This window comes from Alnus glutinosa, chromosome 14 (assembly GCF_958979055.1).
Source record: "Alnus glutinosa chromosome 14, dhAlnGlut1.1, whole genome shotgun sequence".
Lineage (NCBI taxonomy): Eukaryota > Viridiplantae > Streptophyta > Magnoliopsida > Fagales > Betulaceae > Alnus > Alnus glutinosa.
The window spans coordinates 12,782,805-12,854,893 of record NC_084899.1 but is presented as its reverse complement, the minus strand read 5'-3'; the positions used below and the strand labels follow the sequence as shown (position 1 = coordinate 12,854,893).

The window sequence follows — 72,089 nt, the reverse complement described above, 5'->3', positions numbered from 1 at the left end:
ACAAAAGAAGCTTGCCTATCTGTCATCACTGCGGCATCACCGGTCACATCCGATCCAAATGCCCACAACTCCAGAAGTTGAAGGTTCAGAGGAAGCTGCCAACTAGAGCTACATCAGGCACTCTACCTCCTACGGCCCTTCAGGCTCCACCGCATCAGTAGCAGTTTGTTCCTGACTATCAGAGTGGCACATCAAAGAAGAACAAATCAAAGCGCTATAAGAGAAAGCCGCAGAAGCCCATTAGCTACCATGACTATGAAGGGTTTCTGAGCCTGATGCAAGGTATGCTAAGGAGAATGGACAACATAGGCAAGACTTGCAAGCTACCGCCACGAGTCAAGCAGCTATGGTCTAGAAGGATGAGACCATTCACCCCTTGAGGGGGAGTGGACTCACCTAGTAAAAGTGAAGTCTTCACATGCCTAGGATTTTGGTTCCTAAATCCTAGTGCATGTCAGGTATGTTTGCATTGCATCGTTTATCATGTCATATCTTATTCATGCCTTGCATTCTATTTGAGGAACCTTTTATTCTATCCCCATATTTTCTCTAGTTTTCTTGAGAAACATTTGCAGATATTTTTTTGGGGATGAGAGTTAAAGCACGTCGGACGGCTGCTTTTCTGTCTTGGTATTTCTAAACCCCTCTCCATGAGGACAGGTTTGGTTTTACCTTACATGCTGGGATTAGATGTCATTTCCTTTTCTAAGCATGTGTTTGTTGTTTATCTGTTTATCGGTTTTCAACAAAAAAAAAAAATTGGGGAGAAGATGCGGAACTTTATTTCTTTCTTTTGATAGCTTTTCAGATATTGCATGTGTTTTTTCCTGATATCTCAGTTCATTGTGCATTGATTGAATATGCTTATATATGATTGAGAGGTTATGCATGATATCTGCTAAGTTTTCCTGTTGCATCTAGTTACTTTCCTCATGCGATGAAAATGTGCACTATCTAAGACTCCCCTAAGGTACATCTTTTCCTTCTTTGACTTTTTACTTCTAAAAATTCTAGATAAGAGAAGAGGTCTTTGATTAAGATGGTCAAATTGACCACATGCTAGTTGAAGCTAGAGCCTAAAATTCTGGCACTCTATAGGTTGCAGCACCATAAGAATCAAGCAGTAAATCATATGCATTATGCGCTCTTAAATTGTATATTCACTGCTTATGTGTTGAATTTGCTAATGCCTTGCCCTCTACGTGCAAGTAAAAATTTTACTTTGTCCTTCATGGTACAAGTAAAACAATTAGGTGTTGCATCTTAGGGGGAGTGTATCAGATGAGGGTGGCTAGGCCCTAGTAAGATAAGGTTTGACTTTTGGCTGATCTTTCATTGATTTTCTCTCTTGTTTGGAAAATATGGTTGCTTTTTGTCATATCAGTTGAATTCATACCTTTTCGAAAAAGTCTTCACACACACACACGCATTGCATGAGTTGAGTAATCTATTTAAAATTTCTATCTGCAGGGAAATTTGTGCTTATTGAATACTTAACTCTCATTTATATCTTTGCATATTTTTGCAATGCTATTTGACTGTTTTATCAGTTGATTATACATGCGTGTTTTGAAGCTAACTTTTTGAGAAAAAATATTTTTTTGCAAATTTTTTTCAAGTTTCAGATTTTCAGTGTGAAGCGTCCAGATGGACCTACTTTTACATTCGGACGAGCGCAGTCTTGCCATATGCTGATCTAGTAGTTGTCATCCGGATGGTTAAGTGACACATCCGGACATGATCTCTACAGGTTTAAGACTTGCGTCTCTTTTTTTGCCATACACACATCTTTTCATTTTTATTGATTTATCATGGCATGTTGTGTTTTTCTTGTGGATTTCTCCCGAGATTTTGGCATTCTTTGCACATCTCTTCTCATCCCATGATCTTCATTGTGTTTTCCATTATTCTTTTAAATTTTTGTCCTTTTAGAATATTGAAATATTTGTTGGGATATTTTCTTGAGATAGAGTGCATGAAAATTCTATTCTGTCTATGTGTTGGGTGGATACTATTATATCTGTGCTATTTGGATTGCTATATTTGCTTGTGTAATTCATGCGCATCCAAATTGCAAGTTGTCATAATACCACATTCTTTTTGGAACTAACAAGAACTAATATTTCCTTGTGGTGTTATGTTTGGATACATTTCTATTAAATCCTTTCAGGAATTCGTTGTCCAGCAACTCTCAGCTCAATATATGACAGATGGATCCTTTGGAAAACTGACAGTGGTTGAAGTCGGATGTTCAAAATTTCCAAAGGTCTTGGGGTTTGAGATGAGCTTTTTCCCCAGCTCATGCAAAGCTATCCGTAGCATTCCCTCAGATCTGCATCAGTCAAAGGTTTAGCGGTGAATCTCCTCATTAACTTGTAGACCAAATGCTTAGAGGATGTCAATCTGCGGATAACCAGTTTCAGAATTTGCAAAATTAAGAGATTGAAGATTTTTCAGTCCATGGTTCCCGGCTTCCGGAGCTAGAAGCATAAGTAGTACAAATCCAGCCTTTACGGATTTTTCTCTCATACTTGATCAGTAGGATTTGATACTTGGAGGATTTATGTTCCTCTCTTTTGGGCCACTTGCAGACTTTTCTCTATTTTTCTATTGTTTTGGATTTTAGAAAGTTTATGTCTGTGGATATTATTACTCTGTTTACCCTGGTACTTCTGAGACCGTTAGGGGGAGTAATTGTTGTGTGGTTTTTCTCATTACTCTGTTTTACCCTTTGTCCCTTTGTGACAAAAAGGGGGAGTAATTTTTGATTTGGACCGGGAATGTATTTCCAAACCGGTCAAGTGATTTTTGTCCAAGAATGGCCAAAGGGGGAGTTTGTTAGTATTTTGGCCTCATTCTGTGTTTAGACAAAATCACTTATGTGTAAAGATGTTGTAAACAGGGATTCCACTATTCAGAGTGATGTCAGACGATTCTGCCTGCAAGTCAGAGGAATTTCAAGTTCCCTGTCAGCCGTTCGGACGATCGAGCCATCCCGTCCGGACGCCCATCTGTCCACTGTTCCATCCGTCCGAACGACGTGTCATCCCATCCGGACGACGTGATCATTCCGTCCAGACGCTATACTGTATCGAGAAGGTTTTATCCAGCTTGCATCCGTCTCGACGTTTCAGCAGCACGTCCGGACGTCTCTCAGTACTCGATCAGTTTTTGATTTCTTTCCAAGTTCCAAGAAAGGGAAGATCAATCAACCGTTCGGACGATGTGGTATCCCGTCTAGACGCACGTCTCCTTAAGGCAAGAATCGCATTTCAAATATCACCGTCCGGACGTCTGACAGCTGTGGTCCGGACGCACGTTCATCAAAGAGGGAAATTGTCGATTCGACTTCAACCATCCGGACGACTGCCTATCATGGTCCAGACGAGCGCATTGCAGATATGGAAATTGCGTGTTGAAGAATAGCCGTCCGGACGCTCATCCCCCATGGTCCAGACGCTCGAAAGCCTTATAAGGAAATTACTTGCAGTGGACGTGCGACCATCCGGACGATGTGCCATCCCGTCCGGACAAAGCTCTTAAACAGGAAAGATTTTACTGCGAAATTTTCGGAAAATCTTGTCGCATAGTTGTCCGTCCGGACGGCCCATGTCCACCGTCCGGACGGTGCCCAGGTATATTTTACCTGACGCTCATTTGAGCCCCCAGCCTATAAATAGAGGCCCCTGGGCATTGAGAACTGCAAGAATTTGGTGTGAATTCCATTAAAGCTCAGAGAAGTCATCAATCCCTCTGAAACCGTTTTACAAGTGTGTTGTGCTATAAACCGAAGCCTATCTTAGAGGTCGACTCTAAGATAAAGGATTCCATTGAAGACCCCTTCAGGTAGGAGAACCTGGTTGGAAAGCGTTAGTGTTGGGTTACACGTCAGAGATCAAGGTACGACCACTGCATCAGTACATGTGAGTGTTACTATCTTGTATCTAGTTTTGTCTTCTGAATAGTGGAATTCTTGGGTTTGGCTGTCCCGGAGTGGTTTTTCTCTTGATTGAGTTTCCACTTAGTCAACAAAAATTTGTGTGTCATTTATTTTCCACTGTGCTTTAATTTTTGTTGACACTTATGTACACACTTTATTTTTAGAAGTCAATTTCGTTTTTCAAAGAGAATAATGTTGACCAAGCATGTACGATAAAAACAAACCTGACCTCAACGAGAGAGGTTTGAGACTAATAAGATAGAAAAACAGTCGCTCGACGTACTTTTTCTATCATCCCTATTTAATACCTGCAGAATTTTCTCCAGACAACCCAAGAGGAAATGTAGGGAAAGAAACGATGGTTCTAAAACAACATGCAAAGTTTTTTTTTTTTTTTTAAAAAAAAGAAAGATGATGAGATGATAAAATAAACTTTGCAAGTGTACCTGTCATGCTCTAGGATTTAGGAACCAAAATTCTAGGCATGTGTGACCATGCCTACTAGGTAGGTCTATTCCCCCTCGGGGAGTGAGTGTCCTCTCCTTGTCCTGTCCTTCCTTCTGAAGCTGTAGAGTCAGAAATCTGACCAGATCTTGCATGAAAGAACTAACGGAAGATGTTCCTTCACTGGAGATTTCCCTTGCTGCAGTTTTCTTAGGGACCCAAGTCTTTTTCGCTTGAGTAGGCTTCTGCAGCTGCTGAAGCTTTGGAACATGATTTCTGGGCGGAGATCTATGATGCTTAGGAGGCGTAGGTGGAGGATACATTTGTCTGATATGACTGCTAACTCCACATTGGTGACACATGGGAGTTTTAGGAGTCAGCCATTTTTTCTTCCGCTGAACTAGCCGATGTGAGCAGTTAGGTCTGATGTGCCCTAGCTCACAACAATGATGGAATGTGAGATGCTTTCTTCTGATTGGAAGCTTGGCCGGAGGCTGAGGGATGATAGGAACTTCCCCTTCCATTACAGCTTTTCCCTTATCCACTTTTGGAGGTGGAGTATAGGGAATAACTGGTTTCACAAAAATGGTCTTGGAGGTAGAAGGAGTATCAGAAGTAGGAACATACTGAGTCTGGTCTTGTCAGTTGGGCACTTCTGAATGGAGAGCATATGTGTGAGCATCTCGTCTGAGACTCTCTCCAGTTGTAACTATGTCTCCAGTAGCCTCTCTTCTAAATCATTGATCTTTATGAGCATAGAGGTCTTTTTCAGTTCTGAAGCTGTTCAGCTCTAGTATTTGCTGCTTGTATCTCTCCCTCAGCTTTAGAAATTCTACATATTGAAGTTGATAGGCTGACTGCATATCTTCTTCTTCACTATTCTCTAAGTAGTAGGACTGAGAATCCTCCTTATCTTCATGTGGGGCCACAAAGGCCATAAATTTTTCTTCCTCAAGAGTTTCTTCTTCCTTCTTAGACTCATCGCTGAGAGTTGCATTAAAGGTTTTCCTTATTTGTTTCTTTAGATTTGCACATTCAGTCCTGATGTGCCCAAAGCCTGAACATTCAAAACATTGGGGACCCCTTGGATCTTTCTTCTCTGTTTCTTCTGTATCAGCTGTGTGAGGAGCCTTTCTTAGTCTGTTAGAGAACTTCTTTTTGAATTTATTATTCTTCATAAAACGCTCTAAGTTCTTGGCTAACATTGCCACTACATCTTCATCAATATCGGAGTCTTTGTCAGATGAGACTACAGATTTCTTCTTTGATGCATTATATGCCTTGAGGGCAATTGTCTTTGCCTTTCTGACCGGAGGTAAGCAATATTCGTATGTCTGAAGAGATCGTACCAGCTCTTCAATCTTCATTTCCTTCTGATCTTTGCTTTCTTCAATAGTTGTCACCTTAATCCTGAAATGCTCTGGCAAAGATCTTAATATCTTTCGGATGAGTTTTACATCCGAAATTTGCTTCCCAAGACTAACCATCGAGTTTCTTAGGTCGCTAACCTTAGTGTAGAACTCACCGAAGGTCTCTTCTTCTAACATCTTAATTTCTTCAAATTTAGAAATCAACATTTGAAGTTTGGTAGATTTTACCAGTTTTGTGCCTTCATATATTGTTTCTAGAATTTGCCACGCATCTTTGGCAATTTCACAATTTGAAATTCTTGCGAATTTAGACGGTGAAAGTGCTTGACATAGTGCATGGACGGCTTTTATTATTGAAAAGTCACGCGCTTGTTTAATAACAGTAATTTCGTCTGTTTCTTCTGGTTTGATCCAACCAGTTTCAACAATTTTCCAAACATCAATAAATTTTAAAAAGAAGCGCATGCGGGCTTTCCAATAGCCATAATTCGACCCATCAAAGGTTGGAACAGAATTAAGATTTTGAGACATAATAATCAGAAACAAAAGTAAAAAAGGATACACTCAAGAAATAAATCTAAAACAGAGTGTACCAAGCTCTGATATCAATTGAAAATATTTATTGACTTCTAAAACAAACCAAGTGTGTGTGTTTGTGTGCAAACAAATATCTTAAATGCGAAATTAAAATAAGACAATATATTTGTTACGAAGTGGAACTCTGTGAAGAGAAAACCCACTCTGGGGCAGCCAAATCCAGAAAATCCACTATCCAAAAACAAAGCTAGTTACAAGACACTCATACTGACATAACCCTATACAATAGTCATACCTTTAACTCTGACATGTAGCCCAACACGAATGCTTCCCAACTAGATCTTCCACCTGAAGAGGTTTTTGATGGATTCCATTACCTTAGAGCCGACCCCTAAGATAGACTTCACACGAACAATTGAGCACACACTAGCAACGGCTTGAAAGCTAGCAGATCTTCGATTCTCCCTAAACACCATCTCAAAGCACTATGGAATTCACTGTCAATTTCTGTACAAAACACAGACCTAGAGCCCCCTATTTATAGGCTTCAAGAGGCCTAAAAAACTAATGAGATTCGGACTTTGTTTGTCGAGCGTCCAAACGGAAGTTTGCCACGTCAGGATGAATTTCTGTGATATCCCTTAGAAACAACGCAATTCTATCCTTATCAGGTTTGCGTCCGGACGACTTGACTGAGCATCCAGACGGTCTTCGCTAAAATCCTTTCCACGTTTGAATGGAAATCTGGAGTTATCTGAATTACTGGATATCGTCCGAATGTGTTGCCGAGTTGTCCGGACAGTCTGCACCTTTAGCAAATAAGTTCCATATATGGTTTAACATGACTGCCTTATTCCAAACCTCTAGCTTTTTAATCCCTAGCCCACCTTCCCTCTTAGGAACATAAACCTTATCCCAATAAACTTTTGCCTTCGCCCTAGAATCCTTTCCACACCACAAAATCCTATTCAATTTTTGTTCAATCAATTAGACAATTTTCATGGGAAGGATGAAGACCCTAGCCTGAAAAACTTGAAGAATGACTAGAACAGAGGAAATAAGTTGAAGCCAACCAGCAAAGGATAAGTGTTGAGTCAACAAAGAGTTAATGCGAGCTATAATTTTATCTACATACACACTGCAATCAGCTACCAATAGTCGTTTGGTAATCAATGGAACACCCAAATACCGGACGGAAAACAACCCTCAGTCATATGCAACAAATCCAGCATTGGCTTCTTATCTTTATCATTAACCCTTGCATAAAAGAAACAACTTTTGGTAGGGTTAGCCTTTAATCTCGGAAGGTCTTCAAACTCAGCAAGTACAGCCTTTATAATACTCAAAGAATTCAAATCAGCAGCAACAAAAATGAGCAAATCATCTACAAAGCAAAGATGGTTTAACTATAAAGGCCGACACTTAGGATGGAAACCAAAGTTAGGATGAGCATTAGGAATTGGACAATGTCTCAATTCATGCCATGTGTCTGTTCACAAGCTTCTAGAAGATGTCCATGAAGATTCCATGCTATTTCCAAGTCAGAAACAGTCAGTTCCTGTGCAACTGTCCAGATAGGCCTTTGAAGGCGTCCGGATGCCCCTCAATGTCTAGAACCTTCATCCGTTGTAGCTGTCTGGGCGACTAAGCTACACTGTCCGGATGCTAGGTCAAGCTACTCCAAGTTCTACATGAATTTGGATTTCAGAAGACACTAATTAGAAAGGTTCTGCCAAACGTCCAGATGACGTGGCAACACGTCCAGACGCTACCTAGTGTTTCAGAATATTCTGGGTCTCCTTTACAGATGTGGAAAGGAGTGACAGCGTTGACTGTCTGGACGCTCGGTCAAGCCGTCCGAATGCGGTCCTATTTTGGGAAGAATTGCGCTATTCTGGAAAGGCGGTCGTAGAAGACCGTCCAGACACAGATAAGTGACCGTCCGGATGCTACTTGCCAGAGTCTGAAATTTATCAGAATTAAGTTTTCTGTAAGCCTATCAATAGATGGCTCTAGGCTTGTATTTTGTAAGAATTCAGTATAGAATTCCATAGTGCTTAGAGAGGGTGTTCAGGGAGATTTGAAGATCCGCTAGCTCTCTAGCCGTTGCCAGTGTGTGCTCAACTGTTCATGTGAAGTCTATCTTAGGGAGGAGCTCTAAGGTAAAAGATTCCATTGAAGACCTCTTCAAGTAGGGGACTTGGTTGGGAAGGGTTAACGATGGGTTTCGTGTCAGAGTAATAGGAACAATCGCTGCATCGGGGTATGTGAGTGTTACTTTCTATGTACTAGTTTTGTCTTCTGAATAGTGGAAATCTTGGGTTTGGCTGCCCCGGAGTGGTTTTTCTCTTAACTGAGTTTTCACTTCGTCAACATAATATTTGTCTCTTTTAAATTAAGCAATTTAAATATTTTGTTGCACACTATCACACACTTGGTAAATTAGAAGTCAATTTTATTTTTCATGACCCATCCCACAAACTTAGGAGGAGCCCTAAAGCAAAGGGAGACAATGAAGGACAAAATCCTAACTCACCGAATCATAAGCCTTCATTAGGTTAACCTTAAGTGTACACCTCGGCTTGCCTTTCACCTTATGATAGTCACACACTAGTTCTTGGGCTAGCAGAATATTTTCAACAATGCTTCTATTGGGAACGAAAGCACCCCTGATTAAGACTTAATAACCTCATCCAATCCAGAAAGAAGTCAATTAGCCAATATATTTGTGATGCACTTGTAGACCAAGTTGCAACAAGAAATCGGCCTATATTCACTTATAGAAGCCGGGTTCCTCTTTTTGGGGATAAGAGTGATGATAATCGAGTTCACTTGCTTGAGAAGCTGACTAGAATTCAAGGATAGCCTCCACAACCCCATTTTCAACAATCGGCCAAGCCTTGTGAAAGAATCCATCAGAAAATCCATATGGATTGGGCACCTTGTTCTTATTCATAGAAAAGATGGTTTTTCTTATCTCTTCCCTTGAGATAGCAGCTCTCATACTCTCTATGCAAGCTGGAGAAAATTTTCTCTGAATAAGGGAAGAGACCTGATCTGCTTTAACTCTTGGGAAAGCGTGAGACGTAGATCCAAGAAGCTCTTGATAGAAGTTGATAGCAATCTGTTTGATCTGATTAAAATCTTGCACCATATTCCCCATCTCATCTCTTAAACTCTTCACAAGGTTGCTAGAATTCCGAACCTTGATTGTTTTATGAAAGAAGGCTGTGTTCCCATCTCCCAAATTCAACCATTTGTTCCTGGATTTCTACTTCAAGAAATTCACTTTAGCAGCAACAAGAGAAACAAGGACATGAAGGCACTCCCTCTCCTTCATTTGCCAATCCTCACTGCCATGAGAAGAAATAAATCCAGCTTGAGCTATGGCCAGATTTTGTCTAGCACTCTGCGGCCGCTGCTCCAAGCCCTCTAAAATAGACAAATTCTTATTTTTGAGAATGCCTTTAACAGCTCTTAACCGAGCATACAACTGGAGCATGGCATACCCTTCCACCTCAATTCTCCACCCCTTAGCACCCAATCCAGGAATTGTCAATGCTCAACCCAAAAATTGAAGAACTTGAATGGTTTTGGACCAAAACTTTTATACTGTCCAACAACAACCAAGGCAAGAGAATGGTCAGAGATTCCACCCTCAAGAAAGTCAACTGCAGTATCAACAAAAGAATGCTGCCACTGCATATTGGACATCACCATGTCCAGCTTTTTAGGAACAAAATCTGCACCAAACTGCTTATTGGTCCAAGTATAAAAGTACCCTGTATAGGCTAAGTCATATATCTCCAGCCTCTTGGTGCATTGAACGAATTCTCTATCATATCCGGAAAGTTCATGAAACCCCCATTTCTCATTCTAAAACCAAATCACATTAAAGTCCCCTGCAATTATCCAAGGGAGCTCAGCAATTAACTACTTGACATTTAGCAATTCCACAAACAAATGCCTCTTATCAGTCCCCTGATTGGCACCATAAACAATAGAAAAAGCCCAAGGAATAGTCCCATTTACAACTTCCATTTGACTGGTAATCACCTGTGCATGGATAGAAACTGCATGAATATGAATAATGCCTAGATCTCAGTAGATCCAAATACGCCCTAGCCAATGAGTGCTGTAATTATGGAAAAACGGCCAATTAAGAAACATACCGTCATGTATCTTCTTAGCATTCTCTTTTCTAACTCAAGTCTCCCCTAGGAAACAAATAGAAACCTTATTTCTTCGAACCAGCCTACTAACTTCTTTCTGTTTAAAGGGTTTATTTAAACCCCTTATGTTCTAGAAGAGGATCTTCATGCTAGACGTGTTGGAGAAAAACCCCTCTCTGGGGTAACCACCTTCTCATGCTCTCCAATATTCTCATTTCCCTTACGCTTATTAGATAAAGCTTTCTTAAATACATCCAGAAACGTGATAGGGGTTCGAAGGGTAAACTCCTCCTCCAATGTATCCTCAAGACCAATATCTTTGAAATAGTTGTGAAAAATTAAATGACTTCTAATATAAACATGTGTGTGCAACAAAATACCAAAATGCGGAATTAAAGGAGACAGATATTTTGTTGACGAAGTGGAAACTCAGTTAAGAGAAAAACCACTTCGGGGCAGCCAAACCTAGGATATTCACTATTCAAAAGACAAGACTTGTTACAGAGTAGTAGCACTCACATACCTCTGATGCAGTGGTCAAACCTTGACTCTAACGTGTAACCCAACACGAACGCCTCCCAACTAAGTCTCCTACTTGAAGGGGTCTCCAATGGAATCCTTTATCCTAAGCCCAACCCCTAAGATAGACTTCAATTCAGCGCAGCAACAGTACACACAGCAACGGCTTAAGATAGACCAACTCAACACAATAACTCTAAAATATAACTCTCTAAGTATTAAGGAATTCAATACCAAATTCTTTCAGTTCTGAAGCCTAGGGACCTCTGTTTATAGGCTGTAGGTTCAAATGAGCGTTTGGCTTGATAAACCTAGGCGTCGTCTGGACGGTAGACATAAGGCGTCCAGACGGACAATTGTGTGATCGGCTTTCCAAAATTTTGCTGAAATTCTTTCCTAATTTAAACCGCGTCCGGACGGTGTTGCCTTGTCATCCGGGCGGTCGTACTTCAGCTCACTCAGATTATTTTACAATCAGGCATCGGTGTCACTGGAGAGCTAAAAATGAAGATTCAGGATCCCATCAGCAGGCAGACGCTGATGAAGTCTAACACCCAGCTGAGGAGTGATGATCTGGACGATGCTCCACAACCCCTTCCCATCCATGTCGCAGTCCCTGACATGGCATCCTCTTCACAGACTGCTCCCCCATAGCAAGATGCCAACTATGCTCAGATTTTGGAAGCTTTAGCTGCACTTCAGTGCGGCATGAGCACTATGCAGCTGACTCTTTCATCTTCGCAGCAGGAATGTTCACTCGATCAACCTCCAAGTGAAGCAGAGCCAGCTGGACATCCAAGAGTGTCTCAGGCATCATCATCCATCCAGCAGTGATGATGAGGACGATGCACCGACGGCAGATGCATCCTGATTTTTTTTGTCTTATTGTATGTTGAGACTTTATGAATTATGTTTTGGATATTTTGTTTAAAACTCCTGGGTATTATTACTCTATTTACCTTGGTCCTTCTGAGACATTTTGGGGGAGTAATTGTTGTATGGTTTTCTCATTACTCTGTTTTGCCCTTTGTCCTTTTGTGAAAAAAAGGGGGCGTAATTTTTGAATTGGACCGGAATTGTATTTTTAACTGGTCAAGTGATTTTTGTCCCAGAATGGCCAAAGGGGGAGTTTTTTAGTTTGTAATTGGCTACATTTTGTTGGACAAAATCACTTTTACGTAATGATGCATTTAAACAAGGATTCAGCTACTCAGAGCACTTCTAAAAGATTCTGCACAATCTATAAGTCAGAGAATTCGAATCCCTTGCAGCCGTCCGGACGATGTGATATATCGTTCGGACCCTCATATGTCCAAAGCATCATCCGTCCGGAAGATGAGAACTTTTCTTCCGGACCTTCCTCTGTGTCGAGAAGCTTCGAACTGCTCCAGCTTGCATCTGTCCGGACGTTTCAGCAACACGTCCGGACGACACTTAGTGTTCGACCAGCTATGGGATTTCTTTCCAAAACACAGAAATGGGAAGATCACTGCAACCGTCCAGACGATGTGGATTCCTGTTCGGACGCGCTCATCCATAAGCCAAGTTGAACATTCAAAATTCATGCGTCCGGAAAACAGCCTTCATGGTCCAGACACGCGAGCTACTTATATGGAAATTGCATACATCTGATCAACCGTCCGGACAACCATTCTCTTGGTCCCGACCAACTATGGGATTTCTTTCCAAAACACAGATATAGGAAGATCGTTGCAACCATCCAGACGATGTGGATTCCCGTTAGGACGCGCTCATCCATAAGGCAAGTTGCACATTCAAAATTCAGACGTCCGGACGACAGCCTTCATAGTCCGGACACGCGAGCTACTTATATGGAACTTGCGTACATCTAATCAACCGTCCAGATGACCATTCTCTTGGTCCGGACGCGCAAAGCCTTATTATGGAAATTGCGTGCAGTTGAAGTGCAACCGTCCGGACGCCGTCCGGACGCGGCTCATATCAGGAAAACATTTCAGCGAAATTTTGGAAAGCCGATCACACAATTGTCTGTCCAGATGATGAGTGCCAAATATTGTGTATTTGGACCCCTTGATTTACATAAGTTAGACCTTTAGCCTTGTTATTTTATGATGCTTTGGTTAGTTTTTGTGTTTTTATGTTTTGTAAGTTAATAAGTGAGGAATGACAAAATTCATGTGGAATTGCTTGGAAAATTTAGAAGTTCTGAAGAACTCGATCGATCGAACTTAAAAGTCGATCGATCAAATTTTGCCCGAAGTCGATCGATCGAATAAAAGTTGATCGATCGAAATTTTCCAGAACTTACTTTTGCAGAAGCGCATCAGAACACCCAATCAGGAGCTTCCCCATGACAAAAAGCAGTTCTCCCTCTGATTTTCGCAGCAGAACACGCTGGTTGCATGACCTTGGTTGTCTCTAGCAAGAGGAACCCTAGAGGGGGTTAGAGGAGTCATTTTACATGGGTTTTTAGCCCTAATTTTCTTCTATAAAAGCCATAGCCATTCCTCCTTGTTGAGAGAGTTCAGAGAACAGTAGCTAGGTTTAATTTCGTGCATTTTGTAAAATATTCCAGTAGCTTTTGTTCTTAGACACTTTCCTTTTGTAAAGCTTTCCTTTTATTTCCATGGTTGTTCTTCATTTTCTTGTGGTGTTCTTAGTCATGGAAGGCTAGTAACCTCAACTAAGGTTGAGGATAAAACCTTTCCATTGATGACACTCACACTCTTGTTATAATACTTGCACATTTGATGATATATCATATTTGTTATTCAAGTTCCATTCATTTAAATGCTTTATCTTTTGCAATGAATGTGGTTGTTGGTAGATATAAGACATTTAATGTGTTTCAACCGATGGATACATTGTTTTATCGGTTTGAATGATGATATCCATTGTGATTTGTTCATTGAATGGATACACTGGATGATTTGATTTCAAATGGGTACTCTTTGTGATTTATCTTTGAGTTGGATTCATTCAATGGTTCTAGAATATGTGGTTGAGAAACTTGAATGACATCCTAAGCTTAATGTTCTTTGGGTGTTCAAGTAGAAACCAAGAAGTGTGAGTTGTTGGATTTGGTTTGGTAGATTCCTTAGCCTTGGTTCCTTTTAATTTGCACATTTCATTTCATCTCTTTTGTTTAGTCTTTTACTCTTGAATCAATCCGCAACCTTTGGAACTAGGTTAAAATGAAGTTGATTAAACAAGACACCAACATTTGACCATTTCCCTGTGGATTTGACCTCGCACTTGCACACACTATATTGCAAACGATTCGTGCGCTTGCGAGTACTCATTAAAACGTACATCACCAGACGCCTTATGTCCACCGTCTCTCTCAAGCCGTTGTCGTTGTGTGTTGTTGCTGCGCTAAATTGAAGTCTATCTTAGGGATTGGCCCAGGATAAAGGATTTCATTGAAGACCCCTCAGGTAGGAGACCTGGTTGGGAGGTGTTCATGTTGGGTCACACGTTAAAGTTCAAGGTAAGACCACTGCATTAGGGGTATGTGAGTGCTACTACTTTGTAACTAATCTTGTCTTCTGAATAGTAGATATCCTGGGTTTGGCTACCCTGAGTGATTTTTCTCTTAACTTAGTTTTCACTTCGTTAACAAAATATATGTCTTCTTTAATTCCGTTTGTTGGTATTTTGTTGCACACATCTTTGCACACACTTGTTTATATTTAGAAGTCATTTAATTTTTCAATTGGTATCAAAGCTTGATATACTCTGTTTAGATTCAATTCTTGAGTCTTGTTTGACTTCTATTTGATAAAACGTCTCAAAGTCTTTATATTGTTCCTGCCTTTGATGGTACCAAACTATGGCTATTGGAAAGCTCGTATGTGGTTCTTTTTAAAATCTATTAACTATTGGAGTATTGTTGAAACTGGTTGGACTAAGCCTGTGGATGCAACTCTCGAACTAGTCACTCAGAAAAATGCGCGACTTTCCAATGATAAAGCCCTTCATGCTCTGTGTCAAGCACTTTCACCATCTAAATTCGTAAGAATCTCAAATAGTGAATTGGCTAAAGAAGCGTGGCAAATTTTGGAAACAACATATTAAGGCACCAAACTTGTCAAATCTGTAAAACTTCAAATGTTGATTTCTAGATTTGAAGAAATTAAGATGTTGGAGGATGAGACATTTAGAGAGTTTTACTCCAAGATGAGTGACCTAAGAAAATCAATGGTGAGTCTTGGGAAAACCATCTCGGATGTAAAACTCATCTGTAAAATTCTATGATCTTTGCCTGAGCGTTTCAGAATCAAGGTTACTACAATTGAAAAAAGCAAAGATCTGGAAGAAATGAAGATTGAAGAGTTAGTGGGATCTCTTCGAACATATGAGATGTCCTTGCCCCCAGTTAAGAAGATGAAAACCATTGCTCTGAAAGCTTCCAAGAAGAAGGATGAAGTCTCATCTGGAGACGACTCTGAGAATGAAGAAAAAGCTATGGCCATGCTGGCCAAAAATTTCGGAAGATTAATGAGAAATGAGCGGTTCAAGAAGAAGTTTTCTGAAAAAATTAAGAAGGTCCCCAGAGAAGCTGAACCTGAGGAAGTCGAGAAGAAAGATCCCAGAGGCCCTATATGTTTTGAATGCTCAGGGTTTGAGCATATCTGGGCTGATTGTGGGAATCTCAAGAAGAAGGGGAAGGCATATAACGCGACTCTTAGTGATGAGTCTGAAGAATAAGAGGCTCCTAAGCAAGAGAAATTTCTAGCATTTGTGGCTCAGCATGTAGAAGAAGAAGATTCTTACTCAGAGCACAGTGATGATGGGGAAGAACTCAGGGAGGCTTACAAAACCCTCTATGTAGAGTTTGAAAAGCTGAGGGAAGGTCGCAACCAGAACATTCATGATCTGAACAGCTTACAGACTGAGAAGAGTTCATTGCTGCCCAAAATACAGGAGCTAGAGGAGAAGCTACTAGAGACACAACTCCAATTAGAGAGAGTCACTAATGAAAAGCTGACTTACATGCTATCAATCCAGAAGAGCCCAACCAACAAGACTGGTCTTAGATTTGTAGCTCCTCCTTCTGATACTCCCTCTACTTCCAAGACAATCATTGTTAAGCCTGTAGTCCCAGAGCCTCCTCCCACTGTTGAGGATAAAGGGAACGACAAAATTAATGGAGATGTTCTGGGCACTCAGAAGCCCCCTTCCATCAAAAAAATCTCCCATATGCCATCACTGGGGTCTAAGTGGGCATGTCCAACCCCAGTGCTCCCTTCTCAAAGCACAAAAAGCGAAGGTCAAGAAAGAAGTGCCCAGACAAGCAAATTATGATACAAGACCTCTGGCCCAGTATCAGGCTCCTTAGCATGCTCAATGGAATCAAGCACCAAGGCATCAGACCCCTCAATATCAAGCCACTTGGCCTTATGCACCATGGCACCAGGAATCACATCATCAGCAGCCTCAGCAGCGATTTGTACCTGCCAATCATAGTGGCAAATCCAAGATCAAATCCAAGCACTTTAAAAGGCCTTAGAAGGTGGAAAATGATCAATAATGCAGGGAGCCACCTATTTGGACGCAAAGCATGATAGAGTGGATGGGTCAACAGATAAAGTCCTGCCAACAACCACCCATAGGAAGGCAAGCTTAGGTCAAGAAGAAGGAAGACATTCACCCCATGAGGGGTGTTAATTTTTGTGTTGGTTGGGACTAGATGTTATTTCCTTTTCCACACGCATGTCCTTGTTGTTTTTCTGTTTTATTGTTTTCAACATTAAAAAAAAAAAAATGGTGAGAAAATGCAGAATTTTATTTATTTATTTTTTTTTCTTTTGATAGCTTTTCAGATATTGTATGTGTTTTTGCCTGATATCTCAGTTCATTGTGCATTATGAATATGCTTATATATGATTGAGAGTTTATGTCTGATATTTGCTAAGTTTTCCTATTGCATCTTAATTATAGATAGTTGATTTTCTCATGCGATGAAATATTGTGCACTATTCAAGGCTCCCCTAAGGTACATCATTTTCCTCTCTAACTTCTTGCTTCTAAAAATTCTAATGAGAGAGATGTTTTTGATAAGATGGTCAAATTGACCAATATGCTAGTTGAAGCTAGAGCCTAAAAATTTAGCATTCTCTCTAGGTTGCAACACCAAAAGAAACAAGTAGCTATTCTTGTGAATTCTATGCTTATAATCACTGCTTCTGTGCTGAATTAGCTTTATATCTTGTCCTACATGGTGCAAGCAAAATTTTACCTTGTCCTTCATAGTACAAGTAAAACAATTAGGTGCTGCATCTCAGGGGAAGTGTATCAAATGAGGGTTGCTAGGCCCTAGTAAATAATAAGGTTTGACTTTTGACTGATCTTTCATTGATTTTTTCTCTTGTTTAGAAAATTCGGTTACTTTAAGTCATATCAGTGAACTTCATACCTTATTGAGAAAGCTTTCACACACACACACATTGCATGAGTTGAGTAATCTATTTAAAATTTCTATCTGCAGGGAAATTTGTGCTTATTGAATACTTAACTCTCATTTATATCTTTGCATATTTTTGTAATGCTATTTGACTGCTTTATCAATTGATTTTATATGCGTGTTCTGAAGCTAACTTTAGGGAAAAATATTTTTTCTGCAAATTTTTCTCTAGTTTCAGATTTTCAATGTGAAGTGTCCAGACGGACCTATTCTTGCATCCGGACAAGTGTAGTCTTGCCATACACTAGCCTTGCAATAACTGTCCGGACGATAAAGTGACACGTCCGGACGGGATCTCTACAGGTTTAAGACCTATGTCTCTTTCTTTGCCATACACACATCTCTGCATTTTTATTGATTTATCATGTCATGTTGTGTGTTTTTCTCGCTGATTTCTCCCGAGATTTTGGCATTCTTTGCACATTTCTTCTTATTCCATAGTATTTGTTGTATCTTCCTTTATTCTTTTAAGTTTTTGTGCTTTTTAGAATATTGGAATATTTGGTGATTGGAATTTGTTTTCTTGAGATATTGTGCATGAAAATCCTATTATGTATGTGTGTTGGGTTGATATTAATATATCTAGGTCATTTGGATTGCGATCTTTGCTTTTGTAATACTTCGGCATCCAATTCACAACTGTCAAAATACCACTTTCTTTTTGGGACTAACAGGATCTAATATTTCTTTATAGTGTTATTTTTGGAAATATTTCTGTGAAAATCTTTTCAGGAATATGTCGTCCAGTAGCTCCCAACACAATATCTGACAGATGGATCCTTTAGAAAACTAACTGTTGATGAAGTTGAATGTTCAAATTCCAAAGGCCTCAGGATTAAGATGAGCCTTTTCCCCTAGCTCATGCAGAGCCTTCTGTAGTATTCCCTCAAATCTGTATCAGTTAGAGGTTCAGTGGTGAATCTCCTCATTTATCTTGGAGACCAGTTGCTTAGAGGATGTCAATCTGTGGATAACCAGTTTCAGGCTTTGCAAAATCAAAAGATTGAAGGTTTTTTAGTCCATGGTTTCTGGGTTCTTGAGCTAGAAGCCGAAGTAGTACAAATCCAGCTTTTTATATAGATTTCTCTCCATTACTTGATTTCAGTGGATTAGCAGGATTTGGTACTTGGAGGATTTTTGTTCCTCTTTTGGGCCACTTGCAGACTCTTCTCTATTTTCCTATTGTTTTGGATTTTCGAACGTTTTTGTCTTTGGATTTTGTATACTCTGTTTACCCTTGTCCTATTGAGACATCAAGGGGGAGTATTTTATTACTGTGGTCTTTCTATACTCTATTTACCCTTTGTCCCTTTGAGACAAAAAGGGGGAGTATATGTTTGATTTGGACCGGGATTGTATTTTTAACCGGTCAAGTGATTTTTGTCCCAGAATGGCCAAAGGGGGAGTTTGTTAGTTTTTGTGTTGGCTGCATTTTGTTGGACAAACTCACTGTCATGTACTATTGGTGATTTCACAGGGATGCCGTTTATTTCGGAGTCTTCAGTTATTCAGAGTGTATTTCTCTGATATGGACAGAGCCTCATTATGACAAGTTGTAAGTGTCACAAACTTCAAGAAGGCTATTTCAAAGTTCAAGGAATATTCTGCACGGTCTACAAGCCAGAGAAATCGGATCCCTTGTGTTAGTATTTTAATTGGCTACATTTTGGATAAACAAAAACACTTTATGTAATAGTTGCGAATTAACAGGATGGTCGGTTTTCATTTCAGAATCTTCATGTATTCAGACAATGTTCAAATCAAAGCATGTGACTGATCACAGGCTTCTAGAAGATGTCCTTGAAGAGTCCTTGCAAAATCCAAGCCAAATCAACTGATTCCTATGCAACCATCCGGACGAGCCCTTAAAGACATCCGGACGCCTCGTAGTGTCCAGTAGTTTTACGTTGAAGACATCCGGACGACAGAGCAACACCGTCCGGACGCTAGGTCAATTAGTATTCAACAAGGAGTTGGATTTCAGAAGTTGACACTGATTGGGAAGTCTCTACAAGTTGTCTGGACGACGTGGCAACACGTCCGGATGATGTCCAACATATTCAGAATATTCCAGAGTTCCGTTCGAACGCAGAAAGGAGTTATAGTGAAGATCGTTCGGACGCTCGGTCAAGCCTTCTGGATGTGTACCTGATAAAGATAGAATTACGTTGTTTCTGAATGGATATCGTAGAAAACCGTCCAGACGTGGCTAACTTCCATCCGGACGCTCGACAGCTAGAGCCTGAATCTCAACAGTTTTAGGTCTCCTGTAAGCCTATAAATAGAGGGCCCTTGGCTTGTATTTTGTATAGAATTCGACAGTGAATTCCATAGTGCTTTGAGAGGGTGTTTAGGGAGAATCGAAAATCCACTAGCTCTCAAGCCATTACCAGTGTGTGCTTAACTGTTCGTATGAAGTCTATCTTAGAGGTCGACCCTAAGGTAAAAGAATCCATCAAAAACCCCTTCAGGTGGAAGATCTGGTTGGGTAAAGTTCACGATAGGCTTCGTGTCAGAGTTGAAGGTATGACTACTGCATAAGGGTATGTGAGTACGAGTGTCTAATAACTAGCTTTGTTTTTGGATAGTGGAGTTCCTGGGTTTGGTTGCCCCGAAATAGTTTTTCTCTTCACAGAGTTTCCACTTCGTAACAAATATCTTGTCTTCTTTAAATTCTGCATTTAAGATATTTGGCTGCAAAAAACACACACACTTGGTTGAATTAGAAGTCAATAATTATGAACAATTGGTATCAGAGCTTGGTACACTCTGGTTAAGATTTATTTCTCGAGTGTGATTTGTTTATTGACTTCTTTGCTTCTAATGGAAAAATCGCGTGCTTATAATATGAGTAATAATAATGCTACATCTTCTTCACATCCTATGCCTATTCATAGAACTATGTTTGTTAAACCTGGCATGTCTACCCATCTTACTTCTAGTAGGAATGAAGGTAAAAGGTACAAATCTATCCCTACTTGTCATTATTGTGATATTATTGGTCACACTCGTCCTAACTGCTTTCAATTACGCTCTCAGAAGCCATGGGATAAAAAGCATGTTCTTAGGGATAATGAGCCTGGTATTAGAAATCATGTTAATAATTTATGTGATCAAATAAAACTCATCAGTAAAAAATTAGAGAGTGCTACCCTTTTTGAGAAAAATTCTCTCATGTCAAAAAAGGAAAAGAATATCACAATAATGACAATCTGTGCTTAGTTGCTCATACTGCTTTAAAAGTCCTAGATACTTGCTTGTGAAATTTGGATAGTGCTTACTTCAAACATATGACAGGTGACAGGGCACTCCTCAAAGATATTCAAATGGGCAGAGGAGGAAGAATTACTTTTGGTGATAGGAGTCAGGCCAAGGTGATAGGAAATGGGCAGATTGACATTCCAGGGATAGAAGTATCTCAAAAAGCCCTATATATGGAGGGTCTCAAGGCAAATCTTCCCAGTATTAGCCAATTGTGTGATGATGACCTAGTTGTCCAATTCTCTAAAAAGGAATGCAACATCTTTGACAGCAATGGAAAGTGGCTAATGGGAGGAGAGAGAACTAGTCACAACTGTTATGGCATTCCAAGTCTCTCCTCAGATTCTCAAATCATCTGCAATAAAACTACCATTGATGAAAGTGAGCTATGGCATCAACGGTTGGGTCATTTAAACTTCACTAACATGTTCAAGATTGCAAACAAGGAAGTTGTCAAAGATCTTCCTAAAATGAAAGACACTGGGAAAGAAGTGTGTGGTCCATGCTAGCTAAGAAAACAGACTTGTACTACTCAGAAGAAGACATTAGGTATTCTCACTTCCCGTAATTTAGAATTGCTACATATGAATCTCATGGGTCCCACCTAAATTTCTAGTCTTGGTGGGAAGAAATATATTCTGGTTATTGTAAATGACTATTCCCGGTACACTTGGGCTCTTCTTCTTTGGGAAAAATCTGATGCTTTTGAAGCCGCTCAGCTGTTGTTCAAGAAAATTCAGATAGAGCAAAATTGTCCCATCATGAGGATTCGCAGTGATCATGGCAGGGAATTTGAGAATGCCCAATTTGAAGAATACTGTCACTCATATGGCATTCAGCAGGAGTTTTCTTCTCCTATTACTCCTCAACAAAATGGGGTTGTGGAGCGGAAAAACAGAGTTTTACAGGAAATGGCTCGAGTGATGATTCTTTCTCAAAATCTTGCTCAACATTTTTGGGGAGAAGCTATCAACACTGCATGTCATATCATCAATAGAGTCTACCTGAGGTTAGAAACTGGCAAGACTCCATACGAGATTTGGCTTGAAACCCACTGTTAAATATTTTCGGACTTTTGGTAGTAAATACTATATTCTACGAGACAGGAAAAATCTGGGATACTCCACCAGCAGTCGTGCCTACAGAGTCTATAACTCCAGAACAGAAACAGTGATGGAGTCCATCAATATGGTCAATGATGATATTAAGGCACATAGCAAGGGGGAGATTTCACAGTCCATTCCAGAAGCACTACCTTCTCCTATAGAAAATGTTAGTGAGACTTCCTCTTCAGCAGTAGAGCCTGTATCTATTCATCCTGTCTCTCCTATAGCAGCAGATGTTCTTCCTGACTCAACTAATGTTGTGTCTATTGAGGAAATTGATCCTACATCAGATCAAGATCCAGAGCTAATAAATCCTCAAATTGAACCTGCCTCTTGGGTCAAGCTCAATCATCCTTCGAGGCAGCTTCTTGGGAATCTCAATGAAGGAAGACGGTTGAGAAGCAGAATGATCAACCCCTCTAATGAGGTTGCTAATCAAGTTACGTGCAATTGCTATCTGGCTCAATTTGAACCAAAGAAAGTGGAAGAAGCCTTGCAAGATGACAGCTGGGTTACTACTATGCATGATGAGTTGCATCAGTTCACTCATAATGATGTTTGGACTCTGGTTCCCAGACCATCTGATCAAAATATCATCGACACAAAGTGGATTTTTAAGAACAAATCAAACGAACATGGCACGGTGATTCAAAATAAAGCACGTCTTGTTGCTCAAGGATACACTCAGATTGAAGGGATAGATTTTGACGAAACCTTTGCTCCAGTTGCCTGCCTTGAATCTATCAGAATTCTGCTTCTAAATCTTGTCATCTAGGCTTCAAGCTTTATCAGATGGATGTCAAGAGTGCCTCTCTGAATGTCATTCTTCAGGAAGAAGTTTATGTGGAGCAACCAAAAGGATTCCTAGATCCTCACTATCCTCAACATGTCTACAAGCTAAAGAAAGCCTTGTATGGTCTCAAACAAGCTCCACGGGCATGGTATGAGAGATTAACCACTTATCTTCTAGAAAAATGGTTCACAAGAGGACAGGCAGATCAGACTCTCTTCATCAGAAATCAAGAAAATCACAAACTCATTGTATAAATCTATGTAGATGATATCATCATCGGAGCAACCTTAGATTCTCAAGCTCATGAGTTTGCTGAATAAATGAAACAAGAATTTGAGATGAGTATGATAGGTGAGTTGACCTATTCTCTGGGGATGCAAGTCAAACAAACCTCTGAAGGGATATTTATTTCTCAAGCTAAATATGCAAAAGATCTGGTGAAACGTTTTGGTCTGGATGGGAAAAGCCATGCTCGTACTCCCACGAGCACAAATGTCAAGATTAGTGCTGATCTGACAAGCAAGCAAGTAAATCCTACTCTTTACAAAAGTATGATTGGCAGTCTTCTCTATCTTACGGCAAGCCAACCAGATATTGCCTTCAGTGTCAGAGTTTGTGCTCGATTCCAAGCTAATCCTAAGGAATCCCATCTTACCGCTGTCAAGCGCATCATCAGGTATGTAAATGCCACTGGCCCACTGCTAATTATAGTATATGTTTTTCTAGAGAAACAAATCTTGTGCTTGCAGGATACTCTGATGCAGATTGGGCTGGAAATGCTGATGATAGGAAAAGCACCTCTGGTGGTTGTTTTTATGTTGGTACAAATTTGGTAGCTTGGATGAGTCGGAAACAAACCTCAATTTCTCTTTCCACTGCAAAGGCTGAGTATATTGCTGCTGAAAGTTGTTGTACCCAATTACTGTGGATGAAGAAATTACTCTGGGATTATGGCTTCACTCAAGATACTATGGTCATTCACTGTGACACCAGTGCTATAAATATTTCCAAAAATCCAGTTCAGCATTCTTAGACCAAGCACATTGACATCCGGCATCATTTCATCCATGACCTTTCGAGTCCAGGGAAGTAGCTCTTATGTTTATTCCCACAAAAAATCAATTGGCTGATATCCTCACGAAACCTCTTGATGGAAGCAGGTTTGAATCTCTTAGAAAAGCCAATATTTTAGAGTTATTGTGTTGAATCGGTCTCTCTCAAGTTGTTGCCGTTGTGTTCTATTGCTGTGCTGAACTGAAATCTATCTTAGAGGTCGGCCCTAAGGTAATGAAATCAAATCATTCAATGTATCTGTTTGACAAACAAATCACAATGGCTATCTTCTTTCTATTGAATGATTCAATGTATCCATCGGTTGAAACACATCGAATATCCAACTTTTAATAAATAATCATTCAATCAAAAGACATAAACCAATTAATTGAATTGGACTTGAACGATATTTTGATAAACATCGGAATTGTATAAAATAAAATAACAAGAATATGCGTGTAATTAATGGCGAGGTTTTATCTTCAACTTTAGTTGAAGATTTAGCCTCTCATGACTAAATTCAACATACTAACTTCCTTTGAAAACATAAAAAGAGATGAATGACTTACAAGAAATAATGAAAAATCTAATAAGAAAAGAGTAATGATTCACTACCACCTAAATATACAACTTTTCACCACCTTGTCTATGTGGTAAGGTGGTCCCTCACCTTAATTTATTTTTAAAAAATAAAAAAACTCAAAAAGTAGTGGGAGACCATCTTGTCACATAGGGAAGGTGGTGAAAAGTTGTATATTTAGGTGACATTGAATCATTACTCATAAGAAAACATGCATGAGAAGTCGTGGCCGGGTCTTGGTCCAGAAAACGAAAACTAATACACAGCCCTTGCGCCTCCCCACGTACACGTTTTAGCAAGAGAAAAGCAAACAATATAAATAGACTACAAGTGGTTACAGATTCGGTGCTACTAATCCTCCAATTAAAAAAAAAAAACGTGTCTTCTTTTTTTGTGCTGGAACGGCTCTTGCACTGCTAGTTTTGGAAAGAATGCACAGCATAGGTAAACTTGTCTCTCTGGCGCCTCCACGTGTGTTCTCCTGTTCGGTGCATTCTTTCCTAATGAGGAAAACTTCTATCTTCTGTTCAGTGCCTCCACACTCACGCACGGCTTGCTTAGGTTTAGAAAATAAAATCTCTCTTGCACCTTCACGTGTGTTTAGTTTTAACAACAACCAAAAAAAAAAAAAAAAACCAACTACTGCAAGTATTGCGCCGCACGACCTACTACTTTTTTTTTTTTTTTTGGAAAGAATCATGTCTTGCCATCTCATGCACAGCTGCTGGGTCAGCAAAATAAACTCCCTCAAAACGGCACCTCTTATCCTTTTGTTTTGCTTTTTGTCTTGCTTTGCACTTTTCTTTTCTAATTTAAATCCCCCTCGCCGCACAGTCGCACACATCCCTCCTCCCCATCCTTAAGAAAAACAGGCAAGACTATCGGTAAAAAAAAATTATGCTCTCCACCGGTGCCGCATGATTGCTCTATAATTTACACAAAATATTCTCTTATTTGTGCCGACATTTTCGCTTATGCATTTTTCACATAAAGACCGTTATAATCTCTCAATGACCTATAAAACACTAAAAATACTAAAACTAACAAAAAATATTAGAAAATAACAAAGTTAAAGGTTTGGTAAATGTAAATTAATGGGTCTAAAAATACAATATTTAGCACTCATCAGATAGGACTCCGTTAGAAATCATGTTAAGACCCTGTAACTTACTTAGAACCAATTTTATGGCTTTTAGGTTCGAATTTGGAATTCTACCCATGCGACGAACGAATGACGTCTGAGATGGACGTTCGCCATTCGTTGGACGAATGATCATCAGACGGACAAAAAGCCTAATTTGAGTTGTTTAAGATGACCTATTTTAGCTCGAGTTAAGATTGATGTTAGGTAGAGCCACAAGGAGATTTGTTGGAAGAGTCGTGCGATACAAGTGAGTAAAACTCACATGGCTACTTGTTATTATTATTATTTTATTTTTTTCTGTATAGCACGAATATTTTATGTATCAAAATATGCATGTTTACAGCTCACATGAAATGCCATTTTATTACTATAAACTCTATTTTGCGAAAATATGTGATTAATGGCAAGATAATGAAATTATGAAATTATGAAAACATGCATGTAAAATACGATGAAGACTAAATTGCATCGTATGATATGATACACCATCTCATGCCGAACAAGGCCATTGGCTTACTATTATATGAGTTGTTCTTTGTGGTCAAAAGTTTATAATGTATTATGATGGGCCTTGGATCTAATGGTTGTTTTGTGATCGGTACACCATGTTTGAATAGGGGTAATGGTTACGGGTTTGCTAATAGTGTGGGCCACCTAAGATCAGACTTGGTCGAGCTGCTAGTATATGACGGTATGCGTACATATCTGGGGCACTGGTGTTGTATTACAGGTCCCTCGAGACAGCACAAACTCTGTTGAAAAATTGGTTAATATCTTGGGTAGATCATGGAATTAAATTATGATATGATACTCTTGTTATAAGTATATATATACTATATCTATGTTACATACATTATCATCTTGTACAATGAAAGATTATTCTCTTGCATGTGATTTCAACTTAAATTGAGTTCACTAAATGATAACCTCTGTATCATGCGTATTATTACTCACTAACTCATGGACTTACACTTATATACTTTTCACATGTAAAACATGTGAAAATAATTATTGACTTCTAATTTAAACCAAGTGTGTGTGTTTGTGTGCAAACAAATATCTTAAATGCGGAATTTAAATAAGACAAGATATTTGTTACGAAGTGGAAACTCTGTGAAGAGAAAAACCACTTCAGGGCAGCCAAACCCAAGAAATCCACTATCCAAAAACAAAGCTAGTTACAAGACACTCATACTCACATACCCTTATGCAGTAGTCATACCCCTAACTTTGACACGAAACCCATCGTGAACACCTCCCAACCAGATCTTCCACTTGAAGGGGTTTTTTATGGATTCCTTTACCTTAGGGCCGACCTCTAAGATAGACTTCACATGAACAGTTGAGCACACACCAGCAACGGCTTGAGAGCTAGCAGATCTTCAATTCTCCTTAAACACCCTCTCAAAGCACTATGGAATTCACTGTCGAATTATGTACAAAATACAAGCCTAGGGCCCTCTATTTGTAAGCTTACAAAAAACCTAAAACTGCTGAGATTCAAGCTCTGGTTGGCGAGCGTCGGGACGAAAGTTAGCCACGTCCGGACGGTTTTCTGCGATATTCTTTCAGAAATAGCGTAATTCTATCTTTATCAGGTTCACGTCCAAACGGGCTTGACCGAGCGTCTGGACGGCCTTCGTTAAAATCCTTTCCGCTTTTGAACGAAACTCTGGAATATTCTGAAATACTGGACATCATCCGAACGGCTTGCAGAGACTTCCCAAACAGTGTCGACTTCTGAAATCCAACTCCTTGTTGAAAACTGATTGACTTAGCGTCTGGACAGTGTTGCTCTGATGTCCGGACGTCTTCATCGTTATCTGTTGGACACTGAGGGGCGTCCGGATGCCTTCAAAGGCCCTTCCGGACGTTTGCACAGGAACCGACTATTTTGTCTTGGATTTTGCAAGGATTCTTCATGGACATCTTTTTGAAGCTTGTGATCAAATACTTTCTTTGATTTAAACATTGTCTAAATACATGAAGATTCTGAATTGAAAACCGACTATCCTGTTAAATTGCAACCATTACATAAAGTGTTTTTATTTATCCAGAATGTAACCAATATAAGAGCTTGTTTGGTAAGTAATTGTGTTGTGGAATATTTGTGTGTTGTATAGTAAAAAGTGATTGACGTGATATAAAATTTGAGAATGTTTTATAGAAAAGTGAAAAGGTTTTGTTTTGTAGTGAGTTTTTTTATTTGAATAATAATAAAATATAATTGATATGATATAAAAAGTGTAAAAAAGTTAGAATGTTTTTTATTTGATATTTTTGAAAGAAGTGAAAAGAAATAGAGGAAGAATAAAAGTGGGTTGCCAAACTAGTCCTAAAATACTAACAAACTCCCCATTTGGCCATTTTGGGACAAAAACACTTGACCGGTTTGGAAATACATTTCCGGTCTAAAAACCAAAAAAAATACTCTCCATTTTTGTCACACAATGACAAAGGGTAAACAGAGTATTAGTTAAAACCATAAATGTTTCAGGACAAATTTAAAATTGTTTACATACAATCAAACAACAAAAAGAATAATAAAATAAAAAATCAATCCTCATCATCAGGCTTGGGGTGATGGTACTACAGGCACTCCCTGATGTCAATCTGACATTGTCACACAAAATAAGATTCACTTCACGCTGGAGAGCTCCCATGGATGACATCAGCTGAGTAAATGCAGCCTTTATATCAAAAGTAGGGGGCACAACCTGGGATGATGATGTAGCTGCTGCTAAGGGAACTGGTGGAGGCTGAGGAACACTGCCTTGAGCCTCGTTCCACAACTAAGCATTAGACTTCCTGAGAGTCTGTATGACAAGGGGATCTGGAATCTGTGAACGAGGCTCAGAGTCTAAAATATCTGTCACGACTTGAAGACAGATTTGAGTGATCAAACACCCAAAAGACAAACTCGTGTTCTTCTCATCGCAAACCTCGAGCATAGTGTGCAATATGTGCTTGCACAGGCAAAAAGGAGTCTGCATCACTATGGCATAAAGAAGGGTGGCCTTCTTAAGAGTAAGCTCACTCCGACGAGCTTGATGCCAAAGGTTTGTCACAACCACCTTTGCTAAAATTCGGTGCATAGGAGCAAAAGCACCGATGTTGATCTGGGAGTGGGACTTGTCTTCTCTCTGTGGTCTCGTCCCAAAGAAATCATGAAGAAAGTCAATGTTGGGTGTCTCATCACCAGCTGGGAAAGGAACGCCTGAGACTAGGAGAACAGGGACCCCGATCACTGAACTGATAAGCTAGGGGTCAATCAGAATTGTCTGGCCACTGACCATAGTTTGCATGATCAGTCCTCGGTCATCGTCCTGAATGACGATCATGTGGCCATAAAATTCCTGTGCCAGTCTGGGAAAAGCCGGGTGATGTGGGTTTTTTTCTTACTTCAATAATAATACCACTCGCAATAGAACAAATCGTTGTACGATAGTGTCTATATTGAGGGTGTCGATCCACAGGGAATGTATTGGTTGCATGCATCAAGCTTTAATAAAATCGGTCCTAATTTATCCCTTTAGAGAAATGATGTTTTTGTGATTTTCAATTTGTAAACTAATGACAGAAATTAAATGATAGAAAGTAAATTAAAGTTGAACTTAATGAAATAAGAAATAGGGGTTTGATTTTACCGCTAACCTTGTACCAATGGCTATCATGTTAACATGGGACGTTCATTCTAGTCATGATATTACCCGTGTGTAGTTGTCAATCACACAACAAAGTGTCAAGAAAATACCATCATTAAAAATAAGCATAACCCATCCTAAGATTAGTACGGATCGTCTACCTAAGCTAGGGTGCAGCACCATCCGTCTATCCAAGGCATGGACTATCAAACTTGTTAACTTAGTTACAAACAAACAATGATTAAGTGTAGCCCATCCTAAGATTAGTACAAATCATCTACCTAAGGTAGGGTGCAGCATCATTTGTCTATCCTAGGCATGAACTATCAAAACCTCTTGTTGCATGTTCAAAGAATACCATTACATAACCGTTACACTTATCCTTTTTTTGGATGACAAATATAATTTGAGTACAATCAAAATGATAAGCTTTCTCCTAGACAAGATAAGCATTTTATCATAATTGCATTTAGCATTAAAAACAATTACGAAATTTGTAATTCTCATAGCTACGCAATCATCAATGCCCAAAATAAATATCTCAAAGAACAACACGATTAAGCCATTGATACTTGGATAGGGTTTATCAAAACCCTATGGAAAACTTTAGCTACGCATGGAGATCCGTTGATAATTTGGACTTGAAGAACAATTCCCCATCCACGAGCTTGTTATCTACAAACAAAACTAAAAACTAAAAAGGAAAGAAAACTTAAAAAAAAGAAAGGGGAAGCTCTTCACTGTACGTTAAGAGCTTCCTAAAAATAAGCTACCTAAAAACTAAAAACTCCTAACTAATCTACATTTTTTTTTTTGAGTGTTTTTTTCTTGTTGTGGTTCCCCATTTTTATCTTCATTCTGCCGGTTGGGGAAGGGAAGCAAACATGCATCTTCCCACGTGATGTTGCTGTCCAGCATTTGAGGAAGTGTGCTGTCCACTTGCTGCAATTGTTTTGAATGAAAGTGCTGCTGTACAGAAGGTTTGGTGCCAGGTGGCGTGGAGATGAGGAGAAGCTGCTGTCCTTGTGTCTTGATGTTGCTGTCCAGATGGGAGCTCGAGGTGCGGCAGGTGGCGTGGAGATGGGAGCTTCTGCAGTCCTTGTGTCTTGATGTTGCTGTCCAGATGGGAGGTGCTGCAGGTGGCGTGGAGATGAGGAGAAGCTGCTGTCCAGTTGAGAGGAAAAGGTAAGGAGCTGCTGTGCACCTGCAGGCTGCTGTCCAGCATGGGGGAAAAGGTGCAAGGAGCTTCTGCCACGTGCTGCAGATGTGCTGCCCATGCTGCTTAAAATGGTGATATCTTTTTGTATGTATCTCCAAATAGGCTGAAATTTGTTGGGTTGGAAAGCTGACATTTTGAACTTCAATTTAGACCTAAGAAACGCTAAAAAAGGATATCGTTTGGTCCTGTTATGATAGGTCTAAATCTAATAGGCTGCTGCATCCGAATTTCCTTGTATTTTGCTTGAATTATGTCATTTCTCTCTTATTATCCTACAAAACATAAAAACACTAAAACTAGCTAAAACATTAGAAAATAACATAGCTAAAGGTCTAACTAATGTAGATTAAGGAGTTTAAATATATAATATTTTGGACACATCATCGGGCTAGCACAGTTGTACAGATACTCCTAGTTGTTCTCCAGAAGCATCTGAGCGATGGGAAGTGGCACTGGATCTCTCAGATCGGCGCAGAGAAGATTCTGCTCAAACAGAACTTGTCGTGAGTGCATGCGGTGCAACCTGTCCGCAACTGACTCTTCAGTTCTCTGCCTGACTCGGGGAGGAGAGTCGTCTGAAGACATAATTCCTGGACTAAAAACAATCACAGAAATAGATCTATGAAAGTATTAATATATGTTAGTCTAAAAAATTTGGGCAGTATAACGGCTGTAAAATGGAATATCCCAAAAATTACAACAGCAAGGAACGCAACCCAAATAATTTCAAGAACCAAATATGCAAAATCTCAACCCAAATAATAAAGAATTTTGAGCAATACTACATATTAAACTCAAAATAATAGAAACCCAAAAACAAACTATTTTAAGCATAAAAACTTAAAATAAATTAGTAAAAGAGTATAAAAACATACCTGGGGTGGAGATAAATTGCAAAGATGACACACGTGCACTTGAGAAGTACGCATAAAAAGTATAGACAAAATGCACAAGATGACAAAAAGAACCAAAAGAGAGGAGAAAGTGACGTGCGGCACTAGGGAGAATGCGATTTAACCCTACAGGGTTCACTATCTGGACGGAACTTAAGTAACGTCCGAACGAAATGCCACGTAGGAGATCGCAAAAACACACCCGTCCGGACAAGAAGAATGGACATCCGGACGAATAAACCGTATCATCTGGACAACTAGAATCATCGTCCAGACAACCAGGAGCACCATCCGGACGTTCCGAAACACACCATCCGGACGCTTCACACAAAAAAATCTAAAAAAGAGAGGAAAAATAGTAGAAAAATATTTCCCAAGAATTTCCAGAGCACGCATGTATATAACATTGATATCTCAGTTCAATTAGCATATCAACAATATCCCAAGATATAATTGAGAGTTAAGATTCAATAAGTACACACATTTCCCTGCAGAAATGCATTTTTCAATAGAAGACTTAACTCAAGCAATGCGTGTGTGTGTGTGTGTGAAGGCTTTCTCAAAAAGGTACGAATTTCACTGAACTGTCCTAAATCACCTGAATTTTCTAGAGAAGAGAGAAAATAAATGTTAGATCAGTCAAAAGTCAAATCTTATTTTACTAGGGCTTAGCCACCCTCATCTGATACACTCCCCTTAAGTTGCAACACTTTTCTTTTACTTCGTCCTTTAGTGACCAACTATTTTCGAGATTATTTGGTCACTGACTATTTCTATAGGGACAAGTTCAAGAATAGATTTATAGCACAAAAGTCTTCTATAATGAGCCTATCCTCCCTTCTCTATTCATATTCAAAAAAAAATCTCAAAACTGATCACTAATCCAAGACCAGAATATTCGGAGGACTCTTCTGACCAAACAAATAATTGTCAGCAACGTTGTTTCTTTTTTTTTTTTTTTTTTTTCAAATCCAAAGAATTCTTCTTAATTCATACGTAGGTCGTCGATTCAGCATTGGATAAAAAGGAGGGGATCTTTTTATTTATCCATATTTATTCAGTTTTGAATGTTTTTTATCACTTGGTGCTGCAACCTATAAAGAATGCTAGAATTTATGAGTTCTAGGTTCAACTAATGAGTTGGTCAATTTGACCATCTTAGCAAAAAAAATCTCTCTCATTAGAATTTTCAGAAGCTAAAAGTCAGAGAGAAAAAATGTACCTTTGGGGAGCTTTGGATAGTGCACAATTTTTCATCGCATGAGAAAAGCAACTATCTAGAATTAAGATGCACAGAAAAACTTCGCGGATATCAGACATAAACTCTCAATCATATGTAAGCATACTCAATTAATGCACAATGAATTAAGATATTAGGCAAAAACACATACAATATCTGAAAAGCAACTCTAAAAAAAATAAAAATTCTGCATCTTCTCCCCCAATTTTTTTTTTTTTTTTGTTGAAAACAATAAAATAGAAAAACAACAAAAACATGCTTACATAGAGAAGAAGACAGTTTAGTCCAAGCATGTAAGATAAGAGCAAACTTGACCTCAGGGAGAGAGGTTTGACTATATCAAGACAGAAAACCAGTGACATGCTTTCTCTGTCATCCCTATAATGTACCTGCATAAAATTTTCAAAGCAATCAAGAGAAAATCTAGGGATAGAAAAGGTGGTTCCTCAAACAGAATGCAAGGCAAAAATAGGATATATATATAAGATATGGCAATCAATGCAATGCAAACATACCTGGTATGTACTAGGATTTAGGACCCAAAAAGTCGTCAAAATGAACAAACAACACGTTATCCTAGGCATGGTGAGACTGCACCTATACTAGGTGAGTCTGTTGTGAGTTTAAAAGAGTACTCGCAAGCGCACGAATGGTTTGCAATATAGTGTGTGCAAGTGCGAGGTCGATTCCACAGGGAAATGGTCAAAAGTTAGTGTTTTGATTAATCAACCTCATTCTAACCTAATTCCAAGAGTTCGAGGGTTAAACATGCACCAACAATGCTAAGTGAAAGAGGAAGAAATGAAATATGTAAAAAGGGACTAAGGCTAGGGAATTCACCAAACCAAATCCAACAACTCACACTCTTGGTTTCCACTTGAACACCCAAAGAACATTAAGCTTAGGGTGTCATTCAAGTTTCTCAACCATAAACCTTAGAACCATTAAATGAATCCAACTCAAAGATAAATCACAAAAAGCACTCATTTGAAATCAAATCATCCATTGTATCCATTCAAAGAATAAATCACAATGGATATCATCTTTCAAACTGATAAAACAATGTATCCATCGGTTGAAACACATTAAATGTCCTATTTCTACCACCAACCACGTTCATTGCAAAAGATAAAGCATTAAATGAATGGACTTGAACAACATAATGATATAGCATTAAATGTGCAAGTAATACTACAAGAGTGTGAGTGTCATCAATAGAGGTTTCATCATCAACCTTAGTTGAGAGTTCTAGCCTCCCATGACTAAGAACACCACAAAAACTTGAAGAACAAACATGAAAATGGAAGAAAAGCTTTACAAAGACAAATGTCTAAAGAAAAGAGCTACTGAAATAAACTACAAAATGCACGAAATTAAACCTAGCTATTGTTCTGAGAATTTTTCCCCCTCCAACAAGGAGGCATGGCTATAGCTTTATAGAAGGAAATTAGGGTTAGAAACCCATGTAAAATGACTCCTCTAACCCCCTCTAGGGTTCCTCTCTTGCTAGAGACAACCAAGGTTACAAAACCAGCGTGTTCTGCTGCGAAAATCAGAGGGATAACTGCTTTTTGTCATGGAGAAGCTCCTGATTGGGCGTTCTGGCGCGCTTCTGCAATAGTCAGTTCTGGAAAAAATCGATCGATCGAATTAAATTCAATCGATCGACATCGGTCAAAATTCGATCAATCGACTTTTAAGTTCGATCGATCGACTCTTCAAGACTTCCGAATTTCCAAGCATTTCCTCATGAAATTTGTCATTCCTCTCTTATTGACCTACAAAACACAAAAACTAACCAAAACATCAGAAAACATCAAGGCCAAAGGTCTAACTAATGTAAATCAAGGGGTCAAAATACACAATATTTGGCACTCATCAGAGTCCACTCCCACTCAAGGATGAATGGTCTCATCCTTTCTGATCCAACCCTGGTGTACCTGTGATAGATGTGATCGGGTATTGCTCTTACTGTCCATTCTCCTCAGCATCCCTTGTAACAAGCTCAGTAACCTTTCATGGTTGTTATCAGGCTTTTGCGGCTTTTTCTTGTAGTGCCTCGATGTGTTCTTTAGAACGGACCGTTGTTGTTGCCGCTGATAACATGGAACCCTGATGTCCCGCCGAAGGTAGAGTACTTGATGTGGTCTTAGTAGGCAACTTCCTTTGAGCCTTCTTCTTTTGAGCTTGGAGCTGTGGACATTTGGGTCGAATGTGACCGGTGATGCCGTAGTGATGACAGGTGGGCAGGCTTCTTTTGTTGGAATGCTGCTTGACTTTCTCTGCAAAAATATGGTTAGCATTCTTACAAACAATATTGTTCTTACCTTTTATATGTCTCCTATGCGGAGGGACATATTTTGATGAGGAAGAATCTTCAACTTCACTTTTCCTCAGAGCATCCTGCTTAATCCAAGGCCTGTGGGATTTCAACAAATAACAATTTGGCCTAATATGACTAATCTTCCCACAATTATGATACTTCGGAATAAACGTACATTGTATTCCTGATTCCTTGGAGTTAGGCATCACATGATTAGTTAAGCAAGATTTATCTAAAGAAGCTGTATCTTCTATCACAGGCTTAATATCAATAGAATCTAATTCAGAATCAGAAGCATGTGAAGTAGAAGTACTTAAATCATTAACAATTAAATTAGGCCTTTTAGAAATATCTGTATAAATACAAAGCATGCTTTTCAAATTATTACTAGAGAATTTTTCCAAGAGATCCTCTGATTATTTTAATTTATTCTCTAGTGCATCAATAGTATCAAAAAGCATAGTATTCTCAGATTTCAAAGATTCAATCAAAACATGTAATTCAGATAATTGTAAAATCAAGACTCTTTTTCTTGCTTAATCTTCTTGAGTTCTCTATTGAATTTCTTAAAGGGTATCTTTAGAGAAATCATACAAATAATTTTCAGAGAACTCAGGAAGATTTATGTTAGAAGAAGTCATGGATCACACTCAAGAAATAAATCTAAAACATAAGTGTAACCTGCTCTGATACCAATTGAAAATAATTATTGACTTCTAATTTTAACCAAGTGTGTGTGTTTGTGTGCAAACAAATATCTTAAATACGGAATTTAAATAAGATAAGATATTTGTTATGAAGTGAAAACTCTGTGAAGGGAAAAACTACTCTAGGACAGCCAAACCCAGGAAATCCACTATCCAAAAACAAAGCTAGTTACAAGACACTCGTACTCACATACCCTTATGCAGTAGTCATACCTCTAACTCTGACATGTAGCCCATCGTGAATGCTTCCCAACTAGATCTTTCATCTAAAAGGGTTTTTGATGGATTTCTTTACCTTATGGCTGACCCCTAAGATAGACTTCACACGAACAGTTGAGCACACACCGGCAATGGCTTGAGAGCTAGCGGATCTTCGATTCTCCCTAAACATCCTCTCAAAGCACTATGGAATTCACTGTTGAATTCTGTACAAAATACAAGCCTAGCTATTTATAGGCTTACAAGAAACCTAAAATTGCTGAGATTCGAGCTCTGGCTGGCGAGCGTCCAGACGGAAGTTAGCCACGTCCGGACGGTTTTCTGCGATATCCTTTCAGAAACAGCGTAATTCTATCTTTATCAAGTTCACGTCCGGACGGCTTGACCGAGCGTTCGAATGGTCTTCACTAAAATCCTTTCCGCGTTCGAACAGAACTCTAGAATATTTTGAAATATTGGACATCGTCCGGACGTGTTGCCACCTCATCCGAACGGCTTGCAAAGACTTCCCAAACAGTGTCGACTTTTGAAATCCAACTCCTTGTTGAATACTGATTGACCTAGCGTCTGGACGGTGTTGCTCTGACGTCTGGACGTCTTCATCGTTATCTGCTGGACACTAAGGGGAGCCCGGATGCCTTCAAAGGCCCGTCCGGACGGTTGCACAAGAATCGGCTATTTTGTCTTGGATTTTGCAAGGACTCTTCATGGACATCTTCTAGAAGCTTGTGATCATATACTTTCTTTGATTTGAACATTGTCTAAATACATGAAGATTTTGAATTGAAAACTGACCATCCTGTTAAATTGCAACCATTATATAAAGTGTTTTTGTTTATCCAGAATGTAGCCAATATAAAATACTAACAACATGTATTATTTTATAGATAGTTTTTGTGATGACGAGTTCGCAGTAGGATTTGGTCCTGTTGGAGGAAGTGCTGAGGATAATCTTTGAGGAGTTAGATCCCATTTGGCTGGCATGGATGTGGCGTGGACCTAGTGAATCCCGCCGTGATATGATCGATATCATCTTTATGTTATCTTTCATTAAGTGTAGGCTTTAACTCTTATGTCGGTGACTCTTAGACCTTTGGTTACGGGGATGTACTATTTTGATGATTGATCTTTTAACCATATTTTGAGAGCTTTGCCTAATTTATATTATGATGAAGTCTTAGTTTACTTTTGTCATTCTTCTGATTTTGGATTTTCAAATGCTATCTTTATTTCTTTAAGTGAAAGTCTTTTACTGCAGACTCTTTTAGGAGAGGATGAGATCCCTGTGGTCATGTTTCTTAGAATAAGGCTGGGAGACGAACCATGGAGTTAACTATCAGTTGATTAATTTCATTGAGGCGTTACATTTAGCCAAATAGGGTGGCTTTGGCTCGGCCATGCATGTACTAGCGACGAATTTTTTTTTTTAAATAAAAAAAAAAAGAAATTAGTTTTTAGTTTTTCCTTTCTTTTTTTATTCTTCAATTTTTTAGTTTTTATTTTTATAAGTTTTTTGTCTTATAAAAAAAATAATTATGGTCATTTTTATCTTTTTGTTAGCATTGGAGGGGGGATACACTAGCAATTTTTAATAGTTTGAGAGTATATTGTTAATTGGGTAGTAGTTTAAGCCTTTAAGAGTATGCTGATTCTTTTTTTTTTTTTTTTTTCTTTTTTTTGTGCATAATATATAGGTTACAACCAATACAAAATAACATAAAATAATCACATCAGCTTGAAACCTTAACTTAGGAGCAACAATTTCATGTGGGAATGGGTGACCTAATTTGGTGGAAATGTGTCTTTGCATTCACTTAATCGCACTAGTCACTAGTCGTATGGATTCTTTTGGGCACCAACAGTCGACTTCCAGTTGAGGTGGCCTAATTAATCGCGTGTTGTAATTAGGCAGTACTTACGAGTTAAGTGGCCAGCTTCTTGCGAAATTCCCCAAAGCTTTTCCCATTTCCCCACTAATTTCCCCAAAGCTCTTGTTCTTCACGTACGTTTAATTAAAAACTTGGAACCCCAGCCACGCAAAGACGACGTACAAAACAATTTTATTATTCCTTTGAATGGACGACTCAGATCGATGAAAAGTGACAATCATATTATTTGTTTTAAACACCTTCTATTATTATTATTATATTAATTATAAACAAGTGACTGACGGAATTCATCTTAATTGACGGGACACATGTCAATTACCATAGTACTACTGTACGTTCACATGACCCATGTGGGATGCACAAAACAAAACAATAGACAATAGATGGACGCGGAAGGAAATTACCAATCAGTCACCTCATGTCTCTCTTCACCTACTCTAAAGTCTCTTTCCTCTCATCATGTTAATATATAATTAGTTTCCTTCCTTGACGTCCCAAAGTTTCAAAATACCTCCAAAACACACACATATATACACACTTGAGACTGCTGTGAGTGAAAAAAAAGAGCTTGAAATTAAATTAAGCAGATGGAGTGGTGGCGGTGGTTGCATTGGGGGCTTGTGGTGGTCGTAATGATACAAGAATGCGGCCGCGTTGAAGGAGGAGACGTCACATACGATGGAAGATCTCTCATCATTGATGGGCAGAGAAAAATTTTGTTTTCCGGTTCAATTCACTATCCTCGTAGCACTCCTGAGGTAAATGACACACATATATTCATCCAACTCTATCTTTTTTTTTTTTTTTTTTTTTTTTTTTTTTTTTTTTCAGCTAGCAAATCCCATTAAAAACAAAAAACAAAAAAGAAAAGTGAAATTTGCTTAAATCCCCCTCCTAGTATTGGGAATTTGGGATCCCTGCATCCTGAACGTACAAATAGTCGAGACATTTGGATCAATCTGTATATATTAGGAAGTAAACCAGATGGAAAGCCTCTCACAGTTGTAGTAGGAAAGCAATTCTCATTTTGGTGGAATTTTTCGTTTCAACCTATTCAACTGAATCTTCCTCCTCTTTACTACCAGTGATAAAGCTGTTCGGCAAAAAAGTGGTTTTGTTTTTATAGGTATAAAACCAAAAAAGAAGAAGAGAAAAGGGCACAAAAGCTACAACTTTTTAGTTGTAGGTCGTAGAGAAGGGATGAGATGATTTGTTTTCATAATTATGTTGTGTTCACTGTTCAGTTTCTTATATACATATATAGATTCAGTTTTTTTTTTTTTTTTTTTTTTTAAACATGTCTACGAGGGTAGCTCAATCGGCTGGGAACCTTAATATATGAGGAACGGTAGAGCATCTCTTTGTGTTTTCATGGAATGACATAAAAAAATTACATCTATGCCATTCAAAAGGACATAGATGTAATTTTTTAATTACATCTATACCATTCAAGGAGAACACCATGAGAACACTAGAATATATTTTAACATTTCTCTTTATATATATATATATATGAAAGAGTAAGTAAGAGCTTGCTTTTGTTTTATTAATTAATTAAGGCTGGCTAAAAACACCCAGCACTGTAGGGATCGAATGTGAACTTCTCTCTACAATTATTGTTAAATTATATATGTGACTGTCAACAATGTAATTAGTTTTAGTACTAGTTATATCCAAATTAATTAAAATTTATAAGAGGAGGAAAGCTATATATATTCTATAATATATGTATGTGGCGCCGCAGATGTGGCCATCATTGATAGGCAAAGCCAAGGAAGGCGGATTGGACGTAATTCAAACCTATGTGTTTTGGAACCTTCACGAGCCCCAACCTGGTCAGGTTGGTTAATTAGTTGGATCACTTTTTTCTTTTTCTTTTCCTTTTTTTTTTTCCTCTCTCTCTCTCTCTCTCTCTCTCATAGTCGCACCCAATCCTGATCGTAAATCTATATATGTGTTGCACAGTATGAGTTCAGTGGAAGTAATGACCTGGTGCGATTCATTAAAGAAATCAAGGCTCAAGGGCTCTATGCTTGCCTCCGGATTGGACCTTTCATTGAGAGTGAATGGACTTATGGGTACGTTTATATATATATATATATACTATTCTCATCCAATTGACGCTACAGTTTAATTAAGCACAATACAATAATTGGCTGCATATTCGAAAACTATGGCTAATTAAGGCTTTTTTCTCCTCTTTAAAACTTGATAAACAAATTCTAGGAATACTTGGTTGTTAATTATATCTTTCTTTTTTGTATTTTTCCTTTTTATATTCCAATATACGTTTATGTACATCTATTATTACTATTTTTTTTTTTGAAAGTATTGATATATTTTGTTTGAGTTTGAACTTATTTGCAAGAAAGTAGTAAGGGAATTCTCATTGGTATGGTAGACAACTAAAAATATTCCTAGGTTTTTTTTATAGGAAACAAAATAAGTATCTACTACTATTATTCATTCTTTCTCAGAAGAAATATTCTATTTTGCATTCCTTTGTCATTCTCCTATTTTTTTCTGTTGACGTAACATTTTTAATCCATTTTTAGATCAATTAATTTAAAAGAAAAAAAATTCAACAGTAAATTAACAATTCCATGTTATCGGACAAAAATAGAAGAATGAGAAAAGAATACAAAATCAATGTGAAATTACCAATAGTTTCTCAAAAAGTTATTTATTTATTTTTATTTTTTGTTTAAAAAAAGATGTATCTAACTCTCGTGAACAAGGAGCATCGAATCTATTTCATGATTTATAATGTTTATAATTAAACAGGGGATTTCCATTTTGGTTGCATGATATCCCTGGCATTGTTTTTCGATCAGACAATGAGCCGTTCAAGGTACTAAACTAACTAAGCACCTCTCTCTCTCTCTCTCTCTCTCTCTCTCTCTCTCAATACTCACAATATTACCATTTTGCTAGGTGTGGTTTGCAAATTTTTAAATGAGAAATACTAAAAATTACATTTTTATTTTACAACTATCTCACAATATTAATGTGTCAATATCAACTAATTTTTTGATAATATTATCATTATTTTAATAATAACTAATCTAACAATTGATTGAGACTACCACATTAGTATCGTGAAATAGAAATGTAATTTCTAACTTTTTAAAATAATTACCTATGTTTTTAAAATGACAATTATGTTATTTGGGTTAGGCAAAAAAAAATAAAAATTCACTACTATTATTCTTCTGTTTCAAAAAAAAAAAAAAAATAGAAAAAAGAAAAAAAAAAAAAGGAAAAAAAGGTTGTCTGACAGCATGTAAACGTGGCCACGTCATAGGCTATCAATGGTATGGTATGGGATCCTTTTTACAACTATATGTCTAGTTAGTTTTCAACAAATTAGTTCCCAGCTCTCTAGGTTTCCTCTCTGACGTGAAACCTAGGGTTTGTGAGTTTTTTTGAGTCTCCTCCTGGAAACAGTGTAGGAGTTAAACCAGTCCAGGTTTCTCCCTTCTATATCTTCCCTTCTTTTCAAAGGGAACGACTATGGCAGAGAAATCAGGGAAGTTTGTTGGGGCTTTCCCGTTAACTTCTGGAGAGCAGAGAGGTATCTCGATTTCTGACGATGATACTAGTGAGTTATGATCAAAAGGGAGGAAATGTTTGTTGGGAAGGCTTGGTGAAGCAAAGAAGATTATTAAGGAAGCCTTTAAAGCTCTTTATCACTCGTATTTGGAGGATTAGGGGCTGTCTCTTTTTCAAGGAGATTCAAGACAACATGTGGTTGTTTGAATTTTCTGAGGAGAATGATCTCAGGTGTTGGTACAATTTCCGGTACGGTGACGTGTTGCTTTGTGATTCGTCGCCTTCCTTGGTATTTGCTCTCCTCATAATCTGCAAAATAGCAAACAACTAGTCGGGGGTGCTCACTACGCCCACTCCGATGCCTAAGTCAGTTCAAACTATTTGTTTTCTGAAGAGTATCAATAATCTCAGAGCTTAGAGAATCTGCATCTAAAAAATACCTGGCATAGTAGTCTTATTTATAGGTTCACAATTCACAGTTATAAAACTGCTAGAATACTTGGAGCATAATCTGATTAGGAGTCTAAGTCCTGGATCACACAGTCTTTAATCTTATCTTCATAGAATTCAAATTGGGTAGTAGAGTCCAAACTGGATAAGACACTACCTCTTCAGCTGATGTCATACTATTAGGCATCTTATCCTGTATTTGATGGGATAAAAGTCATTTTAGAGATAATGAATGATCTTGTACTTAGGTTTGATCTAGCCGAGCCGACCCGACAGGGTCGGCCCCCAATACTACCTTAGGCCCACGTGTCTATGGAGCTAATTATTTCTCCAACAGTTACCCCCCAATTCTCTTATTTGAATTTAGAATGTAAGAGAATTAAGTACCTCAATTTTTGAATCTGGATCTTCCATAATTTGTATTTGACAATTGCCGCCTCTTTCAAAGTAATTATGACGAATAGTGCCTCAAATCTCAGGATTGGACTGGCGTCTGACATAATGGATGCCAATTCGATTCTTGGGCACTTGTGATCTGTTGGAGTATTAATAACAACTGCCCATAGATATCTTCTTCATGAGTGCCTCTACATAATATTGCCGGCCGGGCCAAAGTTGTGTAGATGATCTCCTAATCTCGGTAGGAAATGGATCGGACTGATGTAGTCGATTTCACCAAGATCATGGTGGAATGCCACTCTGAGAGAACACTTTGCGTACAACTTTCTTGAGAGCAAGGCTCTGTCTGACAAAAAAGGGTAAACCGTTGAAGAAAAGGGCTTAATATACCCGAAGCTTCTTCACCGGTAGTGCTTCGGGTATCCACAAAAATCTCTATTGGCGGCTTTAGAGGCTCAGACTGGCGTTGAGGCTCTGGTTGTCTGAGACTTACAGCGGCTAGGGGCTTATGGTAGCCCGAGGTTTTGTGCTTGGCGTACGGAATCTTCTGATCTGAACACCATCTAGCTTGGTCTCACCTGTGAATATCTTTATTTTTGAACTTCGTAATGTTTGAATTCTTTGTTATGGTAAAACTTTCCATAACAAATCAATTTTGACTTATCCTCTAATAACTTGAACAAACAATTGGTTTGCGTAAGTTATTTCCGAGGAGGATAGGAAAAATATTTTGTTTAACCTCCAAGCCGAGGAGGGAAAAATCTTTTGTTTAACCTCCGAGCCAATGAGGGAAAAATCAAACTTTGAGCTATCCTCCTTAACTTGAACAAACAATCGGTTTGTGTAAGTTATGACCGAGGAGGATAGAAAAAATCTTTTGTTTAACCTCCGAGTCGAAGAGGGAAAAATCAAACTTTGAGCTATCCTCCTTAACTTGAATAAACAATCGGTTTGTGTAAGTTATGACCGAGGAGGATAGGAAAAATCTTTTGTTTAACCTCCGAGCCGAAGAGGGAAAAATCAAACTTTGAGCTATCCTCCTTAACTTGAACAAACAATCGGCTTGTGTTAGTTATGACCGAGGAGGATAGGAAAAATCTTTTTTTGTTGAACCTCCGAGCAGAGGAGGGAAATTTTTTTTTTTTTTTGAGCTACCCCCCTTAACTTAAACAAACAATCGGTTTGTGTAAGTTATGACCGAGGAAGATGGGAAAAATCTTTTTTTTTGTTGAACCTCCAGGCCGAGGAGGGAAAAATCTTTTGTTCAACCTCTAAGCTGAGGAGGGAAGAATCTTTTTTTTTTTTTGGAGCTACCCCCTTAACTTAAACAAACAATTGGTTTGTGTAAGTTATGGCCGAGGAGGATAGGAAAAATCTTTTGTTCAACCTTCGAGTCGAAGAGGGAAAAATCTAACTTTGAGCTATCCTCTTGGTTATTTTTTGTGGAGGTGGTATCCCCGTGTGGTTTGTTATAGGGGTTGTCTCCCTGTAAGGTTTGTTGTAGGGGTTATCTCCCCGTATCTTTGTTTGAGCTGCTCCTGTGAGATCTTGGTTCGAGAGCTTGGTTCAGTTTCGGTGATTTTCCCTTTGCAGAAGCTTTAATTTTGTTGAGCTACCCCCCATAACTTTAGTCCGCGACCGCGGGCTAAGTCGTTTAAGGTGGATAGTCAGGTCCTCTTGGTATCTTGGACGATGCTGTAAAAGAGATCTCAGAGTTCGAAGTGAGTCTCGGGGCTTCAGCCTGTAAATACTTGAACTTTCTTTTTCAAATGTATATTTTCTTTTTCATGTAAATTTTTTTTTTTGTAATGAACAAAATTTCAATGTTAATGAATTGAAGTCTTGGACATTTTGACTTTCACTTTCCTTATCTTACTAGTCCTGAAGTGTTCTTACATCCGAGTTGTTACCCCCCAAATAACTTAAGGAATGAAAATTCTTCTAAGTTATTTTTAGAGTTAGCCGTAGAACATCATAATTTTTCAAACTGAATTGAACATCTTTACTTGGAAAAAAGTTTAAAGTTTCTTACTTAAAAACTTCTTTCAAGACATGTCTCGGTCTCGGTTTCTTATAAATCTTACTTTTTATACTAGAGTTACCCCCAAAACTTGAACAAACAATCGGTTTGTGTAAGTTTTTTCTGAGGGAAGAATGGGTCTAACTATTTTGAAATTTAAGCTACCCCTAAAAATTTTGATCAAACAATCGGTTTGTTTAAAAATTTTACAGAGGAGAATAGAAAAAACTATTTGCATCGAAGTGTTGAGTCTTACTTGATATTTTTTAAAGAGGTTTTATCCTCATACCTTCTTGAAGCTTTGTCATCCTGAAGCCTTTTCTTCATGAAACTTTACCTTCCCGAAGCTTTATCTTCCTGAAGCTCTATCTTCCTGAAGCTTTGTCTTCCCCAAGCTTTATCATCCTGAAGCTTTGTCATTCTGAAGCTTTACCTTCCTGAAGCTTTACCTTCCTGTTTACCTTCCTGAAGCTTTATCTTCTTGAAGTTTTACCTTCCTAAAGTTTTGTCATCTTGAAGCTTTATCTTCCTGAAGCTTTATCTTCCTGTTTACCTTCCTGAAACTTTTTCTTCCTGAAGCTTTGTCATCCGGTATGGTGACGTGTTGCCTTGTGATTCGTCGCCTTCCTTAGTATTCGCTCTCCTCATAATATGCAAAATAGCAAACAACTAGTCAGGGGTGCCGACTACGCCCAATCCGATGCTTAAGTCAGTTCAAACTATTTATTTTCTGAAGAATATCAATAATCTCAGAGCTGAGAGAATCTGCGTGTAAAAAATACCTGGCATAGTAGTCTTATTTATAGGCTCGCAATTCACAGTTATAAAATTGCTAGAATACTTGGAGCATAATCTAATTAGGAGTCTGAGTCCTAGATCACATAGTCTTTAATCTTATCTTCATAGAATTCAAATTGGGTAGTAGAGTTCAAACTGGATAATTATTTGATATCATACTATTAGGCACCTTATCCCATATTTGATGGGGTAAAATTCGGGATATATGTCTTTTTTGAGAAAATGAATGGTCTTATACTTAGGTCTGATCTAGCCGGGCTGACCCGACGGGCTGACCCGACGGGCTCAGCCCCTGATACTACCTTAGGCCCACATGTCTATGGAGCTAATTATTTCTCCAACATCAGGCGTGTACTGGAGGGTGGACCATGGTCCTATGAACGCACTTTGTTAGTGTTGAACGAGTTTGATGGCAAAACATCGCTGTCGCAGATGGACTTCACCCATACACCCATTTGGATCCAGATTCATGATATGCCCATTGGCTGCATGAACAAGGGAGTGGGACGGAAGATTGGGGAGACTCTGGGTTGTGTAGAGCAGGTGGCTGTTGCTGATGATGATGTGGGTTGGGGAAGAAGCTTACGGATTACGGTGGCTATTGATTTATTTCAGCCTTTGGATCGTGGCTGAGCATTAATACTTACGGGCAAGTCATGTTGGGTCTCCTTTAACTATGAAAAATTGCCGAATTTCTATTACAGGTGTGGTCAAATTCTTCATGGTCCGAAGGGATGTACAATGCGGGTCTCCACACGGCACTCTCATACTGAGGGTGCGCCGGGTTGGGGTTCCTAGCTTCTAGCTGATGATTTCTCTAGAGGGCCGAATTTTGTTGACGCTAAGAGGGGTGCCAGGCTTGTTTCATCGGAGGGGCCTGATCATGGCATGCGTGAAGATGATGGGTAGGACATGAAAGACCTTGGACAGGATTCAGCCTCTTACGTCCCTGACCATGGTCCGACTTACGGATCTCTTTCTCACTCTGTTGGACTCAAACAGGGGGGAGGAGGTGGAGGTACAAGGCAAGGGGTCGGCGGCGATGGTGGAAAACCTAAGCATCGCTAGTTTGGCCAGGAGCACCTTCATCCCAATTTCGTAACCGAGCGAAGGTAACAAGATTGCATTGAAGCGGGAGATTTGTTTTTTAAGGAAAGTACCGGTAATGGTAAACCCCAGTTTAAAAACGATCGTGTATCCAGGGGTTTTGTCAACTCTTTTAAGAGTAATGCTACATATCATCCCCTTGTCCTCCTTTTATCCTCCCAAAATTGATGTGGCTCTTAAAATCACCATTGGATCAAAATTCAATAGTGATATATTAAAAATTCAATGGTGATTTTAAGAGCCACATCAATTTTGGGGGGACAAAAGGAGGACAAGGGGATGATGTGTAGCATTACTTCTCTTTTAAAACTACTGGGGATTCGAATCTGTAAGATTTTGGAGGGGGTAGAAATGGTATTTGTGACGATGGTGCACTTGAGATGAGGGACCCAACTCCATGTGTCTATGCTAAAAAAAGAGACATGTATGTTAAGGCACGTGGAGCTCAGTCATCCACCGGTCTGTTATCCAAAACAGATGTCCCTGAGATGGGTTCTACTTCTACTGGGAGGATTCTAGAAGGTGTATTACCGGTTTCTTCCTATCTTGTGGCGAGTAAGAATGATTCGGTTCATAAGCCCTCTTGGAAGCAGCGTGTGGGAACCGCCGGCGGCAAGGATCCTGAAGTTCCTAAACAAGCTAATCCATCTAGAGGTGAAGGTAAGAGAAAAACTGATTTTTTTGAAGGGGAGGGTTATGGAGGTCATACTCAATCCAAGAAGCAGGCAGTGGCATCTTTGTGTCCCTCTCCAAGGGATAAGGTAGAGGCTGGTACACGGCCCCGCCCTCAGCCATGATTTGCTTAAGTTGGAACCGGTCAGTTTGTCCTCATGGGCAGATGAGGGAGTTCCAATTCGCTCTGGAGGATAGCCAATTAATGGACCTGGGTTTCAAAGGTCCAATTTTCACTTGCACAAATGGGAGACAGGGAGATGAGTTGACTTTGGAGCGCTTGGATAGGGCTATTGGAAATGCTGAATGGTGTTTGATTTTTAATGTGGTGGATGTATCAGTTCTCCCCCGATGCTTTTCTGACCATAATCCCATTGTGATCTCTTTCTCTAATACCCGTGATGTGTGTTGGAGTAAAACCAGAAGCTTTCGATTTGAAGCTAGCTGGACCAAACACCCTGAAGTGGGGGGCAGTTCAACAAAAACTCAATGTCTGTCAGAAATCCTTCCAGCATTGGGTTAGGAAAGATGGCAAGCAGGGGGAAATGAAAATCAAAGAAAAATTAGGGGAGTTACAAGCTCTCCAGTGGTTAGCAGATCCGAGCTTGTTGGATGCAGAGGCTCCCATTAAAGAAGAGTTACATGCTTTGCTTGAGCAGGAAGACTTGAAGTGGAGATACAGGGCTAAAGAGGACTGGCTGAGGTATGGTGGCAGGAACAAAAAAAACTTTCATGCTTGTGCAAATCAGCGCCGCAAAAGGAACCATATTCAATAGATTGTGGACATGAATGGGAAGCTGTGTACGCTACAAAATGAGGTTGAAGGTGCTTTTGTCGCTTAGTTCCAAGAGCTCTTTTCGGTAGGGGTTGACATTGATGTGGAACCAAGCATTCGGGCTATTGAAGGGAGGGTAACACCTCAGATGAACCACAAGCTCACTGAAGGGGTTTTTGTGGAGGAGATTAGCCTTTGTTTACACCATATGGCTCCTCTAAAAGCTCCTGGTTCAGATTGTTTTTCGGCTTGTTTCTACCAACAGAATTGGGGAACAATGCATAAAGAGGTATGTGAGGCGGTTCTCCACTTTTTTGAAATTGGATATTTGGATAGTAAGATTAATGCAACTAATATAGCCCTCATCCCCAAAATTGGCAATCCTATATGTGGTGCTGATTTCAGGCCTATTAGCCTCTACAACGTTTTATATAAACTTATCTTTAAGATTCTAGCCAATAGGCTTAAGGAGGTATTGCCTACTATTATTTACAGCACATAGAGTGCTTTTATTCCAGGGTGTCTGATCACAGACAATATCCTAGCAGCGTATGAGACTATGGAATCAAGGTGGGATATATGAGAATCAAGCTTGACATGAACAAGGAGTATGATTGTGTCACTTATCAAAAAAAAAGAAAAAAGGAGTATGATCGTGTCGAGTGGGCTTTTTTAGAAGCTGTTATGAGATGACTGGGTTTTTTTGAGCAGTGGATTCGTTGGATTATGGCGTGTGTCCAATCGGTCTCTTACTCAGTTTTGCTAAATGGGAGTCCTGTGGGTAGGGCTGTCAATTTTGACACGACCCGATAACCCGACACGAAATTAGCGGGTTTGAGTTTACCTTAAACGGGTTTGGGTCATAAACTGGTCGACCTGTTATGACCCGTTTAGTTCGGCTTGGCGGGTCATGTCACGGGTCACCTGTTAGACACGATTATTATTATTATTATTATTTTATAAAAAAAAAGGAAATGAGATTATTATTACTATTAGCTGAACAAAAAAAAACAAAAAAAAAACCCTAACTTCTTTTCTTTTTCCTTCAAGTCTTCAACGCCACCCCCTCTTCTTCTTCTCCCCGTCTCTCTGCTGCGCCGTCGTCCTTGTCGTCCTCAATGCCCCACGGTCTCCCCAATGTGATCGTCTCTGCTAACTCCCCTCGTCGGTCGTAGTCTCTGTCCTCATCGAACTCGTTCAAGCTCAGGCCCTGGTCTTCGGTCCCCGCGCCTGAGTTCAATCGCAACACGAAGAGCTTGGAGGTCAGAGCCACCTCGGTGCCTGAGAGCGCCAGCAAGAGCGCAGAATCCAGCAGCTTGTTCAAGACGTTGGAGACTTGGAGCTCGGGGCATTGTTTGGGCTCTGGTACCTCTTCAATATCTACAACAAGCAGGTGACATTTTTGCTGGATTTTGCGATCTGATTGTCGATTTGATTTTGTTTTGACTGCTGAGAGTGAAATATTTAGTTGAAATTTGAGGTGCTAATTGTAGATTTTGATTTGGTTTTGAGATAATGGCTTGCCATACTTTCTTAGCTTTGAATGTTCAAACGGGTCGTGTCAATTCGTGTCGACCTGATACAATCCATTATGCTAAACGAGTTTTACGGGTCGTGTCGGGTGACCTGTGAAATTGCCGTATCCTGTCGTGTCTGGAGGCCCGACCCGTTAACATAAACGGGTCGTGTTTGGGTCTAGCTTAAACAGGTCGCGGGTTTTAACGGGTCGTGTCGGGTACCCGTTTTGCCAGCCCTACCTGTGGGGCAGATTTTTCCATTTCCCCTCATCTTTTCCTGATTTGTGCTGAGGCTCTCAGCTCCCTACTCCATCGTGTTGAGCTCGATGGGGTCCTTTACGGGGTCCCTACATCTAAGAGGGGCCCCAAGCTTAGTCACATATTTTTTGCTGACGATATTCTTATTTTTTGTAAGGCTAATCACGTGGAGTGGCGTAGGGTCTTGGGGATTCTTGACATATATGAAGCTAGCTCTGGTCAGAAATTTTCTGTTTTTTAGCCGCAACACAAGCCTTGCTAGAAGACAAGAGATCCTCACCCTTTTGGGTTTGACAGAGACAACTCGCTTTGACACATATCTTGGCCTACCGGTGCTTGTTGGCATATCAATAATGCAATCTTTCAATGGCATCATAGATCGAGTTTGGAAGAGACTAAATAATTGGAAGGTGAAGTTTTTGTCACAGGCGGGGGAGGAGATTTTGTTGAAAGCTGTAGTCCAAGCAATTTCGACTTTTAGCATGAGTGTCTTTCTATTGCCGGTCACTCTTTGTAAAGACTTGAACCATATGATGCAGAAATTTTGGTGGGGACATATGGCTAATGATTCCAAGATTCATAGGATGAGTTGGGAGAGGATGGGTTTTTCCGAGTTTGTGGGGGGTCTCGGTTTTAGGGATTTGCTTCTCTTCAGTAAGGCGCTCCTTGCTAAGCACTGTGGAGATTGGTTCAAAATCCGAAATCTTTAACTGCAAGGATTCTTAAAGCCAAATACTACCCAATTCTTCCTTTATGGATTCTTCCCTAGGGATGCAGCCCTCTTTTGCCTGGTGAAGTTTTTTTTCAGGCAAGGATTTTTTACACCAGGGGGCTGCTATGGAGAGTGGGGGATGGGCTAGGCATTAAAATCTGGGGTGATAAGTGGTTATCAACACTTATTTCTTTTTTTGTCCATTCCCCCCCTAATATTATTGTGGCTGATTCTTCTGTGGTTGCATTGCTGGATAGAGACCTTAGGGGTTGGAATGTGGATTTGATCAGGTCTATTTTTTCTGTAGAAGAAGCTAATGTGATTACTAGCATCCCTATTTTCCCTTCTTTTCCTCTTGATCGACTGGTTTGGTGGGGTACCTCAAATGGTATTTTCTCGGTTCGTAGCGCTTATCATCTTGGGAAGGAAATAGCAGTGTAAGAGTGGTGAATGCTCCTCCCCTGATGCAAAGTATGAGGTTTGGAAGGTAATTTGGTCCCTTAAAGTCCCAAACTCGGTCAAGGTCTTCATGTGGAAAGCCTGCCACAACCTTCTTCCAACCAAAGAAAACTTGTTCAAATGGAGAGTTGTGGATAACAGATTGTGTGCTTGTTGTGTTAGGGAGGATGAAACCACTCTTCATGCACTGTGGGGTTGTGAGGCCAGCTGTTTTAGAAAGTGTCATACGGTGGGGGAAGATTTTTGTTGTTTGAACATCTTCTGCACCGGCTTAGCCCAAAAAGTCTGGACCTTTTGGTGATGGTGGCACGTAGGATATGGCTTAGATGGAATTCTTTGGCGTTTGATGGCGTTTTCCTCCATCCCAATACTCTTTTTTCCGAGGCTGTATCTGCTTGTGAAGACGTCTCTAGCAGTAATAGGTTGCCACTACCTTCTAGCAGTGTTACAATTGGAGGACATGTCCCTACCCGAATATGGAAGGCCCCCTCATCAGGTTTGATAAAGATTAATTGGGATGCAGCTTTAAATAAGAGCACGGGGTGTATTGGTTTTGGTTGTGTTGCTAGGGACTAGACGGGGAAAATTCTGGGGGCAAAGTGTACTTTCCAATGGATCATGGTGGAGCCGAAAATGGCGGAGGTTATGCCTGCCCTTCATGCTATCTACTTTGGAATAGCAAGGAGTTGGTTTGATATTGTTTTTGAAGGGAATGCACTTCAGGTTGTTCATGATCTCAATATGACTCCCCCTCACCTTCACCGTACGGGGCATTTTGTGGAAGGTATCCAACAAAGTGTTGGGTCTACTCAGTTCATCTACCTTTGTTCACTGCCACTGAGAGGAAAATAGAGTGGCACATGCTCTAGCGAAGAAGGCTGCTGTCAGCTGTTTAGATGCAGTTTGGTGTGAGGATCCTCCTCTGATTTGTAACCTTATTTATAGGGAACGTATGTTTCCCTAGACCTTACCCATTAGGTCGTTTTTTTATTATCATTGAATGAAGAAGATCTGATTGCTTAAAAAAAAAAAAAAAAAAAAGTTTTCAACAAATTAATATAATATTTTTATTGTTAATTTTTTACTGCAATAAATTTTCCTATGTAATAACTAATATATATGTCAATTTTATATTTTTATTTGGGAAAATATCAACTTAACACGTACATTGTGGTTTGATCAATTATGAAAAAACTTTCTACGGTTTTAATTTTATCAAATAGCGACCTATATTTTGGGCAAATATTAGATATTCTTCCATAATGATACTATCCATTTTTCTAATAAAAGTCTTCTGATATTTTAATATTCATATTAAAAAAAAAAAAAGTAAATAATCAATTTTGCCTCCACCCCTTCGGGGAGGAAGGAGGGGATGTATTAAGAGTTTTGATGGAGTACGTACACTTTTAATCCTCCAAATTTGATTAATATTTTTTCCAACTACACAATGTTATCTTAATTAAAACTGTTATTCCGATGCTGTCCCTATGTCGATCTTAACTAAATATCTTTTGGTAAAGGTTTTGTTTTTTTATTTTGGTTAAAAATCATGACTTTTTTCACTTGGAGTGCTAGAAAAAGGCCATGGAATCTCATGAAGAACACGCGCGTTTAGGGTGATGCATGAGAAAAGGCTTTGAAATCCGAAGTGATAAAACGTGTACCTACAAGGAGACAAAAATGTTACACTTATAAAAAGAAGAAGAAAAAAAACATGCACACACATTGTGGCATATAAAGAAGTCAGTTCTTTCCATCAAAAGTTAGGGTGGGATATATATATATATATATCCATCCCCTATATAAGTTTTGGCGTTGTAATAGATAAATATTAGAGTTTTAAATTTTGATATATAATTAATATGTTGAAAACTAGCTAGACATATATAGTAGTAAAAAGCTAGGATCCCATGCCTTTGATCATATTGAAGTGAAACTAAGATTTTAACTTGAAAATATCAATGGTTAGTGCATGTGAAAACCCTTAATTATAAAGGATAAGATCACAAATGATCAATACCCAAGGGCACCCATTAGTAGGATGCATAAGTTTTTTTAACATAATAATCTACCATATATGAATTTTTTGAATCATAAGAAGTCCCGTTTCAAAGGCTGTAATTAACTACAAAATAGTATTGAAAATCTCTTGAATATTATATATATATTTATATAAGGAGAGGCTACTTTAATTAAGATGTCGCACTAAAATACGTACACAAAGAAGTAGTACTTCCCAAAACATGATTTAATTTATTGTTTTTGGTGATTCCATGTACATCATGTAGTTTTACATGCAAAATTTTACTACAAAAATCGTGAAATTGATCAAGTCAGAGGGTTTATATGCTTCACAAGGAGGTCCAATCATACTGTCTCAGGTACTACGTACCTTCTGAACCTCTAGCTTGTGAGTTCCGAATAAATTATCGACACATAATAAATAATATATCCACATGAAATATGCTTGTGTACGTAGATTGAGAATGAATATCAAAACATTGAAGCAGCATTTCATGAAAAAGGACCCTCCTATGTTCGTTGGGCAGCTAAAATGGCGGTGGAGCTCCAAACTGGTGTACCTTGGGTGATGTGCAAGCAAAGTGATGCTCCGGATCCAGTCGTTAGTTTACTTAATTCTCATTTCTTCCTTTAATTCTAAGATTACACTGATTAATTATAGATCCTACGTACGTCTTTCATAAGTTTATATATATATATATATATATATGTGCAGATTAATACGTGCAACGGGATGAGATGTGGAGAAACTTTTGGTGGACCCAACTCACCAAATAAGCCTTCATTATGGACAGAGAACTGGACTTCTTTGTACGCTTTCATCAAATCATTACATTACACTTTATTTTTTTTGTTTCTTGATTTTGTGGGGGTGAAGATGAGAGAGTAAAAGAGCTAGTAGGCAAGTTTGATGGACCTGGATTAAACTCACTGGGCCTGGACAAGAGGCCCATTCTACAAGACAACTGGTCTAGACTCACATTGGCTTTCCAACCCGTCTCAACATTGAGAAATGATAGGCAGGGGACACTCATCCGTCCCCTGTCCTACTTTTAATAATAAAATAATATATTATATATTTTTTTCATTTATTCTTTCTGATTTTTTCACTTTTTGTTTATGTAAGATATTATTTTATTATTAAAAGTAGGACACGGGATGGATGAGTGTCCCTGCCTATCATTTCCCCTCAACATTTGCACCCAACAAAGCCATCGGTAGAGTAACACACGATTCCGCCCCTTAGTAGGAAAGGGAGAGAAGTGACTACCGTATCTACAAGATTTATGGGAGTCCACGATAACATTAAATGCACAACTCACCTATCCCTAGGAGAGGTAGGTAGGTTGAGGCATTAAATTCCGGCAGGGACAACCCTCTCACCGAGCTGGTAAGCTACTCCCACAATAATTGTTACAAGAAATCCTATCATGAGACGACACGTGGCAAGAAAGTACACCGACACCACTCAAATTGGAAAACTGAACCAGGATATAAGGTGGAGGGCCTTGATTCTTATACAATTTCATCTCGATTCTTGCATAATTCTAAGGCATATTGAGGTGGGGCTCATATAATGGGTCTCATCCCAATGTGCATTAGGCCATTGGGGTTGTGCAATAATTAGATGGAAATTTTAATTTTAGCATTTTTCGTAAGGGGGAAGGTAAACCTCTTACCAAGACACACTTTGGCATATACCAAATTTATTTGGCTCCTAAACCCCAAAAAGCCTCTTCTTTGGAGTTTTATTGGCTTTGGCTTCATAGATATCCCCTGCTGGCTCACCTCGGCAAGCCTCTGAACCTTCTCTGTCCCTTTTCTGTCTAGATTTGTGCAGGAGAAGTATACTTGGGAGTAGTTGAGTGGAAAAAGTATACCTGGGACTAGGTGAGCAGATTTCGTCCTTATTAGTTGGCGTCGTTTGTGGGAATAGAGTTTTGGGCTATGATTTCCCCTCCCGACAAAGTTTAAGGTGCCCACCATGGAGGTTTACGACGGGACGAATTGGATCCCCTCAACCATTTGGAGGCCTACCAAACCCATTTGGTCTTCCAAGGAGCTTCAAACGAACTAATGTTTAGGTGTTCCCTACGACAGTAAGAGGGACCACTTGGAGGAGGTTCAGTACACAGCCATGCTCAGTGGGATCATTTGCCGAGCTTTGTAAGCCAATTTGTAGGAGGCAGAAGCGTGAGGGTGCCAGCTGCTTACCTACTCACCCTCAATCGGAAGGGCGAGGAAGCGTTAAGGGAGTACATGACACGTTACAAAAACGTAAGGTTGCTGGTGGAAGGGCATGACGATCAAGTGGCGTTGGCAGCGTTGTTGGGCGAAATCTGGCCCTACAACAACTTCATGAAAGACCTGACCTTGGGCTCACCGATGACCTTGGCTAAGTTTATGGATTTGATGGAGAGGCACATGAACGCCGAGGATACTCTGATGGAGCTTAAGACCGAGAGCGGTTGGAGAATGGTTGGGGAGATAAAAAGAGAAGAGAATCGGGACAGCCAACTGCAGACCGAGGCAGCCAAGTGAAGGGAATCAAGGGATCAGGGGGGTACATCTCACTCAATCAAGGGGGCCAAGCAGGCCCAAGATATCGGTATACCGGGTACACTCCCCTGAACGTATCGCCAAAGGAAATGGTCACGCAAATTCAGGACTAGATCAAACTGAAATGAGCCCTGAAGCTGAGGGCCCAACCAAACTCGAGGGGAAAAAATAAGTAGTATGACTTCCACTAGATTTTGGACACAACTAGAAGAGATAATAACGCAGGGAGAACTCATGAGGTTCGTGGCCAACCACCATGAACACAAGTCGAGGAAATAACAAAGGGAACCTCGTGTGGAGAAAAGAATGTGTAGGAAAGACATGATTGTCCTGAAAGAGATCGCAGACCTGCATGAGAGATCATGACAATATTTAAAGGATTTGCGGGGGAGGAGAGTCCAGCTCCTTTTGCAAGGCCTACGTAAGGAAGGTCAGCGTCGAAGAAGAATGACCCCCCAAGCCACTCAAGAAGGAATTGTGCCCCAGCAGCATCATAGACGAGGAAGCAAAATGGGTACTTTAACCTCACGATGACGCCCTGGTGGTAACCATGGTAGTAGCCAACTACACAATGCTGAAAATACTGGTAGACAATGATAGCTCAGCAGATGTGCTATACCTGCCTACTTTCGAGCATATGAAATTAAAAAGGGACAAGCTACGCTCAATGGTCTCCCCTCTAGTTGGGTTCACTAGAGTCTATCCTATTGGATCCATTTCCTTGCCCTTCACGGCTGGAGAACATCCTCGGCAAGTGATTGTCATGTTGATCTTCTTGATGGTAGATTGTAACGACTTAGGAAAAAACGCTAGCTACATCTGTGTTATCACCTAAAAATGATTAGTCAATTGAAGTTTCTCTAGAATCCCTTATAAAGCCCAGTTTCACCTACTAATGAGGCAATCTCGGACTTAGCATTTGTGAGTATCTTTATAAATCACTCAATTTATGTGAGTTATTCATCTTTTCCCAGTATGGGACCGGGGTGTTACAAACTTCCCCCCTTAAACCCCTGACGAGAATATTAGGGCCACGCCATGCAGTACTTTAGTACTTTATGGCCTTGTGTTATTAGGTGGCTCTGATATCATTTTAACGACTTAGGAAAAAGCACTAGTTTACATTTGCATTGTCATCCCAAAATGATGTAACACCCGTGTCGTATATTGGGAAGAGATGAATAGTTCACATAGAATGAGTAGTTTATAAAGATACTCATGGGTGCTAAGCCTCACATTGTATAGTTATTAGGTAAAACTTGCCTTTATAAGGGATTCTACAGAAAATCCAAATTGATTAGTCATTTTGAGGTGATAGTGCATATAGTTGGCAATTTTTGAAATAACCCATGAATCTAACACGACACGGTACGAAGTTATAGGATTTGAGTTTAGATTAAATAGGATCGGGTCATAAACGTCAACCCGTTTATTTATTTATTTTTTTAAAAAAGGAAAACAAGAAATGGAAGAAACCGGAAACACTCGCCGCTCACTTTCACTTTTCACATTTTGTACTTTTCTTTAATTCCAGCTCCAGGCACCGTCAACTGTCCAGACTGGACTCTCCTCTCCAAGACTCCAACGCTGGTATGGGTAATTGAGCTAGTTTGCATATACTTTTTACATTCCAATACTAGAGTTTTGATACATTTTGGAACTCTAGTTTTCAGGATAAACAACTACAATTTCGTTTCGTACAATGCGATACAAATATAGGTGTTGAACTAGAGGGGAATGGGGCAACCCAAGAGCAAAGAGGGGCTGATCAGGGCCTAATACTATTGAAACCCTCTAAACTCATATTATAGCATGTGAAGAAATGTCCAGCCTGGATTTGGTTTCACTACAACATATTTGCTAATAAAATATTGAATGACCCAGATTTAATGTAGGCCTTTTTAACTCAAAAACTCACACCGTTTGACCATATACACATCTCTTTGCATGTTCCATTTTTGTTGTCCCAGGATGTGAAGCAAGAGTAGAAAAAAAAAAAAAAAATCGGGTCATTCAGGTCGTGTCAACCCGATATGACCTATTAGCTAAACAGGTTAATCATGTCGTGTTGTGTTACCCCGCTTATAAACGTGTCGTGTTCGAGTTTCGTGTCTCAACTTGTTTAGCTAATTGTGTCAGGTTTGGGTTGGCCTAAACGGGTTGGCGGGTTAACCCGAACCCGACATGTTAACCCGTTTTGCCAATCTTAAATTAGTGCATATGTGGCAAGTGTTTTAACCTGGGTTTTTACAAATGGTGTTAGAGCCACTTAGTAATGTCAGGCTATATGGTACTAAAACATCGCATGATGTGAAACTGATGAGGACATTTGGGGTTTAAAGGGGGGAATTTGTAATACTCCAGTCCCATATTGGGAAAGAAATGAATAGCTTATATAGAGTGAATGGTTTATAAATATACTCATGGGTGCTAAGTCCTACATTGTCTAGTTACTAGGTAAAACTTGACTTTCTAAGGGTTCTTAGAAAAACTTCAAATTGACTAGTTCTTTTGAAATGATAGTACAGATGTAGCTAGCGTTTTTTCTTAGGTCGTTACATAGATAGCCCATCGGCTTACAACACCATTGTGGATCAGAAGGCACTTAATAGTATGAGGGCCATCACTTCAACATACTACTTGATGTTAAAGTCCACCACGGAGTCAGGGGTCACAGAACTGAAGGGAGACCAGACGGCTGCTTGGAGATATTACGCAGTCTTCCTCAAGGACCCAGCAGCAAAAGAAACCCTAATTGTAGAGAGCGTTCAAGGCCAGAGATGAGAACACACTGCAATAAAGGGAGCATGCCAAAGAGCTCGTAGATGTTTTAATTAATAAGTACCAACTAGATAGGGTGGTCAGGTTGGGGACCCTTCTCTCGGTGGATCTCATGGACCAGCTATAACGGTTCCTTTAGAAAAATTGGGATGTCTTCACATGGACGCACAAAGACATGCTTGGGATTGAACCTGAACTTCCAGAACATTGTCGAAGTGTATGCCCAAAGGCACACCAATCAGATAGAGGAGGTGAAGATTCGCCTTTGAAAGAAAACATGCAATTGCCAAAGAGGTAAAGAAGATATTGCAAGTTGGTTTCTTTAGGGAGGTCCATTACCTCGATTAGCTACCAAATGTGGTCCAAGTAAAAATAGCTAACCAGAAGTAGAGGATGTGTAGATTTTACTGACCTAAACCAGGCGTGTCCTAAAGATAGCTTCCACCTTCCACAGATCGACTTGTTGGTAGATTCTACAGCGAGGCATGAGCTGTTGAACTTCATGAATGCCTTCTCCTGGTATAATTAGATAAAATATGAACAAGGAGGACCAGGGGAAAACCTCTTACATCACAGACTGAGGGTTGTACAACTACCAAGTCATGCCATTCGGGTTGAAGAACAAAGGATCAACATACTAGAGGCTTGCTCAGATCATCACAGACTAATAGAAACCTCTTTCTCACAGACCTTGGGTTGCACTACTGCCAAATCTTGCCATTCAGGTTGAAGAACGAAGGAGAAACATACTAAAGGCTTGTGAATGCCATGTTTAAACACCAGATTGGCAGGAACGTGGAGGTCCACGCCAATGACATGTTGTTCGAGAGTGTGAAGGCAGATCAACATCTGTCTGATTTGGAGGCAATGTTATGTTGGGGATCATGTGCTAATCAAAGTATGCGCAACGGAATACCGATCTCAGAAAAAATTCTTCAAGATAAACAAGGCAAGATTAATTAAACTAACATGTTCAAGGTACTTACAATCAAAATCGGCCTCTCCTAGGCTACTAAGGCCAGTTAATTTTGGTTGATTTGCTCCTTATATGTTGAATGGTGAAGAACGTATTCTTCGTGTTCTTGACTCAACCTCAAGATCTTCTCTCTGATGACTGAATACGACCGTGAATGTGGACTTACAACTTGAAGTAGGAAATTAGTTAGTAATATACTTCACTATTGCCCTTTATTTATGGACCTGGATTTACACTTATTATAGGGTTAAGAGATAAGATAGAGTTGTAGCATAGATAGGATTGGAGTCATAGATTAACTAAAATTGCAATCCTTACTACATAGGGTGCACGGCCAAGGGGAGTGAAACACTCCCATTGGCCATGCACCACACGGCCATAGGGAGATAATTATCTCCCCATGCGTCTAGCCCATTGCTACCATTTTTTCAGCATGGGCTTAGGTTTTATCCCTTAGGCCCAATGCTCCTTTATCTCTACTTAAGCCTTTTGGAATTAATTTTAAGAGCCCATAGCCCATAGGAAATTAATTCCTAAGCCCATAGCTCTTTAATTGCTTAAGCCCATAGTGTATGTGTGCCTACATTCTGATACCAATTGAAAGAAACAGATTTAGATCCCAACATGCAGAATAACCAATTATAGCATTTTATAATATCAAATTAAAATACTGTAATCAAATAAACATATCAAACCACAATCACAAATATATCTAATCACATCAACATAGTGGATTTGTTGATGAAGAGGAAAACCTTTACGACTCAAGGAAAAACCTCTATGAAGTAGCTAAACCCAAGATTCCACCAAGAAAAATAGTACAAGGACAAGACACACTAACAACCCCTATTGTAACGATCCAGACTCCTTGAGCAAATGAGCTCCCCACTCTCCTCCCCGGCTTCTCATAAGGATCTAGTTCCCATTGGTTAGACTTCTTGTAGAATTATCGACCCATCGATAGACTTCTTGTTGATGAACAATGTGCAGTAGTAGCATTGTGGTTTGATCTCCACTCTAAGAGCCTTTGCCTCACAAACACAACTCTGTGCAAAAACGCCAATATCCTTGTGTATTAACACCAACATGGACTTGGTACCAGTCTTTGAACTCCTCTAGAGTGCTCCCAATTTTCGCCATTCAGAGATACAAGACAATGAAGCAGAACTGGTCTTCTAAAAATAGAAATCGTGTGTCTTGCATGGTGGCATCCAGACAGGTTAAATGCATGTTCGGACATGATTAGGGGTTTCATGCCCAAACCATCTTCCATGTCTAGATAGTAGTGCATGAAACATGAACTCTTTGGACTGCCTCATGTCCAGACACGCGTCCCTCACATCCAAACATCACTTTGAGTGAAACTGATTGACCTAGACGTCTGCAAAGCTAATAGAACATGTAGTCCCTAAAGCTTCTCATCTTTAGACATCATTCTGACAAACTAATCATGTTCGCTGACATGTCCGGACACCACAGGGAACACGTTCTCCCTGGGTCCTCCATGTTCGGAAAGCATTTTCCATGTCTGGACATCTATTTTGGTACTTGTCTTTTTGAAGAAATCTTCACCATTCTCACTTGTAGAACTAAGTAGACAACTACCAATGTCTCAATAGATAAGACTTAAGTTTAAGACACCGAATGAGCCAATACAAAACCTTACACTCATAAAACATGAAATCGTTGTCAATTTTTTATTTTTTTATTTTTTATTCTTTATTCTTTTTTTCTCTTAGTAAAATTATTGTTAGTTTTATATATTGTTTTTAGTAATTTTCTTTGATTCACTGTCTTCTTCGGGGTTTTGGTTTGGGGATGCAACTTATTTCTTAGCTTAGATACTATTAAATTTTTGAAGAATTTTTTAGACAGTTATACATCTTTGAACTTGTAATAATTCTCTTCACTATCTGGTATGCACTATGTAGAAATGAAAGTACCACAGAATTAATAATTTTTAATATTCTATTTATTAAATGGATTTTGTAATTTACATAAAATATGTTTTTATATAAGTACTGCAGATTTAGTTATAAATCAATTGTTTGAAAATATTTATTTTTTATAATTTATTTTAGAATTATATCCGACCCTTTAGATAAACATTTTGATTTCATTCCTGCATATAGAGAAATTTAATTTAATGATTTCATTAAAACTATTTTTTATCCTGATATAATATTGTTGTGGAATGATGTAATTTTTAGAGATAAACATACTTGGTTTGAAGATAGGTATGTAACAGTGCTTGTATGAATGAGAACACTATGATTCTTAGTTATTTTAAGAGTCAACTAACTGTGCTTTTCTTTTGAAGCTATCAAGTATATGGTGGGGAGCCATATATAAGGTCTGCTGAAGACATTGCATTTCACGTCGCACTTTTTATTGCAAGAAACGGGAGCTATGTAAATTATTACATGGTATGGTATTTCTATTATATATTAACCATATCTTTTGAAATCTATCTAATTCAGATTGAGTATATTTAGCAAATTAAATGTTTAATACTACCCTCCTTATTTAATTAGTACCATGGTGGAACAAATTTTGGGAGAACAAGCTCTTCATATGTCATAACAAGCTATTATGATCAAGCTCCTCTTGATGAATATGGTGAGTACGTAGTATTAGATTTTATTCTTCCTATGATTCTTGGATGGATCAAATAATTCACACTTTTTTGATATATATATATATATATATATATATATATATATATATATATATATATATATATATATATATATATATATATAAAATTTTAGGACTAATAAGGCAACCTAAGTGGGGACATCTTAAGGAGTTGCATGCTGCAATTAAATTCTGCTCAGCAACTCTACTGCAAGGAGTGCGAACAAACTTCTCTTTGGGTCAACATCAAGAGGTGATGTTCCAAAGTTTTATGTTATCTTACAAAGTAAATTTACAAAGATTAGATATGGTCCCAGTTATTTCTTTGTTTATTTTTACTTGGGCAGGCCTATATGTTCCAAGAAGAGACCGGAGGGTGTGTGGCCATTCTTATAAATAATGATGGACAAGAAGTTACTGTACAATTTCAAAATACATCAGTTGAATTGCTTCCAAAGTCGATCAGTATTCTAGCAGACTGTGAAAATGTAATTTTCAACACGGCAAAGGTAAGTCACAATGCCCTTAATGTTGTGATCTATTGCATCTGCTAGATTATTGCAAAAGAGAATTACTCAAAATCTTTTACATATAAATTTTATTGATCTCTTAAAGTTTTATGTTGCATCTATAGGTGAATACTGAGCATAATAGCAGAATCGTAGAAGCTACCCAAATGTTCGATTCAACTGATAGCTGGGAAGAATTCAAAGACGATATCCCGAATATCGAAGATACTTCACTGAAATCCAAAACATTCCTTGAGCAAATGAATACAACCAAAGATAAATCCGATTATCTTTGGCATAGTCTCAGGTATTTAAACTTGTTCTCTCCTTTGCATTTGAATTTAGGAAGAATTAATGGAGTCATATGTTGAAATACAGGTTTGAACACAATTTGTCTTGCTCTAAGCCAGTACTTCATATTGAATCTGCTGGGCATGTTGCACATGCTTTTTTGAACAATATCTATACAGGTAGATTACTAAGCATGGTAGAGTGAATTATGATAAGATTGAAATTGAAATTCAAGAAACTTTGAGCTTCTAACACTCACTTATTAGGAGCTGCACATGGAAGTCATAACGCCAAGGGCTTCACAATGGATATTCCAATCATGTTGAATGACGGGATGAACAATATTTCTATACTCAGTGCTTTGGTTGGGCTACCGGTATTCATATTGGAATGAATTCTATTTCTTTCTAGTAATTCATATTTTGTAACGTTGACATGATCATCTGATCTTTTACAGGATTCAGGACCTTTTCTCGAAAGCAAATTCGCTGGCTTAACCAAAGTGGAAATTCAATGCATTGAAAAGGAATCATACAATTTTACAAACTATGAATGGGGATATCAGGTTATCTCTTTTGTCTTGATTAATCTACCACCGCCTCTAAATACTTCTGAACCATTCCTACAAAAATATTATATACTGAAGCTGAATGCCTCTTGTTCCTACGTACAGGTTGGACTACTTGGAGAGAAGTTACAAATATATAGAGAAGAAAATTTGGGTGCTGTTGTGTGGAGTAAAAATGGAATCTCAATGAATGGCACGCTTACTTGGTACAAGGTACATAACTCTACATTTCATGTAGATAATGAAAAATATCCTCATGTAAGATAAGCATATAATCAATTACTAATGAATGACTCCTACTTGTCCAAGCACAACATTTATTTTTAAAAGATGGTTTTGCTTTCTCAGGAAAACATGATAAATGAGAGAACAAAGATTTTTAGTTCACCTTCGTCCTACAAGCGCACATTTGGGGCACGTTTGGTACATACATAGGAATAAATTCAGAAATAAATAGTTATTCTATTTCTTATTTTATTATTTGATTGCCCAATCATTACTCTATGTTGGGGAGTGTATAAAAACACTCGTTACACACCCTTTACACACTCACCCTCTCACATAGGGTGGGGCCTATGTGGTGTGGGTCCCACCCCATGTGAAATGGTGGGTGTGTAAGGAGTGTATTTTATTTTTTTTTTTTTTTTTAAATCTTTTCCCAATCAAATATTGGGATTGTAATAAAAACAAAACCCTCTAGATTTGATTACCATACTTGTGTTCACTCATTACTCTATAAATAGAGACCTTTGTATTGTAGACAATTAAGTCAATGAGTACAAAGTAGTCCTAAGGACTATATAGTGGTAAAAGTAAGTGTTTAACACTGAATCACCACTATTTTTTTTTTGTCTCTCTTTTGTCTCTCTTTATTCTGCTAATTCCCATAATTTAGGTTTACCCACAAATTTCAACACTCACAATGAGTATTCTTTCCCTAAAACGAGGAATAACTATTGAAAAAGATAGGGAATAGCTGATATTCCTCTAAGAATGGAATTTCTTCAAAAATGATATCTCACAAAAAAATTACTCCATTTTTTTTTTTGGACACCCTAAAAAAACAACCATATGTACTTGTTGTCTCTTCCTTGTGGCCGGTTGGCCACCCAACCAATCCTTCGAGGGTGGTCAGCCACCACCCAGCCCAGCTTGCCACTAGCTACTGCTCAACCTAGCCAAATGCCAGACAACTCTTGACCAAACCCACTGTCGCCCACCGTTCGGCCTAACCTATTGTAGGCAACCATATTCAGCGACCCTCTGGCCACCCTCTACCTTCGTCACCAGCCACTATCCGTCACCATCTCCTACGATCCATGGGGAAAACGATGAATATAGGTGTTCTTTTTATGAGCAGAAAAAAAAAAAAAAAAAAAAAAAAAAAAGAAGAAGAAAAAGATTTTTGGGGATATAATTATTATAAGTGTATTTTAGAAAAATCAATTGAAATCTGATTTGATTCTAGTTTGAAAATTTGGTCATTCTTGGTTTTAGAATATAAATTAAATGATTAAATTAATTTATTCCTATAAGCTTAAGCTTTTGAAATAAATAATGATTTAACATGGTAGTTCCTGTCTGTACAAGAAGTGCTGCCTCTCCGAACCAGGCTCGACAACTCAACATAGTGAGACAAGAAGAATATATCGTAAATGGATTAGTTATATATTGGGTCAAAATGAATCGTCCTCAATACCATTTATAAATGTTCCCCATGGTATCTTTCAATTCAGAAGAAATGTAAGCTTCCCATGAGAGTTGATAATGATAATTATTTGTGTATAATTATGCTTGTATATATAGTTCATCTATATGTGTTTGCAACTTCGAAAATTTTGCAGATATTTTTCGATTCACCTACGGGAGATGACCCCGTCACCTTAAACCTTAGCACAATGGGTAAAGGTGAAGCTTGGGTTAATGGACGAAGCATCGGTCGTTATTGGGTCTCCTTCTTCGACTCTAAAGGCAATCCATCACAAACAATGTACGTAGACATTACGCCCTAGTTTTTTTTTTTTTGTTTTTTTTTTATTTTTTTTTTTATTTTTGTTTATTTATTTTTTTATAATTTAAGAATGATAAGCCGAACACACAAGAGAGATTTGCCTCAAGAATATTTGAGAAAAATAAACCTCTGGAACTGTATATATAATGGCAAAGTACGTCCCTCAGCCACTTCGATAACAACCCCAAATCCCCTTGCACAATCACCATAATTGCCTCTGCCTTGCTGGACGGTAGGGAGTACTCGGTGGCGGTGGCGATGGCGATGAGGAGCTTCGAGAACCAGAGTTATGTGAGAGAATGGAGAAAACCTAGGTTTTTGATGCTCAACATAGATTCTTTTCTGTTGACCATTATTTTACTTTGCGCCAAACACGCAAAACATAGGAAAACATTTCTGAAAAATATGGTACATCAAAACAAACAGTCCAACGATACAAATAAAACCTATAAAATGATTTCAGACAATTCCATGCTATATTTATCTATAAGAAAATCTTTACCATATCATAAAAGATTTAGTTGAAATGGGTTGACCCGATAGATCTAAACAGAAATGATCCTCCAATAATATTCAAAAAATTCTTTTACTACCTTGATGAATTAAAAGAATACAACCTTACATGTCAAATATTGAATCTAAAATAATAAAGAGTAAAAAAGATTGGTATTATGGTTTGCATAATAGGTAATGGATGAGTATTAGAGCCTAGCTAATTCACTCACCAGAATTTTCATTCTAGGGTAGTTGGATGGACAAACTCCTTGTTTGTTGCCGTCTTGTGGTGGTGTAATTTAGATACAGAGCCTCATCCATGCAATCTGGTCAAGCACTTTGGGGCATCAAGTATACTTTTTTTCATTTTTTAATTTTTAATTTTTTTTTGGAAATAGAAGACCTCACACTTAATTAAACAGCTAAAAGACATGAACTTTAATTTCATATATTGTCATTTAAACGAGGTCGTAGACCTACAATTGAACTTCAATTCTATAACATTATCCCCTACGTACGTACGATATCAATGTTAAACCAAAACTTAGGAGAGATCAATCGTTCTCTTTCATGAGTGTATACATACACAAGACTAGATGAGCAGTGATTGGCAGGGGACGGTACCGTCTTCTGCCTGCCCCTTTTAATTATAAGAGAATTTTTTTATTATCAAAAAGCAACTTCTAATGTCACATCAAAAGTTGTTTTTTTATAAAAAAAAAAATTATTTTTTTGTTAAAAAAGCCGGTTTGGGGACGGTAAAAAGGGTCCCCCAACAATCATTTCCCAGACCAGACAATTATGCAAAACTATTTTCAAAATATCTCTCTCTCACACATGCATACAGATACACAGGTACCCATTTGCTAATTTTGCATTATTTTAATATAAATTCTCACAGTTTCTTATCTATGCTTTTTGTGTCTTCCCAGGTATCATGTGCCCCGATCGTTCCTTAACGCTTCTGGAAATCTTTTAGTTTTGCTTGAAGAAGCTGGTGGAAACCCTCTTCAGATTTCCTTGAACACCGTACGGGAGCAAGTAGCTTACTATCACCTCCCCCGATGATTGCATAGAGAAGAGATATACAAAAGTGGTATATATTATGAGATTGAGGTATACAACAACTTACTACAAAAATCATGAGATTCTCGTCGGCTCTGGATTAGTGTATCGACATTGCAATGTAATAATAACATGAAATTTCGTATTAAGTAATAAATCTTTGTCCTATATATTATTTTTAGAGAAATGTTTGGTTACATTCTTCAACACACTTCTTATCCATTTATTTTTTAAATTTACCATTAAATATGTGAGACTCACGTATGTGCTCCTCTTATGCTGAATGGGCTTCAAAATGATCCGGACAAGACTTGAATATTGCATGCGATTAGTATAATAATTTACTGAAGAACTACTTAGATCTTGATCGAATTAGATACAATAGAATTTTAAAATTCCACCTATGTAGTGACTCCATTCAAGGATAGAAGACCATCTAATCAGGGCCGACTAAGGCCCCCAATTTAATAAGGGCTCCAATAAAAAAATATTAATAAAAATTATTTTAAAAAAATGGCTTTAATTACCATCAATACACTTTATTAAGACCTCAAAATATGGTAAAATAAAATTAATAAAGACATTAATATAATGCATGGCTCCAAATTAAGAAGGCCCAATTACAAAATATCAAAGAAGATTTATTTTCAAAACCAAAAACATAAACTGAAGGCCCTAATTAATTACTAACATTTAAAAAATAAGACTTAATTAATTAAAACGTTAAAAAAATTAATTACACCTTAAGTCCAACGTTCATGAAGATGGAAAGTCTCATTAAAAAAAAATAATAATAATTAATTAAGTCCAAAAGAAAAATATAGAATGAAAAAAAAAAAAAAAAAAAAAAATTTAAATGCTAAGAAGTAAGAAGATGGAAAGTCTGGTTCAAAAAATAAGACTTAATTATTAAGTCAAACGTTCCTTAAGTCTCACCGACTCCAACGTTCAAGAATGAAGAATCAATATAAAATAAAAATAAATAAATAAATGCTAAGAAGTAAGAAGATAGAAAGTCTCTAATTAAGTTTTCATTTCAAACCCTACTTTATAAGTTTTCATTTTTTTTGAACATTAATTTTCCTATTGAAGTTGATCTTAATTATTCAAATTTGAATTTACCTCTTCTTTTCCATTTTCATTCTTTTCTTATAACTTACTATTTAAATCCTTAAAATCATTCCATATCTGATAAGTGATTAAAAAAAAGGTTAGTTACCAAAAACTTAATCAATCAATTGCATTAATTATTTTTATTTGATTTTAGAAAATTCCTTGTGCAGGTTAAAAGTGTTAGATAATCCTATCATAAAGACTAAAAAGAATTCGACCTTTGACAAATCAAGTTTTATCGTTCTATTTTTTTAATTTTTTTTATTATAGTCATAATATCTATAATTTTTTTTATTATAAATATTGTTTATTTAATTTGTTAATATTTTTAGTTATAGATGTCTACTAGAAAATATGCTTCTGGATATGAAAAGCTTAAAAAAAAAAAAGTAGAAAAATTAATTGAATCTAAAAATGATTTTTAAATAAATTTGTTATTAGCAATAAACAAAATATAAATGATATTTTAGTTGAAAAACACATAAATGAACAAGATATTCACGAAAAAAAGAGTTAGAAAAGGAAATGTTAAAAAAAACTTGAATATAAAAATTTAATAAGTAATTTTACATCCCAAAAAGCGAGAAGAATGAATTTTAAATAAAAATATAATTTTAAATTAAATAACATATTAAATATTATTTAATTTGGAATAAAATGCCTTACTTAAACTTTTCGCCTAAGGCCCCAAAATATATCGGGTTAGCCCTGCATCTAATTTTTTGAAAATGATCAATTTAATCCTTTTAATAGTTTCTGTAAGACCAATATATTTTCGAACATAGATCTAATGATAGATTTGCATATCTCTCTTGTATGGAGATAGTTTTATGGTCATTATCCTAATAATTTAAGACGAGCATTATACTTTCTTTTTTTTTTTTTTTGAACAAATCAGGATTTTATTTCATTGAAAAAAACTGACCCCCAAATTAGGGTCTAGGGACCACCAATTCCCTAGTTACAATCACCAAAATAAAAGGAGGAATATCCTCTAACCAAACATTATCAATTTTACATGAAATCGCATATCGAGCAAGGGCATGAGCTACCCCATTGGCTTCCCTATAAGCATGTGCAAAAGTAGAATATTTTAAACCAACACGTTCCTGTTGAAAACTCTCTACATAGTGGCCTATTCGGCTAGCATAAGGGGGTTTTGAATTCATTTCCCGGACTACTTGTAAAGCATCCCCTTCAAAGATCACATCAAGAAAACCCACCTCCTTACAAAACAAGACCGCATAAATGGCCGCCATCGCTTCTGCTATCTTCGCATCAACTGCCAAAGAAAAATACATACTTTTTGCTCCCAAGACATGAATGAAATAGTCATTATGTTGAGCTCTACACTCACTTATCTTTTAGAGTATAACATGACATTCAAGTAGAAGCTTAGAAACTTTGAAGGTTTACTTCATCTTTTGATTTGAAAGCCAAGTAGATACAAAGGTTAGTATTAAGAAAGAAAAGAAAAAGAACAAAAACATGACTTAAAAGAAGTACTTGTCCGAAGGAGTTTGTTTAAAATGTTGTTTTTGTCAATTGATTGTTTTGATAATATTGATATAAAACTGCAATTTTTTTTTTTTAAGAGAAAAAATGATACTTGTTATGAATGCATTCATGCATTTGGTGGATGACCATTGAATTTCATCTCTTATAATTCTACACATTCATGTCATCTTTTAGAATTCTCATAACATTCATGTAATACATTGATGTAGCATTTTGATTAATGTACTACTTTTTCATATTCCTTAACCTCTCATTATGATTCTATGTCTATAAAAGGGAGTATCGAGTAGTATGTAAAACACATAATAATAGAGAAGAACCATACATTGTTCCTGGAAAACTAGTTTCACATATTACAATCTCTTCATCCTGTCTTGTTATTTTCTTTGATTTTACAACACATTATCAGCACGAAGCTTTAACCGATTGTTCTATTCTTTTGATCTTCAACAACAAAAACTATTCGTGAAATATTCTCAATTCATTGTAAGTCTCTTTAAGATTTAGTAATCTTATTATTTATTTTATTAATTAACATTCTAACATATGCTTAGAAATTTTTAGTTTTTAAAGAATCATATTATAACATATGAATCTTTATGATCCATGTGAGACTAATATGAGCTAAAATGTTCTCATTATAATGCTATGAATCTTGGAAATACTATTAAGAAAGAAAATCAAGCATCCTAGCAAGATCGCGCTAAAGCAATGATTTTTCTTCGCCATCATTTGCATGATGAATTACAAAAACGAGTACCTTACAGTAAAAAATCTCTTGACCTTGTGGAACAGTTTAAGGGAGAGATACGAGCACTAGAAGGCAGTTATCCTCTCAAAAGTTCATTATGGTTGGATGCACCTGAAGTTGCACTCTTTAAAATTAGCTCACAATTAAAACTGTGTGGTGAAAAAGTCACTTACATGCCTCGAATGTACTCCTGCAGCAGCAATATCGAGAGCATAATTTCACAAAATATTTTGAATAAATATCTTGTCTTTTAGTGGATAAGCAAAACAATAAGTTATTAATGAAAAATCACAAATCTCGTCCAACAGGTTTTATACTACTTCCTGAAGCAAATGAAACCTCATTTCATGGTAATAAAGGAAACTGTGATCGTGGATGTGGACGTGGTAGAAAACGTTATGAAGGTCAATGAGAACGTACTCATAATTCTTACAAAAGAAATGTTTCATACCACCAGAAGTGAAACCACACTTAGGTGAAACAACATAAAAAGTAAAAACAAAGGTTTACAAAATAAACCTACAAAGAACTATAAAGATAAATGTTATAGGTGTGGTATGAAAGGATATTGATCGTGTACCTGTCGTACGCCTAAACATATGGTAGACCTATATCAAGTCTCCATAAAAAAATTAAAAAAAAAAATAAAAAAGAAAAAAGAAAAAAAGAAATTAAAATGAATTTTGCTAATCACAGTAATCCTACATATCCTCCAGTTTTTCTTAATATTCTAAATGGATAGGGTATCACTCATCTTGATGTTTCTAATTTCTTTGAAGACTCTAACAGAAAATAGATCTTTTGATTGGTGATTAATATGTCTAGAACAATTAATATGTTTGTCTTAATCACATCATGTTTACATTGTCAACTTTATTTGTATTTTGTTCTTTTCTTTTTGTGAAATGAAATTTAATATCTATTTTGTTTATATATGGAGGCATTAGTCATACTAATGGAATAATTCAAGATAAGAAATTTTTTCAATATTTAATATTAACCAAAGCTAGTGTCAATACAATATCAGGTTTGTCAAACCTAATTGAAAGGCTCAGGAAGAGTGTATATCATATTTCAAAAGAAAAAAAATATTGACGATGTTTTGTATTCTTCTAAATCTAAAAGAAATTTAATCAGTTTTAAGGATATTTGTCTAAATGGTTATTATGTTGACACCACTAATGAAGGCAGTGACGAATATCTTTCTATTACTTTAATAATTTCGGTCCAAAAGCTCATATTGGAAAAACTGTATACTTTCTCTTCCGGGTTTTATTATAAAACAATTAGAATAATTGAATCACATGTTGTGATGCATCAGAAGTGCACTGATTCAAAAATATTTATGCTTTAGCATGATCGTCTTGGACGTTCGGGAACAATTATGATATGTCAAATAATTGAGAACTCACATTGCGCTGCATTTTACCAAGTGATTATCCTTGTGTTGCATGTTCTCAAGGTAAACTTGTTATCAAATCCTCACCTTCTAAGGTAATTGTTGAATCTCTATCATTTTTACAAAGAATTTAAGGGGATATATGTGGGCTGATTCACCCTCCGTGTGGGCCATTTAGATATTTTATGGTTTTAATAGATGCATCAACTAGATGGTCACATGTTTGCATGCTTTTCTACTTGTAATGTTGCATTTTCTAGACTCTTTACCCAAATAATTAGATTACGGGCACAATTTCCTGATTATCCAATTCAATCTATTTGGATGGAAAATGCAAGTGAATTTTCATCTCAAACATTTTTATGACTATTGCTTGTCAATTGGAATTAATGTTGAACATCATGTTTCTCATACTTATACTCAAAATGGTTTAGTTTAATCATTTATTAAACGACTTCTATCAATTGCTCTACATTTGTTTATGAAAACAAAATTTCTTGTTTCTGGTTGGAGACATGCAATATTACATGTTACATCATTAGTTGAGATCAACCACAAAATATTTTTAATTTTTGCATTTTTTGTTGTGCTGCATTTGTTCCAATTGCTCTACCTCAGCGCACTAAGATGGGACCTCAATGTAAACTTGGGATTTATGTTGGTTTTTATTCTCCCTCTATTATTAGATACTTTTAGCTTTTAACTTCTGATATTTTTAAAACACGTTTTGAAAATTGTCATTTTGATAAAAACATATTTACATCACTAAGGAGAGAAAAGTCATTGCCAAAAGCATGACAAGAAATCACTTGTATAGTGCTCCAGATTTTAAGTCATAAAATAGAATGTCTTAAATTAGAATTTAAGACTAAATAAAATAGATAAGTCTAGAGTTGATGCTTGATCCATCAGATTCGACGCTCAAGCGGCTTAATACTGTAGGAAACAATATTTACGTCTAGCAATTGATAAAATTATGTGTCTTCAGACACAATATTAATCTCCGATAAATTTATTAGACTGTGTGAATATTTATGAAAATAAATATTCCTTAGTCTCATTATTTTATAATTAAATAATATTATTATAAGACTCTAATAATCTTACCAAGTGATCCGATTATTAAAAATAGACGGATTGAACTATTCAATGAGCTAATTAATATAATATT

General features: G+C 38.0%; 1 protein-coding gene across 5 annotated transcripts; it reads left to right on the top strand.

The window, feature by feature from the left end:
* Window positions 1-38,001: 38,001 nt before the first annotated feature.
* On the top strand, window positions 38,002-66,324 carry LOC133857003 (beta-galactosidase 6). Of its 5 annotated transcripts, none has more exons than XM_062292092.1 (20): window positions 38,002-38,259; window positions 39,246-39,341; window positions 39,467-39,579; window positions 40,286-40,352; window positions 52,512-52,604; window positions 52,703-52,846; window positions 52,961-53,055; window positions 56,339-56,394; window positions 60,890-60,987; window positions 61,096-61,180; window positions 61,333-61,451; window positions 61,546-61,707; window positions 61,833-62,014; window positions 62,086-62,177; window positions 62,265-62,362; window positions 62,456-62,563; window positions 62,672-62,779; window positions 64,157-64,309; window positions 64,411-64,556; window positions 66,005-66,324. In XM_062292092.1, the coding sequence occupies exons 1-20, from the start codon at window positions 38,089-38,091 to the stop codon at window positions 66,138-66,140; spliced, it is 2,322 nt and encodes a 773-aa protein (XP_062148076.1). In that variant the 5' UTR covers window positions 38,002-38,088; the 3' UTR covers window positions 66,141-66,324. The 5 variants fall into 5 exon arrangements, with proteins under 5 accessions (XP_062148076.1, XP_062148075.1, XP_062148077.1 ...); XM_062292091.1 differs by having other exon boundaries at window positions 62,265-62,374; XM_062292093.1 differs by lacking the exon at window positions 56,339-56,394 and having other exon boundaries at window positions 60,882-60,987; window positions 62,265-62,374.
* The last annotated feature ends 5,765 nt before the right edge of the window (window positions 66,325-72,089 follow it).

Bases quoted from the DNA above. Each gene is read 5' to 3' on its own strand.
- LOC133857003 (XM_062292091.1), top strand. From the start codon at position 38,089: ATGGAGTGGTGGCGGTGGTTGCATTGGGGGCTTGTGGTGGTCGTAATG. The intron at 39,580-40,285 runs GTACGTTTATAT...ATAATTAAACAG, and splicing joins GAGAGTGAATGGACTTATGG to GGGATTTCCATTTTGGTTGC. The intron at 40,353-52,511 runs GTACTAAACTAA...TACATCATGTAG, and splicing joins CAGACAATGAGCCGTTCAAG to TTTTACATGCAAAATTTTAC.